At 36.9% G+C, this 72,089-nt stretch overlaps 5 protein-coding genes, 1 long non-coding RNA gene and 1 pseudogene across 8 annotated transcripts; 3 read left to right on the top strand and 4 right to left on the bottom strand.

Moving 5' to 3' along the window:
• Positions 1–22,930: 22,930 nt before the first annotated feature.
• Positions 22,931–23,725, top strand: LOC139191154 (uncharacterized). The gene is made up of 2 exons (XM_070811716.1): positions 22,931–23,136; positions 23,296–23,725. Exons 1-2 carry the CDS (start codon positions 22,931–22,933, stop codon positions 23,723–23,725), a joined length of 636 nt encoding a protein of 211 aa, XP_070667817.1.
• A 1,239-nt stretch (positions 23,726–24,964) lies between these two features.
• Positions 24,965–29,009, bottom strand: LOC139191153 (putative disease resistance protein RGA3; annotated as a pseudogene).
• A 1,615-nt stretch (positions 29,010–30,624) lies between these two features.
• Positions 30,625–32,566, top strand: LOC139191401 (uncharacterized). The gene is made up of 2 exons (XR_011575454.1): positions 30,625–30,975; positions 32,304–32,566. It is a non-coding gene; the product is annotated as an uncharacterized lncRNA (long non-coding RNA).
• Positions 32,567–36,659: 4,093 nt separating this feature from the next.
• On the bottom strand, positions 36,660–38,921 carry LOC108170876 (protein CHROMATIN REMODELING 19-like). The gene is made up of 6 exons (XM_070812381.1): positions 38,659–38,921; positions 38,362–38,558; positions 37,846–37,959; positions 37,638–37,763; positions 37,228–37,449; positions 36,660–37,052 (listed from the first exon to the last, which is right to left on the bottom strand). Exons 1-4 carry the CDS (start codon positions 38,767–38,769, stop codon positions 37,736–37,738), a joined length of 450 nt encoding a protein of 149 aa, XP_070668482.1. The 5' UTR covers positions 38,770–38,921; the 3' UTR covers positions 36,660–37,052; positions 37,228–37,449; positions 37,638–37,735.
• Positions 38,922–42,826: 3,905 nt separating this feature from the next.
• Positions 42,827–49,005, top strand: LOC114821157 (glutaminyl-peptide cyclotransferase-like). 2 transcript variants are annotated; one of them, XM_029093088.2, is made up of 3 exons: positions 42,827–43,455; positions 43,551–43,607; positions 48,461–49,005. In XM_029093088.2, the coding sequence occupies exons 1-3, from the start codon at positions 43,273–43,275 to the stop codon at positions 48,494–48,496; spliced, it is 276 nt and encodes a 91-aa protein (XP_028948921.1). In that variant the 5' UTR covers positions 42,827–43,272; the 3' UTR covers positions 48,497–49,005. The 2 variants fall into 2 exon arrangements, with proteins under 2 accessions (XP_028948921.1, XP_028948922.1); XM_029093089.2 differs by lacking the exon at positions 48,461–49,005 and adding an exon at positions 43,699–43,826.
• On the bottom strand, positions 47,110–48,779 carry LOC114821156 (transcription factor ORG2-like). Its single transcript, XM_070812329.1, has 3 exons — positions 48,447–48,779; positions 47,762–48,118; positions 47,110–47,662 (listed from the first exon to the last, which is right to left on the bottom strand). Exons 1-3 carry the CDS (start codon positions 48,777–48,779, stop codon positions 47,564–47,566), a joined length of 789 nt encoding a protein of 262 aa, XP_070668430.1. The 3' UTR covers positions 47,110–47,563.
• A 10,666-nt stretch (positions 49,006–59,671) lies between the features above and the next one.
• On the bottom strand, positions 59,672–64,166 carry LOC103451644 (transcription factor ORG2-like). 2 transcript variants are annotated; one of them, XM_008391060.3, is made up of 3 exons: positions 63,681–64,166; positions 60,308–60,673; positions 59,672–60,188 (listed from the first exon to the last, which is right to left on the bottom strand). In XM_008391060.3, exons 1-3 carry the CDS (start codon positions 63,999–64,001, stop codon positions 60,114–60,116), a joined length of 762 nt encoding a protein of 253 aa, XP_008389282.3. In that variant the 5' UTR covers positions 64,002–64,166; the 3' UTR covers positions 59,672–60,113. The 2 variants fall into 2 exon arrangements, with proteins under 2 accessions (XP_008389282.3, XP_070668560.1); XM_070812459.1 differs by having other exon boundaries at positions 60,308–60,667; positions 63,681–64,152.
• Positions 64,167–72,089: the final 7,923 nt, after the last annotated feature.

Below are 72,089 nucleotides of genomic sequence, written 5' to 3'. Positions count from 1 at the left end.
GTGCAGGCCCTGCTTTAACCGCAATGATAAGGGAACAAGTTGATATAAAACACTTTCCCTGTAACATGCAATGCATCTCTATCTCTAGTCCACATCCTCTATTAGATATAATAGTCTTACATATACTAATTACGTAATTAGAATTTGAAATAATTTTTTAGGACAGGGGAATGGTTCTAACCATATCCAGTCCTTTTCAGTCCCTACCATCCCTTTGTTTAATATATCAATCACCCACTTTTTAGCAAAACATATAAAATCTGTTGTAATATGCAATTATGCATGCAGGCTCATCCCTATTTGTCTCACTCAAAGGTCTCTCTCTCTTTTAGGAATTTGAATTCCAAGGTATTTTCTTTTCATTTCATTTCGTTGAGGGTGACATGACATATGACAAGTACGTTCCCCTTCAGAATTTAATTAATATCAGGCATCTATATTCATTCTAATTAAATTAGTTGTGGATTTGATATGTGTTACACCTAGCACTTACTGTCACGCCACTCGTGTTATCTATATATATATATATAAGACAAAAATGGTGAAGCTTTCTTAATACCTAAATTACTCTTCTCCCATTAGAATTTTATAAATAAAATATTGGCAAAAAAACAACAATGTTTAAAATAAGTAAAAAAATAATCAAAACAATAAAAAAAGATCAATTCCCATAGGCAAAAGGCTAGTAACAAGTGTTTTGTTGTAGGGCATCACATGGATCATGGACTTATGTAGAGGTAGTTGTATCAAAGGTCTAGTAATTTATTTTTTGGTAAGGAAACGTCCAATTGTTTTTTTTTTTTTTTTAATTTATTAAAACAACATTGTCAATTCTACTACATCATTGCTAACATCGAAAAATACTTTACTGTGAATATATAGAAGAAGAAAAAATAAAGATGCAATAAGTGAGGGGACATGAATCCATACCCTAATAAGAAGTAGAAAACTACTAGAAACAAGAAAACTCAATTGAAAAATAACAAAGTAAAACTCATCCTAACAAAATCGAAAATTGGGGTGAAGAGAAAGGTTATAATGGTACACAGCAATAGCACAAGGAGGACAAGAGCCCCACCAACATGATATAATTGTGAGGTGAGCATGGTAATAGTGAGCTTCGCATACCATACTATGAGTTTTCTCCAAAACTCTCGAATTTCGGTTGAGGGATGTGGAATTTGCCAAAATAGTGGGTGGTGCTTTTTGCTTTATAGATTCGAATCAAATGGCTTAAAATCATTCAATTTCTATTCGTTATGTAAATATTTAAATATATATTTGTAAACAAGTTATCCAAAACTTGACAAAGAAAAGTCGAAAGCTATAGTTTCCTTACTTGGTACCACAATCCATAGATTGTCTTGAATGGAATGTATATGTACCCACATAGTCTCATTATTTGCCATCTTGTAAGTACATGTTAGATATGTCTAACATAAAGAGTAAACGAACAAAGGAACTTAAGAAGCTAGCACAAAGACATGGACATTTCATGTGTCATAATTCTTCACGTACAAATCGTTGTATGAAGAAATAAGAGTTTCTTTGAACAACCCTTAGTTAACACAAACACTAGTGCTTGTTCCTTTGTTAAGTAAAAAAGGAACTTAAGAAGTAAGTACAAGGGCATGGACACTTTATGTGCTATAATTCTTCCTTAAAAATTGTTGTATGAAGAAATGAGAGTTGCCTTGAACAACTCTTGAATGTTTTTAATCTTGTTAGAACAAGATAGTTGTTAAGGGACATTAGTCCATCAATTTGGAGAATGATGATTTTAAATCATATGGACTAATGATGATTTTGAATTACTAAGTGTTGAAGTGTTAAACCATTTCACCTATGTGTCACTATTCAAATGGTTCACTAAGTTTATTGTAAACTATATAGTGAATAAATATGACACTCTCTCCAAATCGTTAGATGTAAATGACAAAATTGAAATAAGTTTCAAGAGAGACCGTGGGAGTTTAGGGACCATAACTATTGTAGTTAAAGGAGAAGTTAAATGAAGAAGGCAAAATAACTCCAAGGGAACAAACTTTCTTTATGAAAGGATGGATATTGGAAGGGGTATTTGCAAGCATTGTCTTACAAGTGTCAATAACACACCTTTTAAAGGTGTTGTAAATTGTTCTTGAAATAGTTCAAAGTAGTTGGTTCTTCTACTTGAATGTTTGATTTTGTACTAGTAACTATGTTTGCAATTGTTGTAAAAGAGTGACTAGTAAGAAGTAGAAGATTAATGATAGATCAGAGAAAGTGCTTCACAGTCGAAATGTGGCAAAGATAAAGATCTATGTGAAAACAATTGGCACTTACTTCCTCATGTGAACTACCCAAGAAATGGAAATACAAAGATTGTCTTTCCATTCCAATTTGAGTAAGGAACTTGATTCCATCACTATAATTTAAAGATATGGATGAATTGTTTTGCTTGACAAAACATTGTTCTTTATCATGAAAGATTGGATAATTGTAGTCTGATTTATTGTCCCTATATCATAGAGATAATATGGTTGTCTTAATTGTTTAGGATACAATGACGCCTAAACTCAAATGGTTACTTTAGGAGTGACTAACCCTACTAAGTTGTGACACATCAAAAACTATAAATTACAAGTTGGCCTTAGATGGATGCTTTAGATCATTAGATCTGGATCCAATGCCTTCTTGGTAAACTTGTATAAAGGAGAAATGTTCAAATCTTTAATCTTTTTTAAAGAATAAAGAGTGACAAAGTTGTTGAGGTTAATTCACTTAGATGTTATGACACGCTCTGATCCCGATATCCCTCAATTACCATGATGGGCACGTTCTGGCCGACAACCATTTCAACATGCATGCAAATTATAAATAAAGAACGAACGTACATAAAATATGTAATTTTGAATATAATGAAGTATATAATTGCAAGAACGTGTTCAGAGCATACAACTAATCAAGAAAGCATAAAACTAATCAAGAAAAATAGGTAAAGAATATTTTAAAATAAATGAGATTACAAAGAAAGTAGGTCCTACACCGAGAGGGGAGCTTGAAGTTATAGATATGGGTGTGCCTTGTCGCCAGGATCGTGTGCCTCGAATCTAAATCCTAAAGGGGGCGCAAAACCAAAAAAGTGAGTGGACAAAAGTTTATAACAATAATAATACTAATAATAAGAAAACCATTTTCTTTCTGAACATACTAACCCCCTGTTTTGAAAACACATATATAGTACTACATAGTAGGTTTTTAAAAAACTCTAGCATGCCATGAAAACATTCATAAAACATGTACATATAAATCAATGCTTAGTAATGGTAAAGTCAAATTCGGAAAACCTCGGTAAATCACATCAATGATGTACTCAACTAGGGGTATCATAGTCGCCCGAAGGCATATCCATCACCCGAAGGTGAAGCTATACGACACTGGGTTACGCCAGTGAAGAAATAATGGGTCCATCACCCGAAGGTGAAGCTGTACGACTCTAGGTTACGCTAGAGAAGTAACATATACATATAACATAACACACCGACACTAGTCGTGGCTAGTGAAGCTAGGAGTATGTCATAAATATCATCAACTGCGTCCTATGGCCATAGACGTCTACATACTTGTGTTGTGTGTATGTGTTGTATGATAACCCACTAGATAAGCACTGAAAAAATATCTCAAAAACTCGTATTAAATCACCGGAGCTCAAAAGCTCAAAGCCTCATTTCATAAATCCATGATAAATCATATTCATAAATCCATAAAATAAATCATATTTGTAATCCATAGAATTTCATATACGAAAATCCAATAATTCATAACCTTTCGTAAAATGTAAATTCGATAAATCATAAATAATGCATAAAACGTAAAATCATGAAATCATACTTTTCGTGAATGCAAGCCTAATATTTTATAAAAACATACAAGCTGAGAAGGGGTCTACTTATAGATATTCCAATGTCGAGGAGCCACTTGAACTAAAGAAGACGGGTAACTTCCCACCGACGCACCTAAACACAAATAGAGACCATTTAATAAAAATCTACTAAAATGATAGAATTTGGGAAAACAGACAGCAGATTCAGATTCAAGAAGTCGAAAAACCTAAGGAAGGATCTCGAGTTCCCCTATGTGCTGCCGCATACGCTATCACGAGAGGCCACTCGCCGAGATGGGTTGTCAAAAAATTCGCTGATGCCGCAATACCTCCGGCGAAGGCGTATGTGCTCCACACGCCCATCACCCATCACTATAGCACCATGCACAGCTCACACACCCGTGAGTACAGGCCTACTCGCCTTCGTTGTGAGGCCAGAAATTGAAGATTTTCTTTCCAACTTTCAGAGCTAATTTCTAGTTCGATAATTAACCAAATTCAATGATTCAAAATCCATTTTTAAGTTAGAAATGTAGAGAACAAGACTATACCTATTGGGGGTCGAGTCAATGATAGGAGCATATTTATGCGACTTAGTTAACATGTTTTCTTGCATTTACTTAGTTAGTTATTGCTTATAAGAGTGTTTTAAGCTATTTTCGTGTGTTTATAGGTCCTAATAGCAAAGTTGGAAAGAAAGTGCATTTTGGTGCAATTTGGAGCAATTTTGGGCCAAAATGGATTGCATGCATATGGAGCAAGTGGGATGGACGTTTTTGGTGTTTTAAAAAGGGTTTCAACACATGCAAAAATCTGAATAATGAAGTTGAAGTATGGAAGTGTGTAGATACATACACTTAAGGAACAATTTGAAAGGAAAAGAAGTGAAAGATGCCATTTGTTGGATTGCTTTACAAGTTGTATTCACATTTTCAGCAACTACAAACATAATTGCAAGCTGAAATGATGCATAGCATGTGTGTAGAGGTGTAAAGTGGCCAAAAGTTGATGTTTGCAAGATGAAATGATGCAAAACATGTGTGTGAAAGTTGTCTAACAGCTAGTACATGTGGAAAAGGGATGGAATACAAGGCAAATGCATCAGAAATTGAAGAATGAAGGCACATGGACAGCTACAAAGGAGTTGAATTAGCAAGAGATGAATGATTGCCTTTTGTTAATGATAGGAGCATATTTATGCGCCTTAGTTAGCTAGTTCTTATGCATTTTCGTTATGTTTTCTTAGTATAAATAGACGTTTAAGCTACTTTCATGTGTTTTCAGGTTTAAAGGGCACATTACATAAAATGATGCAATTTGGAGCTTTTGGAGCAAATGTGAGCTTAGAATGAAAAATACCCCCTTTCATCTCAGAAATTCGTCCAGCCACATTCCACACCATTCTACACTCCCAAATCACCATACATCCATAATTCCTTACCTTTGCCGCACCCTCCACCTATCCTAAACACTACCATACCATCTCACATCCATTCCTCCATAAAAATATCACCCAAAACCTGTCCCCAAGTCTTGTGCCGCAGCAAAGAGGAAGGAGGACAGTCCATAGGCGTGCTTGTTGTTCAAAGTGGATCATTGGAGCGTCTAGGTGTTTTCTTTCTTTTGTTTTCAATGTCTAAATTTGTTTATCTTTGCTTTGTGAGTATGAGAAACTAAACCCCCCTTAGCTAGGGGGAATTCGAAACCATGTTTATGCTTGCAATATGATTTGATTACTTCTAATTGCGTTTCATAAGCTATGAATTCAATTTACTTATCCGTTCGTATAAAAACTTATTTGTGTATGTTGGTTGAGAGTGCACGCTTAATTTTCATGCATGAATTTGATGCTAGAATATAAGGGAGTTTCACCTAATTGTTATGAACTTATATTCGCAAGTAGTGAAGGTTGCTAGTCACAATCGCGTTAAGTAAATTCTTGGCATAAGTTTCATGTAATTCATAGTAACGAGTGCCTCGTTAATGCTTATGTTTTTCATAGAACTTAATGATTCTTGCTTGTATCTCTATTATGCAATTCATGTAGGGAACTTGTAGGGAATGTTTTGGGTTGTCGTATGCAATCATCCAACCCAATAACTTGTGAAAAAAACTGAGGTTTAATTAGTGCAATTCACGGTTAATCTGGGGCGTTGAGTATTCATAGTTTATCGAAAAGCAATTGGAGATCGTTTTGTATGCAAGTGTGACATGTGTGGAGAAGAACCTCCTAGCTAGCCTTCCATCCATAAGTTTCATTCAAATTCGTTCTACAATCTGTTTTAATTACAAAGTTTTGTCTTGTTTCAATTTCGTCAAAACCAAATCCCCCTTTATTTTAAAGTGTTAGATTAGTTAGAAATCCGTTTAGTTTGTGTTTTTAAGTGTTTTGATTCAAGTTGTAACCCAATTTCGTCCAAATTTGTGTTTGTGCTCTAAACTGCCCAGAAAGTGTTTTTAAGGCAGTTTTGAGTCTTTTGGTTGCTATTTTGAGTCTTTTGCATTGTTTTAGTGTTTTAAATTTTAGTTTTGCATTCTTTGAGTCTAGTTTAGTGTTTTAAACTTTGTTTTTACGTTTCTAAGTCAGTTTTCAAGTGTTTAGCAATCCCTCCTAATCCCCGGTTCAGAACGATCCCTACTTACATACTTTACTACATTTGATAAAAAGTGGGTTTAATTTGTGTGTTAAGTTAATTTTCGCATCAGTCAACATCGATATTAGCCAAAAAAATAGATCTGAAAGAGGCCAGATGGCCACGAATCTTAAGTTTCCCAGAATTCTAGGGAAGTCCTCCCTTCGTCCCAACAACTTCTAACCCTATCAAAACGCGGCCAAACCTTGAGATCGTTCACTGACAATGAAAAAGGTAAGGGAAAAAGAGGTCCTAACACTTACCTTAGTCGGGATTCATGGAAATGCGCCAGAAATTCTAATCTAAAACAGAGCTCTGTTTGAGCTCCAAGGCACAATTCCAGTAATCCAAACTTGGGGTTAAGTTTCAAGGGGTGAGATGATGATAGTCGGGTGGTGTGATGATTTAGGGTTATCCTGTACTGTGAAGGTGTTGTGTGTGTGGGGGTATCTTGGTGGGGAGAGTGGCAAAGATGAGAGGGAGAGAAACAAGGAGAGAAAAAAAGTTATAGAGAGAAAAGTACATGAGGGAAAAAGAAAAAAGAAAGAAAAAGGGGAGAAAAGAGAGTGGGCCGAGAGACAACCCAAATTAGGGGTGGGCCCACTGGCACCCCAACCAAAGTGAGAAATGATGAAACGAGAAAATATCTCTCGGGACACAAAATTACCAAAGTGCCCTTATCGTTTCAAATTTCTTAAAATCTCTGTTCTAGCTCCAAATTTGATTTCACTTGCACCCACATGCCTGTAATGTTGAAGACTACAAGGATATGCTAAGGAAACGAATCTTACATGACACGACAATGCGGTCAACAAAGTCAACATTTTTTCCTCAAAGGGCATTTTCGTAAATTCACACAATAAAATTATAAAAACCAAAATATTTGGGGATGGGTCGTTACATGTTAGCAGCATATGTCCATTACCTAATACTACTCATTTTGTATGACATTCACAGAAGATCACTCTCAGTTGGATTATAGTGCATTTTGAATAAATACAAGTCTGAATACTTTGCAAAAGGTTTGAAAGAATTCAAGACTATAAGTTGATGAGTAAGCCAACTAAAGTATTAATCTCCTTAGACTTGATCAAAGAAAAAATGAACACTTTAGAAGAGTTTCGTTGAAAGTTATCAAGGAAAATAGCATCATATGATAGTGGATTTCTCCAATAAGAGAAGAATGAAGTTTAATTAGATATGTTTGTTAAATATTATCAAATCACCCATATCTAGGATATGCACTTCTAAGACAATTGTTGGAATGCGCACGGCCATAAGTGGTGGTTAACCACAAATCCGAGCAACCTACAAAACAATGAAACAACCGTAAGCAACCCCAGGCCGGAAAGGGGCGTCGGCCAAAGGCTCTCCGATGGTCAAGTTAGTGAATGATATTAGACTCAAGCAGTGGGTAAGAGAATTATATGTTTAGATTGTGTTACCATAGATGGACCCTAGATGGGTGTATATATATTATGGGGAGAAAGACCTCCTTAGGATAAAGTCCTCATTCTAAGCCTAGAGAATTCTAGAGGATATTTAAAAGTAGATATTGCTTCTTCTTAGGAGTTACAATTACTTGCAACGCCCACCAATTCCTAGATTGTAGGAACTCTGAGACTTACAAGCTCTGATTGTGTTCATATCCAAATCAAATCACATGAACAAGTATGGTCATCTAGCAAAGTCGCTAGAACTCCACCTATTGCCCTAGAGTACAGTGATGGTGGCACTACTACTCCGTCTAATACAGCTCTGACCAAAGTTGGCGAGTCCATGACCAGACTTCTAAGGTAGTTGTATTCGGATTAGCTTGACTCCAGCCCTGGAAAATCATGGTCTTACAACAATGGGAATATCAATTAGAGTGGCTTCTAAAATGTTTCATAACTCCACAAAATGTAGTTAGAGAAAAAGACAAATCTTAATCAAATTAAGATTTTGGGTTGTCATTCATACGTCAGTTGACTAATACATTATGTTAGAATCAAATTTGCCACCAACACAGGTGGTAAAGGCACAAATTCGAGTAACCTGGAAAATAGAGAACAACTATAAGCAAGCTTGAAACCTGGGGGTGTGTCAGCCAAAGGCTCTCTGACAGTCAAGTTAGTAAATAGTTTTAGACTCAAGTAGTGGGCATGAAAATTAAAGTGTCAAGATTGCATTACTTAAGACGAACCCTAGATGGGTGTATTTATACCGTTGGGAGATAGACATTTTTAGGATAGAATCCTTGTTCTAAGTTGGTAAAATCCTAGAGTATATCTAAAAGTAAATATTGCACTTTCTTAACAGTTATGAGTACTTGCAACGTACGCCATTTCCTAGATTGTAGGAACTCCTATATGAAGGATCTAATTTATTCCATATCTAGATCAGATTGTATATCTTGCAGAACAAGCATGGCCATTCAAGTGAAGTCGCTAAGACTTCGCCTATTGCCCTGGAACAGGATGATGGTGGCACTACTGCTTCGTTTGATTCAACTCCGCTCAGAGCTGTCGAGTCCATGACCGAACTTCTAAGGTAACTGTATTTCGATTAGCCTTACTCCGACTTAGGAAAATCATGGTCTCATAATTGCCCCTAATTATGGATATAAAAGGCAACATGTTCCCCTTGAGAATTGATAGTTATCTAAAGACCATGCCTTTTGGAGTAACCTGGAATACGTACTATTTAGTCTTTTAACATTGAATGGTGATCCAATGCTCATAGAGTAGTGGAGACATTTCAGATTCAGACGTGCGATTTTTGAAAGCCATGTTATAAAGCTTGCAATGATGAAACTTTGTGTTTGTTGCTTGTGCACGGAAATCAAGAAATTAACTATGATATTCTTCGTTGAATTTAACAGGCATATTCATTGATCCTGAGAGGACCTGGTCCGTATCCAACGGCTAGATGATTTGAAATAACTTTTCAAAAATTTTCCAACGTTTCATCTTCATTCTTTCACCAAATCCTTATTTTCAATATTTACCTAGAAACAAATTGATTGCATCTTCATTTTCTTTAATTCAAACTCCTTCCTTTTTCAGCTCTTTGAAAACTTTTCCCTTCATCAAATTACTTCATTGCTTAAAAAGTATGGCCGCCATTTTGTCTGTTCACCCTGCACCTCACGTTAATCTTGTTGCTTTCTTCGACCCTCCAATTGTCATAGTTCGTAACAAGGAAGAAGAGAAGGCTTTCCTTGCTAGTCGTAGTCATCAATTGAACGACTGCAAGGTTTGGTGGGAAGACAACCATAATGTAGCAGGTCCCCTTCCTGACCCTTCTAACCCCAATTATCCCTGTTCCAAGATTCACCCCTAGTATTAGGATTTGGGGCTAAGATTCTCTTAGTCACCTTTGCTGAAGGAGATACTTATCTTCTACCAAATTAATCTTACAATCTCACTCCCTTTTCCATATGCATCATTACCTGGTTCGAGCGCTTAAATAGTTGGTACGGTGCTAAACTGGACCTTCCTGAATTCCTATACTCTACATTATACGAAAGAGTTCTAACACCCAATACTTCTTTTGGTCTTGATCCAACCTTAAGTGGTCTACGTATATTACCAACTTGCATGGTCAGGATAATGACTAGTACATGGATATTGTCCTTGTTGACGAGAACTAAGAATGAGATATATCTTGGGCTAGAGTTCCTTATAAGCCTATTAGCAATCTCAACAACAACAATGACATTGAGAGCCTCGACATTTCCTTCCCTGAACTCAATGACAAGGCTTTTCGAATCATTCTAGTTGAACATTATAGTTGGAGATGTCTTATAGCTTTTGATAGCATAGGAGGGATGCCATTACAAACTCTTATTTTAATTATCCCATCCTATATTCGGAATGAGTTTATGCCAAAATTGCTAGGCAGCCACCAGCTTCACAAACTGTTAAGGATGCCCCTAAGGTTAAGAAAAACAAGAGGAAGAAACATGAAGGCATCGTATCTAAGGAGATTCTCATCAAGGTTTCTAAGAAGAAATCCAAATAGGTGAGTAGCTTCGAAGGCCACCAAGATAAGGTGTTGAAAACTGTTGATCTTACTTTTTTGGTTGAGGATGGCCACCAACAACCTTCAATAGTTAGTGGCGGGGAAGGAAGAGAATATTCTTTTAAGAAAGATGAGAGGCTTGTTGATACTCTTCCAGAGAAAGCATCTTCAATCATGGTACAGAAACAACCACCTCAGAGCAACAACAGCAACTGCAATAGCAAAGTTCACCAATCCTAGTCTCCACTTTGTTGGTCCAGCATTCATTGTCTGAGCGAGCCTCTATCTCAACCTTACCGGATGTGGGGATAGCCAATAGCTCCCTATAAGAGCCACCTCCCCCATCTGCCTCTTCTAAACTCACTCCGAGTGAAGTGCAATATTTGGTGATTAGGCATGTCCACAGTTCAGAGCTACTTCCCCTCAACGGAAACAGTCTTCATAATGCTAAGTATGCTCAAGCCTTGGCTCGTTCAGTCGTCTATCCTACTAACTTTAGGGAGGTGATCGCTAACGTTGATCATATGGAAAAGTGTTACCAAAGTAGATACGTGGTTCTTTTTTTTTCTTTTATTTGATTTCAGTGCCGTTTTTCCTTTTCTCTTGATTTTTCACGATTGTTCTTCTTTTTTAAGCTAACGCTTGGACGGAGGCTTTGCTTAAGGGTTCAACGGACATGATCTCAAAGCTCAAGACGGCCTATAAGAGTGAACTGAGCAACATGATTAAGTTCGAGATGAGCTCATTGGAGAATAGTTATAGGCTAGTGGCACTTCTGGACGTCGAACGATCTTGGAGTATGGAGAAAGGTGCTTTACTGGAGCGTTTACACGATACGGAATCAATGTTGGCTTAGGCGTTCAAGGCTAAAGAAAAGGCAAAGCGAATATTGGCATCAGAGCAAAGTTCCTGGGACGTTGACTGATCCATCCTTCAGTTATACTTGGATGCGGCTCGATTAGAGGTGGATCAAAGCGAGAAGTTCCAAATGGAAATCCTTCAACATAATGAATAAGTAGTGGGTAAATTACATTTTACCACTTCAGATTTGGGGTCAATTTCAATTCCTTACATCCTTAAAACATTTCAATTTCATACATTTACTTATCATTTTATTTCAATTTCATACAACCGTTAAAAAATTTGTTAAATTAACCGTTAAGTGATGACATGGCAAATATGGGGTTCCCATTTTTGATGACGTGGCTGCCACATGTGTGTCACATGGCTTAACAATTAATAAAAAATTTAAAATATTAAAATAATTAACTAAATAAAAGTTATAAAAAAAATAAAAAAAAATAAAAACTAGAAGTTGTCTTCCCCACCCATCCCTTCCCATTCCCCGCAAACCCCCACCCCACCCCTCTCCTCCACCTCCCCCAGCCAATCCCTTCCCCTTCCCTACAACCCCCCCCTCCACCCACCCGACCCCACCTAGATACCCGGATTTGTTCTTTAAAAAAATAAAAAATAAATAAAAACCAAGAAACCCAAATTTTTTCTTCATCTTCCCCACCCATCACCCTACTCCCATCCATCATCACCCACCCTCAAAAGTCCCACCTGAGCACACCCCCTTCTCCCATCCCCATCGCCCCTCCCAAAAATCCCCCATCACCCACTTCAAAAATCCCACTCGAGCCCACCCCCTCCGTCCAAGCTCCTGCGTTTTCTGGTTTTCTTGTTTTTTTTTTTTTTTTTTTTTTTTAAAAAGAACAAATTTGGGTATCTAGGTGGGTTGGGGTGAGGGAGTTGCAGGGAAGGGGAAGAGATCGGTTGGGGGAGGTGAACATAGTGGAGGAGAGCGGTGGGGTAGGGGTGGGTTGGGGTGGGGGTTTGCGGGGATGGGGAAGAGGACTTCTAGTTTTTTTTTTTTTAATAACTTTTCTTTAGTTAATTTTTTTTATTTTTTTATTTTTTATTAATTGTTTAGCCACGTGACACACATGTGGCAGCCACGTCATCACAAATGGGGACCCCATATTTGCCACATCATCACTTTACGGTTAATTTAACAGATTTTTTAACGGTTGTATGAAATTGAAATATTTTAAAGGTGTTGTAAGGAATTGAAATTGACCTCAAACCTGAGGGGTAAAATGTAATTTACCCATAAGTAAAATGGAAACAAATGAACTTCAGTCTTTTTCCAAATGACTGCTTGCGTATCTATAAGCTGAACAACATAAAAACCGTTAGGGCTTAATGCTTATATCGCATTTTCACAGCCAAGTGAAGTGTTAGTTAAGTTTCAAGTAATCATCCATTCTGGCATTGCACACTCATTCGGATTAATTTCATAACTTTGTTATGTATATTTTTTTTTGGGAAGTGAATATTGTAACATCTTAACTATTATATATACAGGTATGTATTCTCAGACCACTCTTTTTATCGTCGAATCCGGAAGGAAGAAGTGGTTGTAGCTTTGAAGAAGATGAAGCATAAAAAAGCAATAGGCCCAGACGATATACCAATCGAAGTGTGGAAACTTTTGGGAGAGACAGGTATAACATGGCTCACTGACCTTTTCAATAGGATTTTGAAAACGAAGAAGATGCCAAATGAGTGGCGAACGAGCACTTTGGTGCCTATCTACAAGAATAAGGGCGACGTACAAAATTGCATGAACTATAGGGGTATTAAGCTAATGAGTCATACAATGAAGCTCTGGGAGAGAGTCATTGAGCATAGATTGAGGCAAGAGACACGGGTTTCGGACAACCAATTCGGGTTCATGCCAGGGCGCTCAACCATGGAGGCAATCTATCTCTTACGAAGAATGATGGAAAGATATAGAGATGGGAAAAAGGATTTACACATGGTCTTTATAGATTTGGAAAAAGCGTATGATAGGGTCCCAAGAGACATTCTTTGGAGGATTTTAGAGAAGAAAGGAGTACGAGTAGCATATATCCAAGCTATAAAGGATATGTATGAAGGAGCAAAGACTGCCGTAAGAACTCATGAAGGACAAACCGAAAGCTTTCCCATAACTGTAGGATTACATCAAGGCTCATCCTTAAGTCCTTACCTTTTTGCGTTGGTAATGGATGAGTTAACAAGACATATTCAAGATGATATTCCTTGGTGTATGCTTTTCGCAGACGATATAGTGTTGATAGATGAAACTCAGGAAGGGGTAAATGCAAAGCTTAACCTTTGGAGAGAAGTGTTGGAATCTAAAGGTCTTCGCCTAAGCCGATCAAAGACAGAATATATGGAGTGCAAGTTCAGTGCAAATGGAGGCCAAAACGAGTTAGGGGTGAGAATCGGAGATCAAGAAATACCAAAGAGCGACCGTTTTCGTTACCTAGGATCTATCTTGCAAAAGAACGGAGAATTAGATGGAGATCTCAACCATAGAATACAAGCTGGATGGATGAAGTGGAAGAGTGCATCCGGCGTGTTATGTGACCGCCGTATGCCACTGAAGCTTAAGGGAAAATTTTATAGGACGGCAATAAGGCCGGCGATGCTGTATGGCACAGAATGTTGGGCGGTGAAACATCAACACGTACACAAAATGGGTGTAGCGGAGATGAGGATGCTTCGTTGGATGTGTGGGCACACAAGAAAGGATAAGATTAGGAATGAGGATATCCGGGGTAAAGTAGGAGTAGCCGAAATTGAAGGAAAGATGAGAGAAAATCGGTTACGGTGGTTTGGACATGTGCAAAGAAGGCCTACTGACGCTCCGATTAGAAGATGCGACGATGGGACAGAGGTTCAGGGCCGAAGGGGTAGAGGAAGACCTAGGAAAACTTTGGAAGAGACTCTAAGAAAAGACTTAGAGTACTTGGATCTAACGAAGGACATGACACAGGATCGAGCACAATGGCGTTCTAAGATTCATATAGCCGATCCCACTCAGTGACTTGGATTTTCCAAGTCTCCAACCGAGAAGTTTTCCTCACTCGGAAAATTAAGGGAACACTACCCCAACCTACATGCTCCACTCAGAAAGCTTCAACATACAAGCTTCAACAAAAGAAAATTCAAAGAACTTAGCGAAGAAGGCTTTGGTGTATTTAACACAATACGTTGAAATGAAGGAAAGCTTATTTATTGATATCCCCGATAAGCTACAAATATATACATATACATGAGTCAAAATAAACACACAAGAGGGAGTCTTCACAAAGGTTGCTTAGGAGAAGTCTCAGCAGTCGGTAGAGCCCCAGAAAGAGAAGGCACCGGAGGGGGATCATTTGAAGCCTCAGTACTGAACAGAACCCTAGAAGGAGGAGGCATCAGAGGTTGATCATTTGGAGCTTCATTACGCGGTACAGCCCCAGAAGACGAAGGCAATAAATGCCTTTGGAACAAACCTACAAATCTCTGATGATCAAGTAAAACCTGACCATCAGTTTCCTTCATCTGGTCAAGCTTCCTCTTCATGTTTGTAGCATAGTCATGTGCGAGCCGGTGCAACTGTTTATTCTCATGCTTGAGCCCTCTAATCTCCTGTTTGAGACTCATCACTTCAGCCGCCAATGATTCAACTTGGCGGGTTCGAGCAAATAGGCGTTGGGCCATATTAGACACAGAACCTGCACACTGAACACTGAGAGCCAGCGAATCCTTAACAGCTAACTCATCAGACCGTTTGGAAAGTAGTCTGTTATCTTTGGGAGTGAGAAGGTTCCTGGCCACCACCGCAGCGGTCATATCATTCTTCATCACGGAATCCCCAACGGTAAGAGGACCAGTAGGGGAGACGAAGGATGGGCGCCATATGTTGTCTGGAGAAGGCGGGGCTGCCTCTTCAACAAGGTTCAAGTCAAAACGACGGTCGGAGGGGCCAGACATTTTCAAAGGTGTTGAAGAGAGAAGAGGTCGGACAAATCAAGATCTTAGAAGTGCAAGAATGAAGCTTCTACTGGTGGAGATTCAAGTGTGCATTGGAACTTAATGTCAGCCCTTATAAAAATCTGCACTCGACGGAGCTTCAGAAATCGAAGAGGCGTCTGCTCAGAAATCGAAGAGGCGTTTGCTTTCTCAAAAGCTGGGCTGCTTAGAGATCACGAGGGTTGATCTCAGAAATCTAAGAGGCGTTTGCTTTCTCAAAAGTTGGGCTGCTCAAAGACCACGAAGGCTGGTCTCAGAAATTGAAGAGGCGCTCGCTTTCTCAAAAGCTGGGCTCCCCAGAGACCACGAGGGCCGATCTCAGAAATCGAAGAGGCACCTACTTTTCCAGCCTTGTCAGCACCTGTCACGCGCACACTCAGCTTTGCGGAAATTATGGGCATTCTGTCGAAGACTTCTGGGGAAGTAGAAAACACATGAATCTTACTGTTCAATCACCCACTTCCCACACGCAACAATAGCTCATGGGTACCACAGAAAACTTTGCCAAAGTTCTCTGCCAAAGTCGAGCACGTGAAGCTTGCAGCTCCCACTACATCGCTCTGACCAAGAAGGGTAAAAGAATAGCAAAGAAACAGCACTAACAAAGTTTAGACCCATAAATTTTGAAGGTCTAGCTACCATATTATTACCCACAAGGGTAAAGGAACAGTACCACTGCTGGATAATTGGACAGTCCCTGTGTGTCAACCTCTGTGCTTCGTGGCAAGGTAGACTAGCAAACATGCCCAACCTTTACTCACATTCGAGAAAACACTCCCAATAAGATTGCTTGCTCCAAAATCGAAGAGGCACCGTCCTCCGAATCTCGAGAGCCAGACTCCCAACATGACTACTTTCTTAAAAATCGAAGAGAGGGTAAAGGAACAGTACCATTGCTGGATAATTGGAAAGTCCCTGTGTGTCAACCTCTGTGCTTCGTGGCAAGGTAGACTAGCAAACATGCCCAACCTTTACTCACATTCGAGAAAACACTCCCAACAAGATTGCTTGCTCCAAAATCGAAGAGGCACCGCCCTCCGAATCTCGAGAGCCAGACTCCCAACATGATTACTTTCTAAAAAATCGAAGAGACACTGCTCCCCGAATCTTCGAGAGCCAGACCCCCAGCGTGACTGCTTTCTCAAAAATCGATGAGGCATCGTTCTTCGAATCAATCGAAGAGGCGCTCGCTTTCTCAAAAGCTGGGCTGCTCAGAGACCACGAGGGCCGATCTCAGAAATCGAAGAGGCACCTACTTTTCTAGCCTTGTCAGCACCTGTCACACGCACACTCAGCTTTGCAGAAATTATGGGCATTCTGTCGAAGACTTCTGGTGAAGTAGAAAGCACATGAATCTTACTGTTCAATCACCCACTTCCCACACGCAACAATAGCTCATGGGTACCACAGATAACTTTGCCAAAGTTCTCTGCCAAAGTTGAGCACGTGAAGCTTGCAGCTCCCACTACATCGCTCTGACCAAGAAAGGTAAAAAAATAGCAAAGAAACAACACTAACAAAGTTTAGACACATAAATTTTGAAGGTCTAGCTACCATATTATTACCCACAAGGGTAAAGGAACAGTACCACTGCTGGATAATTGGAAACTCCCTGTGTGTCAACCTCTGTGCTTCGTGGCAAGGTAGACTAGCAAACATGCCCAACCTTTACTCACATTCGAGAAAACACTCCCAACAAGATTGCTTGCTCCAAAATCGAAGAGGCACCGTCCTCCGAATCTCGAGAGCCAGACTCCCAACATGACTACTTTCTCAAAATCGAAGAGAGGGTAAAGGAACAGTACCATTGCTGGATAATTGGAAAGTCCCTGTGTATCAACCTTTGTGCTTCGTGGCAAGGTAGACTAGCAAACATGCCCAACCTTTACTCACATTCGAGACAACACTCCCAACAAGATTACTTGCTCCAAAATCGAAGAGGCACCGCCCTCCGAATCTCGAGAGCCAGACTCCCAACATGATTACTTCCTCAAAAATCGAAGAGACACTGCTCTCCGAATCTCGAGAGCCAGACCCCCAGCATGATTGCTTTCTCAAAAATCGAAGAGGCATCGTTCTCCGAATCTCGAGAGCCAGATACCACAGACCACTTTTTCAAAGTGCTCTGACAGAGTTAAAACATGTGAAACTGACAGCTCCCACTACCGTGCTATGACCAAGCAGGGTAAAGGAATAGCATTACTACTTGTTAGGGAGACTCCTATATATGTCAACCTCCATCCCCAACGGACAGGCAGACCTGCAAAAATGCTCAACCCTTCATCATATCTGAGAGGGCACTCCCAACGAAGCCTTTCGAAATATTCAGCTTTCTTTCCCCCCGATAATACCTCTGCAAACAAGCTATACTAGAGCAAGAATATCTCATATCATCAGGGTTAAAAGCAAGAGTATCCCATATCATGCTTTTTCCCTGTCTTTTCCTTTGGCCTTGTTTTTACCTGCAAGACAAGGAGAAAGAGAGCAATCAGTCAGCACTTGGAATCAAGCTTCCAGCCAAGAACTGACTGCCTGGAACCCCTTACCTGATTACTTACCTGGCATTGCTCTCGAGTACTCATCTTCAACATCTTATGTTTCCAGGGAAGATTCTGCATCTGCTTGAGGAACAGATAGGGCAAGTGCGAAGGATACAAGGAAGCATGTGGAGACAAGCGTAACAGCACACGTGCCGATACATCCATTACTCTGTCAAAAGCAAAAGTATCCCATATCAGCAGGGTGGAACGTACTCTAGATTTGATGGACTTGTTTTGACCCTCAAATTCTTCAGTCGGCCTTATACTCTGGAGGAAACCAGAAAACCCTCCAGCTCAGTTCAAGAATAAGCCTGTGGAAAGTTACTTCTTCAAAAGCAAAAGTATCTCATATCATCTCTTCTCATTTTTCTTCTCTTTATCCTTCATGCTGCTGCAAGATGGGGAGAAGGTGAACAATCAGTCGGAGCTCTGATTGCTTACCTTGTCTGTCACCTCTTTCAGCAGACCCCCTAGCTCGGCGACTTGGGGGACTCCTACTACATGGTTTGTATCGCGCTTGACCAAGCCTGAAACTACAAGTAAGCTTCAAGTGAAATTGATACATTACCTTGTGCATCTCCACCAGTTAAAGATACCACCCCTGGATGGAGGAAGAGTACTTCCAGAGAAGATGCCACATCTACCTATGAGACAGATAAGGCAAGTCAAGACGACTCCACACTCCGATACTTAGAAGTTTCGTGATTACGAGATCATTCTCCCACAATATTTCTTAATGTCATTTGTACTAAATCATTCACTTGTACTCACTAAAGGAGAGCTTGAACCTATGTACTTGTGTAAACCCTTCACAATTAATAAGAACTCTTCTATTCCGTGGACGTAGCCAATATGGGTGAACCACGTACATCTTGTGTTTGCTTTCCTATCTCTATCCATTTATATACTTATCCACACTAATGACCGGAGCAATCTAGCGAAGATCACAAAAAGCGACCGTTTTCGCTACCTAGGATCTATCTTGCAAGAGAACGGAGAATTAGATGGAGATCTCAACCATAGAATACGAGCTGGATGGATGAAGTGTTAGAATGCATCCGGCGTGTTGTGTGACCGTCGTAGGCCACTGAAGCTCAAGGGAAAATTTTATAGGACGGCAATAAGGCCAGCGATGTTGTATGGCACAGAATGTTGGGCGGTGAAGCATCAACACGTACACAAAATGGGTGTAGCGGAGATGAGGATGCTTCGTGGGATGTGTGGGCACACGAGAAAGGATAAGATTGGGAATGAGGATATCCGAGGTAAAGTAGGAGTAGCCGAAATTGTAGGAAAGATGAGAGAAAATCGGCTCCGGTGATTTGGACATGTGCAAAGAAGGCCGAATGACGCTCCGGTTCGAAGATGTGACTACGGGACAGAGGTTCAGGGCCGAAGGGGTAGAGGAAGACCTAGGAAAACTTTGGAAGAGACTCTAAGAAAAGACTTAGAGTACTTGGATCTAACGGAGGACATGACACAAAACCGAGCGCAATGGCGTTCTAGGATTCATATAGCCGACCCCACTTAGTGGGAAAAGGCTTTGTTGTTGTTGTTGTATGTTTCGGCCTCCAAGTTCTAGCCAACTGACATCCATTTTAGTGACTATTTTTCTTTTTTTGCAGCGTTTAGCAATTTTGGTACTCATCATTCTGGTCAAATTTTGGAATTTGGGACTCATAGATAAGATTTATCGCTTCTTTAACTTTAATTAATTTTTTATTTTCTGTGATGATGTCTGTATAAACCATGCATAGTTGATTGACAATCATAATTTATTCAGAATTGCAGTGGAGTAAATTTGTTACAAAAAAAGTGGTATGGATTGCAACGGATTTACCTTTTTGTACTCACAAATGACGTAAAAGTTTTCCATTCCAGGTGATTGGTTTAATATTTTCGGTCTTTAACTTTTCTCTGAAGTATAAGCAGCAGAGCTCCTTTGGTTTTGAATGCTTTGCCTTGTCAAATGCAAATCTATCGGAACAGGTTTTATTCCTTGGCTTTCAGTTAATTTACCTGTTGTTGGTTGTCATCTGTTTTTGTTATACTGGAACAGAAATAGTTGTAGAGTATACTGCTGAGATTAAAAGGTCTTTTTTTTATTATTATTACTTTTAGACAGTGTCCGGAAAGGAACAAAGATTGGGATTAAGAATCTTAAGTTCCGTCATTATGCTTGTAAGTAGTTGAAATGGAAGCACAACCAGTTAAGTTAACTTAATAGTTCTTTGTCCAAGTGTTCTTTCATGAAACCTCAACCTCAAAAAGTTACCATCTGATGCATCCCAATGTATGATGACTTTGCGGGACTCCTCAATATAAAACCGAACAGAGTTGCAAAATCGTTATAAATTTTGAAGACTGAGATCCTTGTTTCTTATTACCCACAAAAGTAGATTAAGGTGTCTCCCATTTCCATAGACCATTCATTTATGAAACGAAATGCTAAAGCCACTGTATTTTTTAAGACTAGGCAAGTCTCATCATCTGTTGGTAGTGCATAGTAATTGACGAGCTTTCTTAACAAGTTAACATGCTGAAATTTGTCACTAAGAGGGCAGTTGTATTTATATAGCGTGTTTTCAGCCTTACATTTTGTCTTTGGACCTCTTGAGAAAACATTGTATTTGTCAAAGACGATGCCGTTGACATTGGTAGAAGTATGTAACTGATGTCTTTTTCTTATCAGAAAGTCAACTTGAATGCTACCGGCCATTTTTTGGTAATTTGTATTGCCTATGGATTACTAATATGCATTGTACAATTTCTTTTCAACTGTAAGTGCTGTTTCGTCTCTCAGTTGGGTATCCGAGATTAAATAATGTAGCATCCTTTATCCAGGCACAGACGCATGTGAATTTTTTCATGTGATTTTTACGGCCTTTTGGAGGTAAAAAAATGTAGTAGTGTTCTTGTGCAGATTGAATGACTGCTTTTGCAGCTTCTGATTCCAGTGACAAATTGAAAGGAAAAGAGTTAGCCGAAAAGTTCAATTACTCAACTCGTAATTATATTTTTTACATGACAGAAGAATTGATTACAGACTTAGTTACTGAAGCACTCCCCAAGTTGTAATAATCATAAGCAAGGTTATAAAAGACGATAACCTAAAGCCTATGCGGCACCTAAATGGATTTAAGTAAATTTATTATACATCGTATAAATAAGCACCTATTATGCTTAAAAAAATACATAATTGTATTGGGATACATAAATTGCAAAATAAAATAGCATGTATTGCAGTCCTATTGGATTAGGAATGTGATTGTGTAAATCCTAGTCTATCTATGAGTATCTTGTATATTCCCATTAGTAGTTTAATTCCTATTAGAGATGTAATCCTATTAGGGTAAGGATTCTACCTATCCTACTACTATGAATAAAGGCATAAGGGGTGATATAACACACACCTCATAATTACATATCTCTCTTTTCTCTATGTTGCCTCCAGCCCCTCTCCTTCTCTGTCCTTTATACAATTCAGTCAAATAGGCCTACAACACTTTATCAGCACGCTCTTGCCTGAAGCCAAGGAACTGAAGGATCGTAGGAGGAGGCTCTCTTCTACAATATCAAGGGCTTTCAATTGTTTTCTACCAATCAGGTTTTTCTAAAATAAATTAAGATATTTGAAAAAACCTTGAAGCATAAAAACATTCCCCATGATGCATGAACCCCTTATATTTATATTTTCCTTTCAATTATATATATTGTATATATGTTCATATATTTTGTCAATATATATACTTGTTCATGCATTATGCATTTATACTATGTGGAATTGTGAGTCAAGGCATCGAAAGTCATTTATAAGCAATTAGGGTTTTTAACCCCAGAATTTGAAAAAAAACAAAAACAAAAACTGGGAATCTTTGCGGCACCACCGCCGTACCACCGTGGCACCACCGTCGGGACGACTACACTGGCCTGAGGCTCAGTCGCGTGGTGACAGACCTTGGGACGGCGTCACTCCGACATCCTGGACCTTGCACGCAGCCCTTTTGGGCTTGTTGCATTTCTCAGACTCAACCAAGCTTTGGCCTTGATTGTCTGCAACATGGGCCTGAAGCCTCGGTCTAACCCGAGCCCAAACCCGCATGCCAAAAGCATGCTAGGCTTGCCCCTGACACAGGCCTAAAGGCCCAGCCTACGCCAGAATGCTAGAAGCCTACTGGGCTTTTGCCCTTGCCACGGCCCGCGACACTAATAGTCGGCCCAGATGGTTGGGCTTGTCCTTACGGCCCAAGACCCGAAACCCATATTCAGCTAGGGTTTCCTCGCACCCCCGCAAGCCTGTGAACTTGCCCCGTGCACCTGTCCTGGCCCAAAACGCCAGCAACTTCGTTGTTAGGCTTCTCACCCCTCTGCCCGTGGCCTGAAGCCATGCAATTGGGCTACTTCTAGCAACCACCCAAGCCCACTAGGCCTTTTTCAGGGCTTTGCCCTACTCACGGCACCCATGCCCACCGTGTTTGGGCTATGGTTTTTTTAACCCAATGCTAATTTTTGGCATTTTAAATCATTTTAACCCGAATGTTATAATTATTTTTGCTTATACGATCAACCCCGAATGGTCTTAATCTATTGAATTAATTAAAGTGACCAGTAGTCCATTAATTTAACAATTAATCCAAAATTATTGGCTTGAAGTTTATTTTTGTTGGCATTAACAATTCAATAAATTATTTTGTTTCTTTGAACCATTGACTATCTTTTATAGTCTCGAAGTACTCACACTTGGGTTCTTGAAGCGATCCACAAATCCACTACACTTTATTGTATATTGTATTTTGTGTTCTTCCAGGTACCCCTATATATGAACTAAACATTCATAACTAAATCGAACTTGTAGTTTCGAATTTAGTGCCTTTGAAACCCAAAGTTTTCATTCAAAACTTACCACATGAAACTTGTAGTTTTCATGCATAAATTAAACCAATACATGTCTATAGAACTCGAATGTTCTACAATGTATGTCTATGGTTTTCCGTATGACTAACCACATTTTGTTGTACCCTCTGTTTAGGGACATGTTGAACAAACTTGATTTCACCGCTCTAGAAGTATCTAGAAGAAACTACCTGAAGTGGATCCAAGATGTGAAGCTCCATCTTACTGCAAAGAGTCTTAGAGCTACTATCAAGGAACCAATCGACGATGAACTCGTCGACGAAGCTCAGAAAGCTTCTGCTATGATCTTCATCCGAAGACACATCCATGATGCACTACAGACCAAGTACCTCGCAAAGGAGGATCCACATACCCTCTGGCTCTCTCTGGTGGATCGTTTCAATCATCAAAAAGACATTTACTTGCCTGAAGCAAGACATGACTAGCATCATTTACACTTCCAAGACTTTAAGTCTGTGAACGAATACAACTCTGAAGTTTGTAGAATCCGATCACTGCTTAAGTTCAATAAAGAGGACTTAACCGAACAAGATTTCCTTGAGAAGAGCTATTCGACCTTCAATGCCACCAATATTGTCCTGCAACAACAATATAGGGCACAAAAGTTCACCAAATTTTCGGATTTGATATCTGTTCTACTTCTCGCTAAAAAGCAAAACCAGCTTTTGATGAAAAATCATCAAGCTCGAATGTTGCACCTGAAGTGCATGCAACAGATTCTAGCAGCCACAACCGATGGAAACCACGTCGTGGCCGTGGAAAAGGGCGGCAAGGCCCACCACGGCCCCCACGGTCCACCGAACAGAGGCCTATCCAAGGGAGGAAAATTGACCCAGAAGCACCAACATTTTGCCCCTAAGGCCCCAAGCTTCAAGAATAAGGGAAAAGTTATCGTTCAATTGGATTCCACTTAAATGAACATGTGCTACCACTGTGGATCAAAAGATCATTGGTTATGCGTATGCCGAGCTACCCCCGAGGCCATTGCCAAGTATCATTCTCATTGTGAGACTAACTTTGTGCATGTAGAACTTCCTGAAGATGCTACCACATTGATGGAGGTTTCAGATTTTCAAGAGGCATCCGCTCCTATGGACGAATAAATTTTAGACATGTTTTAGGGTGTTTTACCCCTAGTGTCCGAACCCACCAGGAATGGCCGAACTCCTCCCCTATTTTTCTAGGCTTATGGTTTTAATTTTCGAACAATGTTTCTAAGTATTTGGAATTATTTGTTTGGTTTTGGTTTTTTGAACTTTGGATAATTATTTTTATGGACTATTTCTCGAATTGATTAATTGAATGAATGGAATTACATTTATGCATGTGACTAATTCAATTAATCTATTTTTAGGTATGACTAGTAGGGAAGTTAGTTGTCTGGCTAATAGTGCAACTACGCACACCATATTGCATGAGAAACACGATTTTACTAACTTCGTACCTAAGAATGCACCTCTGACAACCCTCTCAGGCCCATTATACGGAAATGCACATATAATGTTGTCCAATGGTACTAAATTAACCATTAAAGAGGCACTATATTCTCCACGTTCCGAAAGAACGTTGATGAGTTTTAGAGATATTCGAGATAATCAATATCATGTTGAAACCACTGAAGAGAATGATTCTGAATATCTTTGTATAACTTCTTACGAATATGGCCGGAAGCGTATTCACGAGAAGTTGGAACATTTCCCGAGTCAGTTGTACATAACAACCATTTAAGCCCTCGAGACACACCATGTGGCCGGCCCTATGGCTGGGTTCCAGGACACTCTGCTACTTTGGCATGATCAAATAGTACACCCTGGAAGAGATATGATGTGCCATATCCTCAAAATATCTCATGGGCCTCACTTGAAATTATCCCGGCCATCCACTTTGCAAAGCATGTTCCTTGGGGAAGTTGAACATTCAACCCTAATTCCTAAAACAAAATGTTGTAAGAAAAATACTTGACCCACCTCATGAGTTGTATCACCTTGTTCACTCCTTACACCTATGTATTTTCATAGTAAAAATTTTTTAAGCAAAATCATTTATCTTCTTAATCTCATTTAAAGATCATCTTTATAAATACCAATCAAATCAGAGATCGTTAGTTTATTATATTGAACAAATCGAGCAGTGTTAGTACGAAATAAGTATCATGATGAATCGTCCATTTATTTGACACATAAGTATAGGCATTCACGCCTATATTATATTACTTGAAGAAAAAACATACAACGCCGGGGGGGGGGGGGGGACATAGTACCTAAACCTCGGCAATCAAAAGTAAAATCATATACAACCACTCCAAGTAGTCAACATGGCCATCACATATGGAACCCTAAAGGTGGACGCCCCCATTCACTGCATATTAGTGGGTGAGAAAGCAAAAGTGTGGACGATGAAATCTTTGATCCGCATATGTCATCTGAAAAGAAAAAATAAAATGCTAGTGATGATGAATGAATTATAAAATTGAGAAACGAGATTGGCATTTGAATATTTCGTAGTTTATACTGAATTAGGCGACTGTAAATTCAAACAAGTTAGAAAACGCACCTTACTTAATACGAACGAATGGGATATGAGCAATATTCTTAGGCCAGTCCTCACCTTTTTCTTTCTCGCATCTTTCGCTTAAAATGGGGCAACGCCAAACTTGCAATTTATTTAAACAGGAGAGTCCACGAATCCCTTCTGGCAGTGATGCCAAATTAGAGCAATGATCAATTTCAAGTTGTTGTAGTGACGTGAGATTGCTTATTTCTTCAGGTAGTGATGCCAAGTTTGGGCAAAATGTGATCGAAAGCAATTGGAGTGATGTGAGGCTGCCCATTCCTTCCGATGTTAAACATTCCAAATTCTCAATTCCATAGAGTGACAGATATGTTAATTTTGAGAGATGAGGGGAAGAAGAAGTGGCAGAAACATCAACACCAACATCATGTGTAATATCAGATGCTCCTCTAACAAACAAGGAATGAAGAACCTTCAAGCTGGTCCTATAGAGACGTATTCTATCCACATTTGGACACAGAGACATGGAAGATAGATTACGACAGTTCTGGATAATCAATGTAGAAAGACAGGGAAATGAAGGCAACGGGAAAAACAGATTTTCCGTTGATGAAGAAGAAGAAGCACTATTATGAGTGTGCGCCCTCCACCATCCCTTCAGAACAGGGCAACTATACATGGAGAGCTTCTCCAAGGCGGGAAAGAATGACATCATCATCATCTCATCACTCATACTATTACTGCTGGCATTGTCTGCTATGTACTCCAACTTCTTCAAATGTGAAAGTTCAAGATACTTAAGCGAAGGCAAATGATCCAAGTGTGGAAGATTTTGGCATCTCTCACAGTAATGCGATCTGAGATTAATAATATTTATGAGAGAAGAAAACCAACTCGCAAACCTCAGACCACCATAAAACCACACGGACAACTCCTTTAGATTTGAATGGGGTTGCAATACTTCCATTGACATGATAATATCCTTCTCATCAACTGCGTTAACATCTTCTCCCCGTTTCCAATTTAAATTCAACGAATGGAGATGTTGTTTCTCGTTCACAAGTGCACCAACATTTGATTCTAACATCACATCTTTCACATGCCTCAAATTTATAATATCTAACTCTCCCCTTAATTCTTTAAGCCTTCTCAGTTCACCAAGACCAGCACTACCCCTCCACATGTAATTATTTTTGCTTAAAGCAAATGTACCCAATGTACCAAGACCAGTCAATTCACCAAGTCCACGTAACATTCGTGTCAATTCACCACACTTTTCCAAGATGAGATGCCTTAAGTTGATCATTTTTTAATGCCTCTAGGCAATTCCACAAGATTCATACAACCTGATAGATATAGTGTTTCCAAATTCAAAAGTCCAACTATCCAATTTGGAAGTCTCTTGATGGGATGACCACTAAGATCAAGATATCTCATATGTTTCACTTTTTTAAGACAATTAAGTAATTTTGTAAATCCTAAACCATTGCGACTCAACATACGTAATGACTTCAAATTTGAAACAATTGTAGTACAAAATGAATTACATAATGACTGCTCACCACTGTTCCAATATATTGGCCAAAGAAAAAGATAGTTCGTATCCCATTCTGACAAATGAATAGAAAATTTGAAAGTTACATGATGAAACTTTTCATGAAAATTCCTTTAGTTCAGATCAATTACAACGCTTCCGACCCCCAACACTATGATTGCAAGTTCATTAATGAGATTGTGCATTTTACAACTTTTTATTATACTAAACTAATCTTTTTCTTCGTCTTGAAAAAACGATCCACACAACAATTCCATGTAATATACACAACATCCTCCAAACACTCGTTTTCTTCATATGACTTAATAAACCCTTGCGCCACCCAAAGTTGAATTAATCTTTGTACAAGGATTTCATAATCCGGTGGGAACATGCTACAATAAGCAAAACAATGCTTCAAATGTGATGGGAGCACATCATAACTCAATTTAAGTGTGTTAAAATACCATTTTCTTTTTTATTTATTTTTGAAAGTTTTTTTTCTTTGAAATTCAACCATGTTTCGTGATGTTTGGTGCATAGCATCCCACTTATCGTCCTTATAGTAAGTGATACTCCTTGACATTTTCTTGCAACCTCCTTCTCAACTGCCTTAATTGTTAAATTATCTGGCTCTTTTCCATCTTTAAAAATCATTTCCTTAAATAAAGACCAACTTTGCTCTTCATTCAAACCGCTTAAGTTGTATGATTTAGCTATGTATGATGCAATCACAACGATTCCACTACGAGTGGTTAATAGTATTCTACTACCTTTTCCACCACCCATTAACAAGTACTTCAAGCTAAGCCATTTCTCTCAATTTTCATTCCACACATCATCCAACACAAGTATAGGTACTTCTTCCCATCTACTTTTCTCCTAAGATCATTTTGCAACTGCTCTATCCCATTTTGTTCGGATTGAAGGATTTTCTTAACCACTATATCCAGCTCAAATACATTAGAGATACATGTCCATATTTTCAACTCAAAATGATTTTGAATCGCCCCATTGTTGAATATGAGCTGGGCAAGTGCAGTTTTCCCCAATCCTCTAAATCCAAATATGAAAATGGTTGACATTCTCAGTTGAGATGGGATCCAACAAAAGTTGGATAATTGCCTTTTTATCTTCATCACTCCCTATAATAATATTTTCCTTGGGGACAAATGAGTGAGTGACCCTCTATCTTTTTATAAATGGTGTATCTTCATGATTTCCTTCTAAGACAAACTTTCTACAAGATTCAACCGCACAAAGCCTCTCGTTAATATTTTTTTTATCCTATGACACATCTTTAGCTTAAAAGCATGTTGATTTGAGTTAAAAAAATAAAAGGTGCACCAGTAAGAGTTTGAGTAGACATAATCATTATTTCGATAGAACTGTATTAATTAAGTTAGTAGAGTTTTGTAAAGGTAGGTTATATAAAACATTCAAAACAATAATGTAGAAAATTTATTGAAGTTAATTATGAGTTATTGAGAGATGTATTGAATGAGGATCCTCTCCAGATCCTCTTTGTGAGAATCTTAGGGATCCTCAAATCGTGTCCATTCATCGTACATCATGCAGTTAGAAATTATTTTAAATACTTTTATTTAAAATTAAACATGAACAGTACCTGACGAAAACTGACCGCACGATATACGATGAACGGACACAATTTGGGGATCCCCGAGATCCTCACAAAGAAGATCTGGAGAGGATCCTCATTCAGATTTATTATATTCTTAATAGGTGGATATCAATAGGCATATGTGAGATTCAACCGCACAAAGCCTCTCGTTAATATCTTTTATCTAATGACCCATCATTAGCCCAAAAACAAGTTGATTTGAGCTAGAGAATAAGAGGAGTACCTTCTTTTACAGCTTGGTATGGCCACGCATCATTTGTCTTCGCTGAGTTTCAGTATTAAACTCATCGAGCACGTCATTGGCTTCATAAACTGCATCTTCTACGCTTTGAAGCCACAGTTTGACTTCATTGTTGGCTTGCTTTTGCTCAGCATCAAGAAGAACAGCTTGGAATCCAGCAACTATCTCCTTAAGGTTCTGGAACTCAATCAATCCAATCTCTTGGAAAGCAAAAGAGCCTAGCATTCGAATGATCCGTTCTGCAATGTTGAAGAGAATTCCTTCCACCATTTCTTGGATGAAAAAACACAACTGAAGTGAAGTAGAAGCTTTGTAAGTCATTATATGCGCTTCTCTCATCCGAACACTCACACACCATTCCATGTATAAAATAAAAACAAAGACTAGTCAATATGCTACTGATGGTCTTGATAATTTATTCATCAATCCTCACAAATTATAGCCATTGGTTCCTTTCCTTTTCCTCCACTTTGTGTTCCCACGCCACCACTTGACCACCCCTTAAATCTAGGGAATTGGATACCATCTTGATTCACTTTGCGGAAATCTTAGGATTCTCACATCTTAGTCATTTATCATATATCATGCGGTCAGAAATCATTTGATTTTTTTATTTAAAATTAAACACAAATAGTATCTGACGAAAACTGACTGCACGATGTACGATGAACGACTAGGATGTGGGGATCCCTAGGATGTAGGGATCCTCTTTCTAAATCTAGCTCTCCCCCAATGTTCTGTCTCCCACTCACCGAGCCCACATGCTACTACATACCCGCCATTCGCACATTTGTACAGCCACCACTGCACATTTCTACACCTAACACTTCCAAATAGAAGAAGGAACATTTTTGCTCATTATCATAGATTTTGGTATATGCTTTCTATCTACTTAATTAATTGACACGTATCATTTCAATTAGCTTTGGTTTTTTTTCTTTTAATTTAAAAAGTAATATTTAATTGTAAAAGTTAACTAGAGTTAGGAACCTATTCATTCCAGTTCGTAGGGAAGGGAAGAGGTGAGGCAAGCCCATTCAATTCAACAAAGCCAGGCTTGAAAGCACCTTTTATATAACATATTGTTGGATAAATATCAACAATCAATGATAATTTTATATATGCTAATAAATGATGAATGCGAACAACTAACTTAACAAAGTGTGAACACGAAATAATATTAAACAGAAAAAACTAAAGATCGAGGCTTGCGTACCGCAATGTCCTTGGAACAAGTGCTTGTAGTTCTACGGACGTTTGCTTCACCAGGATTCAATGATCAAGTTAAAATTTCAGCACCGGAAAATTTAACTTCTGGCAAATTTCTTTGTGATTCTCTCAATAAGAATGCTTTAGATTGTAAAAGAAGAATTATGTTTTTCTGTGTTTTAAACCATGCAGATGGATGTATATATAATAGGATTATGCATGTTCGCAACAGATATGAAAAAGGGTTGCATCTGTTGGGAGACATCTTCTCAGATGGGTGTTTACTCTCTATGTTCTTTCACCACACTTCAAACTTCATAAAAAAAGAAATGAGTCTGTTGGTAAAAAATAATTAAATGATTAAATTCGAAATTAATTAAAAATAATTAATTAAAGAATTTAATTTTCATAATTAATTATATATTATGATAAATTACATAGTAGTCTCTCAGGTTTAAGGTATATTACAACGTCATACAACATCTTTAAAACATTTCACTTTCATACCTTACGTTCTATTTTATTTCAAAATAATACCGTTATATTTTCCATCCATTGATCCGTTAAACACTGACGTGGCTGCAACGTTTGTGTCACATAGCTGCCAAATATGTGACACGTGGCAAAAAAAATTTATTTTTTTCTTAAAAACCTGAAACCCATTCCCTTTCCCCTTCTCCGCAACCCCCCAACCCAAACCCTAAATCCATGTCTTCTCCGATCCACTCCTCCCTGTTCACCTCCCCGACCCACTTCGTCTTCCCCACTCTAGCACCCCCCTTCTCCCATCCCCCATCATCACCAACCCCGTCAATCAGCCCCCGGATCTTCTCTGCCTTCACCTTTGACAACACACTGCAGCCACCACGAAGCCTCGGGCTTCAGCAATCCCCGAGTTCAACAACACATTAAAGCCCCACGAAGCCCCGAAATCAATGACATTGCTGCGGTTCTTCCTCCCTGCTACCTCGACAACATTGAACTTCTTCCCTACCATGACCACCATGTGGGTGTCGAAGACAGAGAGGTAACTCCGCCCCACCCCACATTCCTCTATTTTTTTCCTCCAACCACCAACACTGTAATAACCAATAATTCATTCTTCAGCCAACAGTTGTGCATCATTGCAAACCAACAACCCAAGCCTCTTAATTTCCCACAAATTAATCTCTTACTTTTATTCATTTCTAATTCTAAAGAGAAAGCTGAAGCTTTGAACTAAGAAAAATGGGGATTTGAGATTTCGTCTCCAGGACAACCATTTCGTTGAATTGGGATTTTTTTGGGGTTTTCTCCCTGCAGCCCAAGTTTTATTTGCTTCAAAAAGCCATGGAATTTTTCAATCAACGGCGGTTGTGATTTCACTAATTTGTGAGAACACTGATTGTGGTAGCTAGCAGGGCGAAGGTGAGGGTTTAGGTTAGTTGGGAGAAAAGTGATTTTAGCTGTTTCATTTCTAAAGAGGATGGGTGAGGTTACAGATAGACGAGGATGGGTGAGGTTACATAACACGAACCCAGAAACCTAGAAAAAGCATTTACAAACCCAGAAGCAATTGTCGGGCTCGGCGGGGATGGCGTCGATGTGGGAGTTGAGGAGGAGGGAGGGGAGAGAGGGTTGGACATGGTGGCAGTGAAGAGCATCGGAGGTGGAGGGGTTTGGGCTCGGTGAAGGTGAGGGGGTCGGGAGGGGAGGGAGAAGATGGGTTCTGCGTTTTCTGGGTTTGTTTGGGTTTTTTTTAATTTTTTTTTAATAATTTAAATAGTACTTAATTCAGGTTTTTAAGAAAAAAATTTAAAAAAATAAATTTTTTTGCCACGTGGTACACATTTGGCAGCTACGTGGCATATATGTGGCAGTTACGTCAGCATTTAACAGATTTATGAATGGAAAATGTAACGGATGTATTATTTTGACAGCCACGTGGCATATTTTATGAATGGAAAATGTAACGGATGTATTATTTTGACAGCCACGTGGCATATATGTGGTAGCTACATCAGCATTTAATGGATTTATGAATGGAAAATGTAACAGATGTATTATTTTGAAATAAAATAATACTTAAGGTATGAAAGTGAAATGTTTTGAAGATGTGAGGAATTGAAATAGACCTCAAATCTGAAGCATGAAAATGTAAGTTACCCTATATATTAATTAGTACTCCCCAAAACTCAATCCTAAGATTGAGCCCAATTTCATTTTCCATCACTTCAATCACTATCTATAAGGGATATAACCTTATAAAGTGAGAAAACCTTTTAAGAATGATCAATGTGGGACAATAAAATTTCTACTCAAAATTTCCAATACATATTTCTCTCGTAACAAGTCTTTCTTTCTTCATTTTTTAAGCTTCCCATTGGGAGGTTATGTTCCTTTTTGCTTTTTTTGGCAGGCGCAGAGGGGGGGGCACGAAGCACCAAGGAACATCTTAGAATGAAGGTTTTCCCATACACTGTGAAAGATAAAGCTAAGACATGGTTGAATTCTTTAAGATCTGGAACTTTAACAAGTTAGACATAAATCCAAAACAATTCTTTGGAGAAATTCTTTTCGACTCAGGAGATCGAGACACTTAGAGATATAAGTGACTAAATAATATCTGATTTGAATAACTTTTTGTAGATATGATATTTAAATAATGAGTATAAAAATGAAGAGTTCCTGATATGAAATGTGTGTAACAAAGTTTCGTTAAAAGTAAAGGTAGATAAGGTCCCATAGAGTGGATGCAAGCATTGTTCATCTTGAAAAATGTTTTTGTTTGAGAATTTTCTGAAGATTAAAAATTAGAGAACTGAATAATTAAAAGTAGGGATGGAGACTTGGAACCGAAACACGAACTAAATCGAACTGCACCGAACGGTTTGGTTTTGCATTTTGAAATGATTTCGATTTGAAATCAAACCACAATGTCAGAAAACAGTTTAGTTTTGGTTTTGGCTTTGAAAACCGCACCAAAACCAAACCACACCACAAATGTAGAAAGAACTTTTAATTGAATAACCATATTAGATGTTATGTTTTAATTAGGTGTTTGTTACACTCCATACATTTAAATAGTTGTTTCTTGCTCAATGCTGCTCTCGGTCTCATTTGGCATTGGGGACAAAACATTTTTCATAATACTGGGGACAAAACATTTTCATAATATGGGTTACTGTGTATGCATGTAAATCAGATTCAGATATATATGTTTTTTGTCCTCAATTTCTTTGATTGGGTGATTATTACTTTTCTTAGGTGCCGATGGCGGGTTATGGGTAAGGTGCTGAAGGCTTCAATTTTGGATTTTTTGGATGATGAATGTGAAATGGTAAAAGATATTGACTACGGTACCTTAATTTGTAAAAAATGGTTTATTTTGGTTGAAAATATATTGGTATAAAATGATAGTGACACACCCCGTCCCGAAGGAGGGCATGCTGGCCGTCACGTGAGAGTGACGTAACCATTTGCACAGTACGGAAGCTTTAAAGATACAATTTATAATTTGATATCCATCGATCTGGATGATCAGAGGTTACCTTAATGAGTGGGCATGCAAAGTGAAGTGAGTTCAGCCATTATTTATGCTGTGAAAGCAAAGAGATTGTTTTGAAAGGCTGCCCAAAAATACTTAGTTTATGTGATGCTAAATGATGTTGCTCGGAGTAGTGTGAATAATGTCAAAAGGGTTAGACTTTTCTTGATGTCTTCCTTGAAAGTATACCTGGATTGCCTTCAGGCAGAGATATGAGGTTCACTATTGAATTGTTGCCAGGTATAAATTTATGTTAAAGAATTGGTTGATAAAAGTTTTATTCAACCGAGTACAACACTTTTGAGGAGCCCAGTTTGTTGGTGAGGAAGAAAATGGATCTTGAGACTGTTCATTGATTATAGACAATGGAGTCGGGTAACGATTAAGAACCGTTATCCATGGTGATGTACTGATGTTTATTTAACCAGCTCAGAAGTAATTGCGAAGATTCAAAGATTGAATTGAGATCTGGTTACTACCAATTGAATATTATAAGTGACGTTGATCATAAGATGGTTTTCTGGACTCGTTATAGTCTTTATGAAGTTTGGTGATGCTATATGGATACTCATGCTGTTTTATGAGTTGATGGATGAAGTATTCCAATAATACCTTGATAAATTGATATCATTTTCATTGAAGATATTCTGGCATATTCTGAGCCAGAGCAGAGCATGTAAACATATTAAGTTGGTGAAGCAAAGATTGAGAGAACGTCGGTTGTATGCTAAGTAGCAAATGCTAAAGTTAGATGAATCAGGTGGCATTCTGAGATTTGTTATATATTCTTAAGGTATTCAAGTGAATCCTTAAAAGATAGCAGAAATTGAGGAATTGGAACAACCACGAGCTGTAATTGAGATTCGGAATTTCTTAACTTACCAGGCTATTTTGGATGGTTGTGAAAGATTTTTTAGTCATTGCTTTGTCATTGACGAGACTGTTGAGAAAAGAGGTTATGTATGAGTGGGAAGGAAATTGTGAGCTTTAGGAAGTCACAAGGAAGCTCGGAGTGCTTCGTTGGCATGGATTGGACGTCGGGATCACGAGTTGTAAGTTTGGCCGATTTCTTAAATTTTTGAAAAGTTTGATCTCGTAGTTTTTAGGCCCTAAAACTAGTCCAACGTGAAAGTCGATGTTTAGGGCTTCAAATTGGTGTAAAATTCGAGAAATTTGGATGAAAAACGAAGGAGAATAGTGGATTTGAAATATTCCCCAGTTTCCGGTGACCGGAGTCCGGCGAGGGACGACCGGAGAAGAAGAAGGAATATTCCGTTATTTTTAACGGCATATTCCTAACGGCAGTAACGGTATCCGGTTAAGTTAACGGAATATTCCGGGATTTTAACGGAATATTCCTGACGGCGTCAATTGACACCGTCAGTGTGCACGACACGTGGCCGCGCGTGGGGGCGCGTAGGTCCGTGCCACGTCAGGCGCGTGGGGGCGCGTGAGACCTCCAAAAATTATTTTTAAAATATGGGGATGATCCTGAGGTTGTGTAGGTCACGGTGGTATATTCATATACCCAATTTGAGCAATATATGAGGAGTTATTAACTAAGATTTGGGTTAGGCGTTAAATAACGTCAAATTGGTTACTTTTGTATAGGTGAGGTTTATGCGGGCATCGGGCATGGCCAAGGGATGCTCAGGGACTTACGAGACGTCGATGTAATCTGTGAGTGGGCAGTTTTGTTTTCCGTATACATATATACTTGCCGTTTTCCCAGAAATTGAAAATGCATGAAATTATGATTTAAATGAAAATGTATAAAAGTATATGAGATATATTAGTTGAAATGCCATGCATAGAAGTATGCGAAAAGTATATAGAATTATATGAAAAACGTGAATCGAATTGCCATGCATGAAAGGATATGAATTGATATATGATGCATATGTATGAATTGGTGCGGCGGACGCACAGGTGAGTATCAGGTGAGTATTTAAATACTGTTATGATGATGTTGATATATATTGAGCTCAAATCCTGCACCATGGTTTAGTGCTTATAGTATTCACCGCATCGCACGCTCGCCTTGGATCCAAGTAGATGCTGGTCGCACAGTCCACGCGGAGTGGGTGCGACGGGCCAGTCGAAGAGTGTTAGTGAGATTTCGACTGGTGGGTGACCTTAGATTATGTGCACAGATGATTGATGAGAAAGCACTAGAGCGTAACTTGTGTGCAGAAGGCCGGACAGGTCACAGAGGTGACTCCGGCAGAGTGAGAGTGATAGATTTTGAGCTCTAGGTTCAACCGTGCAGGGCTATTAGAGGGCCTCCGGTTGATTACTTTCTTGTACCTGATATGATTATTGTTGATGCATCCATACTTAACTGTTGATTTTAGACATGGCATGGCATAACTGATATGAAAAATGTTGAAAAAGTGAATTGAAGTTGAGAATATATATGTATATTTATATTTTACATTTCTGGGAAAGTATACAGGTTTTACGGAGAGGGGTTACAACGTTTTGAGAAATGTTTGGATTTGGAAAAGAATTGTTTTACTGACCCACTCAATTTTGGTTTTGCGCCCCTCCAGGTTCAGGAATCACAAAGGTGTGGTGACTACGAGGAATTCGACGGTGTTCTGACATATTGGACAAAATTAGGACTCACCTTCGGGTGTATCAAATTATAAATTGTATCTTTAAAGCTTCCGTACTGTGCAAATGGTTACGTCACTCTCACGTGACGGCCAGCATGCCCTCCTTCGGGACGGGGTGTGTCAGATAGTGTATCAATTTGTTTCATTGTTATTTACTCAAATTCTATTTGATTTGGCTAGGCCTTTTCTAATATTTATGTGAGAGCACTAGTACAAAAAACAATTTGCGCGATGCATGTCCTTCGTTGCACAAAAATTAGCCAAACAAAACCTTCATCCCGCACCAACCGTCGCACCAAGGCAGTGACAGCAAGGTTTGCACGACAAAGAAATAACCTACGTCGCACAAAGTAATTTTGTACGACATTACTTCGCACAAAGTAGTTTTGCGCAACACAGGTCCCTATGTCGCCAAAGTAGTTTTGCGCGACGTAGGTTATACATCTTGCATGACCTAGGTTACTTCTTTGTCGCGCAAACCCTTGTTTTTAATTTTTTTTTTTTGGCAAAAATATTTTTTATTTAATTTTTAATAAATATTGTAATGAAATTCTAAACAATAATTAATAAACCAAGAAAAAGTATTTAATTATAAAATATATGAAAATGTACATACAAGATGTCCAAACAAAAATGAAAAAACTATAAGAAGTAGTGTTCTAGGTTTGATACATCAAGCTATTGGGTATTGGCTAGGCGAAATGGCTGGGAGGTTGAAGGTGTGACTAGAAAATACAAAAACTAAATTACAAAGGTTTCCAATTGCAGTTTCTCTATCGGCAAATCGACCGTAAGTTTTCTAAAATCTTTAACCAAGCAAAAGTTTCGATAATATCTCTCCCATGGTGGATGTGTCACCTTCATTATCCATCTCCACGCCAGATTCCAAGACTGCAGCATCTAGCACTACTTTTCGCAATCTCGTAGACATTTTCATCAACTGTACCCTTAGTGACTAGCCTGTAAAGGACATGACAAGTTATAATCCTACAATTTTCTATTCAAGTTTATGACTCAAACCAATACCACATTATAAAAGCAGGGAAGAAGGGGTGGGGTTAAACCTGACAGGTGCTTCTCTCAGAGCGATAAGCATAGGTGAGGAGGGAGATTGGGAAATTAAAGAGGGGCAAACCTGTATATGGTAACAGGCTTCACTTGGCCGATGCGATGACAATGATCTTCTGCCTGTCGATCAATTTGCGGGTTGAAATCCATATCATGAATAACTACGGTATCATCTCTAACCAAGTTCAAACCATGGCCTCCAACTCTTGTGGACAGCAAGCAAGCAAATATAGAAGTGTCATTATTGAATGTATCAACCATCGTCTGCTCTTGTGGCCTCCAGCTCTTGCTAACATTCGGAAGATACGAGTTAACAGACAAGAAACACAACTTACAACAGATGAGGTAACAATTCAATTAACCATAATCAACAAGTGGAACTGAGCAAGCCAGATTATAAAACAGATATACCATGTGGCAGGGCACATTTTCTTATGATAAGAACAATCTGTAAATGTGATAAAAGTACACCAGTACCTTCCATCAAGTCGTCTGTATGTAACACAAAGTCCACCCCAAAATATCAAGCATTGATGTCCACTGGTTGAAAATCAGAACACGATGCCCAACTAGCTTCAGTGAAGGAAGAAGTTCAGCCAATCCCTAATATCATCAACATGAAAACTCTCCTCAGTTTTGAGCAAAGAGTATCATATGACAACTCTCTCCAAATTTTGACTCATACCAATTGGTTAGTGAAGTTATTAAAGTAGGCATTATATCTGAGATTTGAAGAAAGCAATGCATATTTGTCTGGAAGCAATCCTTTCTTATCAGAGACACCATTATACAGCAAAAGCTGCAGAGAGAGAGAGAGAGAGCATACACAATATCAACATACAATATGTAATCTGCTACACAAGCACAGGCACCGAACACTGTACACCCCAGATAATCAAATCTTTCCAAAACATTGATAGTAATGCATCAAAATTTGAAAGACAAATTCATTTTCAAGAAGTTGAGAAAATACCCGATGGATAAAGAAGTCACCATAATTCTTAAGTTCCCCAATTACTTTGTCTAATGCAACTTTCTGGCAAAACGAATAACATCCTCATCACTGTAAATACGCCTTACTAGTAAAGGATGATTTGCAATCTAGAGAATGAGAAAAGAAAAAAGGAACAATAAGCAAACATATATACAATCTGAACACAAAACTGGGATATCAAAAACATGAAAGTCAAGACAGACGCACCTTACGAAACTGAACAAAATAGTTGGAGATCTTCCGGGAAAAACCTTAAGAATACTGTTCGAGTTAACCTCTGAAGTTTTTGCAATACGAGCTTGTGAAGCTGCCCGATACTCTTGAATGGCTTCTTTATAGGCGTCGTCTTGTTCCTTGTCCATTATAACATACTCAATTTGCAGTACATTTCTCAGCTTTTTTTTCTAAAACATAAAAGAATAATCAAAAGAGAATGAAAAACACAAGAACATGAAAAATCAAGAACCTAATCCTAAAATGACTAGGCATAAAGTCATAACATACCCGCTGTATTTTAGGAACAAGTTGTTGCATAACATCAGATTTTAAGCGTCTCGAAATAAAGGGTCCCACTGGAATCGTCAGCCCAAGGGTAAAATCCACGATCTTCTTCATGGAAGATGTATTATCTTCCACAGAAGTGTACTGTTTCCCACTGGAATCGCCATCTAATAAAGAACTTTTCCTAGCCTTATTCTCTGCCAAAGTTGGACAATCTACAGATGGGAGGTGTAGAGTTGAAAAAGGCCTGCCCAGGAGGTCATTATTCCTCGATCGGTACGTTTTCACGAGGATGTAGAAAAGTTAGATTGGTTGGTATAGGTGGGAAACGATCATTGTCAACTTAAGGCTCAAGGCCTTGTTTCTGGCGCTGCTTGAGGTCAAAGGCAGCCCAACCACCAGACTTAGCTTCATCCCTTGACATCCGCCTAATGAACATATATAGAATATAAAACTGACCAAAAACAAAATTAAAGAATATAAGCAACAGTCATCACAAACCAAGTAACAGCATGATGTAAAAAGCTAGCATGATGTACAGGTTACTTTGCTAGTAGACAAGTCCGTAACTTGCACCGAACATACAAAGAAACTGGAGATATCAGACCCAAAACTAGCATGAAAGTGATTATAGAGCTCGAAATTTAACAACCTCAAATTCATGTTCATCTCACTATACAATCAAAATTCTGGAACACCAAGTATAAAACAAGTACTTGTATGAAAAAACCACAAATGGTTGTCTAGAATTCCAAAAGTCCTATATAGAAAATAAGAATTTCAAGCGCGAAAGAAAACTAAAAAATAAGTTAACGAAGAGATGAAACCCATGAATTGGAACATCCAAAAAGAACCTTCCTTTATATATAAATATGAAATCCGAGAACTAGGTGTTATCTGGGAAGAGCACACCAGGCGTTAATCGATCCGACGGCTGATACTTTGAAAGGATTGCAGGAGATACGACGACTTTCTTGGCTGATTCCCGCGGCGCCCAATTTCGCATCTCATATCCATAACCTAACTGAGATTTGCATAAATACAATCCCACAAGGATAGAGAGATTCTTCAAGCTGAAAATGCTTTTTTAGTCATCTTCTCTCAAAGCCATCGAAGAGAGAGAGAGAGCCAAGGGGGTGGAAGCGGCGGAAGAATTACGAGAGGCACAAAGGAAGTTTCTTTTCAGATTTTAGTTTCCCCCGGCCGTTCCACTACAAAATCAATAGCAATCCAAACAACTTATCAAGAAACATATGAAATTATTAATTGATTTCAATTCTTAGTTGTTTCTAGTTTCACCAATTGGACCGCCACAATTTTAAGAACTTGCGAGATGTAGGTATACATTCTGACGTAATATGAAATTACAGGAAATTTGTGCCTGGTTTTGGCAAAATCTGCCAACCACTTTACCATATGACTAAGAAGGATGGGTTATTGTGGACCACAGCAGCTGAAGTAGCTTTCCATAAGCTCAAGGATACTATGACCTCTCCACAGGTCCTTGCTTTGCCTGATTTTACCCTGCCATTTGAGTTAGAATGTGATGCCTCTGATAATGGCATTGGTGCGATTCTACAGCAACAAGGGAGACCAATTGCATTTACTAGTCGAGCCTTGGGACCTAAGAATCAATCTCTCTCCACCTATGAGCGAGAACTCATTGCAATTGTACATGCTGTCAAGAAATGGCAATCATATCTTCAGGGTAGGCATTTTATAATCAAGACTGATCACTACAGCTTGAAATATTTTCTAAACCAAAGGGCTCATACAACATTCCAACAGAAATGGGTTTCTAAATTGATGGGATTCGATTATGAAATTCAATTTAAGAAGGGTGCTGATAACACAGTTGATGATGCCCTCTCTAGAAGACAAGTCACAGATCATGACACTCAGTGTTCTAATGGGGTAAATCATTCATCCATGAGTTATCAAGCTATCTCTTACCCCTATTTTGGGTGGTTGGATCAATTGAGAAGATACAATGAAGAAGATGCTTGGATCAAGCAGAAAAGGGCAGAGGTTACAAACTTTGGGAGTGGAATAGTCAGTGGTTCTAAGTTAGCCCATTATCATATTGATAATGGCTTACTCAAGTACAAGTCCAGGATAGTAATCAGCCCCAATTCCACTTAGAAGCTTAAGTTGTTGGCTGAGCATCATTCAACACTTGCAGTAGGGCACCAAGGTGTATTGAAGACCTATCATAGGCTAAAAAGGGGTTTTTATTGGCCAGGTATGAAGGGAGACATAAAGACCTATATCTCAGAGTGTAATACTTGCCAACAAAACAAGTATGAAACTCTATCTCCTCCTGGTTTACTTCAAACTTTGCCAATTCCTCAAAAAATTTGGACTGATATAAGCATGGATTTCATTGTGGGATTACCATCTTGCAAAGGCAAAACTATCATTTTTGTGGTAGTAGATAGGCTTACTAAGTATGCTCACTTCTTAGCTTTAGCTCATCCCTATATTGCCATGACTGTTGCTCAGTTGTTTGTTGATAACATATTCAAGATGCATGGAATGCCATCTACAATTGTGAGTGACAGAGATCCGTTGTTTTTAAGCTTTTTTTGGAAGGAGTTTTTTAAGTTGCAAGGATCACAACTTTGCATGAGCTCGGGGTACCATCCTCAGAGTGATGGATAAACTGAGGTGGTCAATAGGTGTGTTGAAACATATCTGAGGTGCTTTGTGGGAAACAAACCTAAGAATTGGGTTAAATGGTTACCATGGGCAGAGTGGAACTATAATACTTCCTATCATACTTCTTCAAAATTTACTCCATTGGAATTGGTATATGGGTACCCTCCTCCTCATGTTACTTATTATGAGTTAGGTACTGCAAAAATGGACTTTGTGGAACAAGAATTGATTGAGAGGGATAAGTTGCTTGCCATACTCAGGTCTAACTTAGCAATGGCTCATAATTGAATGGCAATTCAGGCAAACAAGAAAATGACTGAGAGAGAGTTTTCTGTTAGTGACTTAGTCTATCTCAAGTTGCTGCCATATCAGTTGTAAACATTGGCTTCACATGCTTATCACAAGCTACACCCTTGATACTACGGTCCTTATGAGGTAGTGGAGAGAATATGACATGTTGCTTACAAGCTCAAATTACCTGAGGGAACAAAAATACATCATGTTTTTCATGTCAGCTGCTTCAAAAAGCACATGGGAAATTTGGATCTACCCGTAACAGCTCTGCCAACACTGACAGATGAAGCTCAGATGCAGAATACTCATCCATCAGATGCTCTTTTAGCAATAATTGCCAGGAGAATTTACAAGAAAGAAGACAAGGCAGGTGTTCAGTTGCTAGTATAGTGGGTTGGACAAGAAGAGAGCACAGCTACTTGGGAGGATTATGATGATTTTCATGCTAGGTTCCCAACATTTCAACTCTGAAACCTTGTGGACAAGGTTGATTTTAAGGAGGGAGTGATGTTAAGAAATGCATTTTATTCCTTTTGTTTGTAATTTCAGTTTATTAAATATAAGGGTTTGTCCTTTAGTGAGTTAGTTATGTAATGGAATGCTGAGTTGGCATTTTTGAGTGGAAATGCCACTTAAATGGAGCAATGGCCTCATTGCTCCCCAGACGAATATTTTGAGTTTTATTAATTAAAAATTCACACGAGCTTCTTGCTTGTCTTCTACCTTTTCCATTCCATATCTCCATTGATACACTGTCCAAGTTGAGCAGGTTCTTAACAAAAGTGAAAATTAATTGAAGTGGGAACTGGAGATTGAGGAGGGAGAAGGTGGTCGTCGTAGTGGAAATTGGAGAATTAATTGAATTTAGGGTTGGGTGGGTGGAGATGAGAGAAAGGAGGGGGGTCGAGACTCGGGGAAGACGTAGGAGACGGCATAGAAAAAAATTAAAAAAAAATTATTTATTTTTAGGGTAAATATCAGTTTACTATCCTCAAGTTTCGTAGTTTTCAACATTTGGTACATAAAGTTTTTTTCGTCCTAGAGTCATACCTAAAGTATTAATTTTGGGACAGTCTCATACATCCGTTAGTCAAACGGTTAACTTTGCCGTTAACTGATAAGGTGGCGCCTATGTGAACAATAATTGGACGCCACGTGTCATTAAGGTGTCCACGTAGAAATTCAAAATTCAAAAAAATAATTATTTAAAAAAAAAAAAGGCAAAAGCAAAACCCAGATCGTCTTCCCCAAATCCCCCATCACCCGAAACCACTTCCCTCCCCATTGCACCTCCATCCCACCTTTTCCCATCCCCCATCATCCCAGGACTCCTCCAAATTCGCCCGAGAGGTCACAAAAGCCATCATTCATTGCACTTCGATCTCGGACATAGAGAGAAAACGCGGAGAGCTTTCATACCTGCGCAGACGCCATGGCTGGCTCGTGGAGAGCTCGTTGATCTCTCGTCATGCTTGGGATCGTCACATTCGGTGAGTGTTTCGATTTCTGAGTGCTCGATCTGGTTTTGTATTTTGTTTGATATTTTGTGGATATTTGTTTTTAATCGGGAAAATGCGGTGGATCTAATTGTGATTTGATGTTTTTGAGCTCGGAAACGATGAGATTTATGGATCCAGCTTGAATTTTTTTGTGGATTTTTTTATAATGGATGGTGATTTTTTGTGTTCGTCTGAACTAATGGCCGCTTTTCTCATGCTCGGCGTTCTAATTCTCCTCGGCATTTCGTCGAACATGTGGAGCACCGTCATCTACGCCGACGTCTCCCCTGGAATTTACTCGATCGAGGTCGTCAATGAGTTCCCTCACGATCCCGACGCCTTCACCCAGGTAATCGTCGATGCTTAATTTTTTAATTTTGGATTTGGAAATTGGTTTTCAATTTTTGGAATTTTAGGGTTTTTGTTGGATTGCTTGTTCTTCAGGGGCTACTTGATGCTGGAAATGATAGCTTGTTCGAGTCGACTGGGCTTTACGGGAAGGTGAGTGTGCGCCCTGTTGGTTGCTGGTGTTAAATTTGACATGCATTTTGTTTATGTGATTCGGATTCATCTTTTCTTTCAATTGTTTCAGTCATCAGTGCGCAAGGTTGCGATTCGAATTGAGATATGTAGGTGATTAGAATGATATAGGTGGCTATGTAAATGTATCATTTGTGTATGTGTTTGCTTGAAATTTATTTACTTGATTTCGTTTTGGGATTTAGGGAAGACATTCTAGGATTTGGCGATGGCGGGATTTTTGGGAGGGATGATAGGGGATGGGAGAAGGTGGGATGGAGGTGCGATGGGGACGGAAGTGGTTGCGGGTGAGGGGGTGGGAGGGTGGGCACGGGGGGATTGGGGGAAGACGATCTGGGTTTTGCTTTTGTTTTTTTGTTTTTTATTTTTTTTTAATTTTACTTTTCTTTAAATAATTATTTTTTTGAATTTTTAATTTCCACGTGGATCCCGTAATGACACATGGTGTCTAGTCATTGTCCACATATGCGTCACATGATCAGTTAACGGCAAAGTTAATAGTTCGACTAACGAATGTATGAGATTGTCCCAAAATTAACATTTTAGGTATGACTCTGGGACGAAAAAAACTTTATGTACCAAATGTTGAAAACTACGAAACTTGAGGATAGTAAACTGATATTTACCCTTATTTTTAATATACATGTGGCCTGTTATTGACACATGGCGCCCAATCATTGTCCATGTAAGTGTCACGTGACCAATTAACGACTGATTTAACAACAATCTTAACAGATGTATATATGAAAATGTCTCATAATTATGACTTTAGGTACTAGACTGGGACGAAAAAAACTTCATGTATCAAATGTTGAAAACCAAGAAATTTCAGGATAGTAAACTAAGATTAACCTTATCTTTTAACTATACTGCTTTTTCACCAAACTACCACATGGTATGCATAAGATTTCATTATTATTTTAATTTAGATCTGTGGATACAAATTTCGTACACAATTGATTTGACGAAATTTCAGCTACAAGAAAACAAATGACGGTAGCCTAATTGACGGACACCTTAAAAGGGGAAAGGTGTCCACCAAAGGTCCTCTTATGCCTAAGTCAGAAAAGCAGTAGAGAGAAAAGAAAACTTGAGAGAGTTTTGAGTAGTAAGTGGTGTTACCATTGCCTTTTATGGAAGATTGGCAATCGTATCACTGCATATATAAACAAAAGACTAACAACTCTAGTGTTTCATTAACAATAACTACAATGTTTACTGTCATAGTTGGAAAACGAAAAAAAAAAACATTCAAATCATATGCCTACAAAATGTAAAAGTAAACAGAAACATACACAATAGAGGAAATTGCACGGATATATCTTTCCTGCATGATTCGAAATCTGGGTTAACTACCAAGATCCCACAACCTTGTTGTTGGCATTCCCTTTTCTTACTTTCTTCATCCAACCTGTACACAACAGAGATTGCCTCAAGTAAGATAATTGTGCCAACGCAAATGCCTTAAGTAAGATAATTATGCATGTCGTGTGCATGTAGTGTGCATTTCATGTACATTTCTTACATATTGTACTAAGACATGTAATTCACAAACTTGTTCAAACAAACACTGGTTCGAGATCGAATACAAAAACATTTGCAAGTTCATAACAAAATTAACAAATGTTAAGCATGAATTAAAATGCAAAACTCTAGATTGCAACCCAAAAATTAAAACCCAAAAATCTAAAATAAAAAAAAACCTATAAACAAATAAAGATTTCTAGAACAAATTTCGAGCCATCTCTTCCTCATCCCTTTTTTGTTTGACTTCCCATCTTTGCAAATCCAAAAGACTTAATTGAACAAACAAGTAATTAGTTTTAGACATGGAGACAATGACTGAGTTAGAGAGAGAAAGAGATGAGAAATAGAGACGTACCTGATGGCAGTGGAAATATGGATGTTGAAGCTTCACTGGCCAGAAAGAAAGGAACTTTCCGGTAAAACGCAAAATTTGATACAAAAATCATATCTTTGAGGATGGAGCATTGATGCAAACGAGAAACCCTCATTTCGAAGCTTCACTCTCGAGTCTCAACTTCCCTCTATTCGAAATCGAAGCTCTAAGATCTGAGCTCAGCCTAGAAACCCAGAGCTCATAGAGTTCTCTCGACATCCTCTTTTCCAAATGACAAAAATTATGAAATGAGCTGAGAGTTTTTAGTATTTATATGTGGGCATTTTAGTAATTTTAGTTTTGTGCATGGCCGGTTTGTCCTATTTTGTCCCAAGATTAAGAAATTGTCACATTTTGGGGTATTTTCCAAAAAAAAAAATTGCCCTTAGATTTGTTAAATTTCGATATTTGTGTCTTAAATCAATTAAATCAAATTAATCTAACAGTAATCAATGGGGGGTGAGCATCACCACCACCTTTTAGTGGTGTGAGCAAAGTTGTACTATAATTTTCTTTTTGATATATGGAAGACTAAACGGTCTTCAAATGGAATGAAAATTAGATGACATTAAACGGTGACCAAAATAATAAACAAATGACATGTATTCGATTAAATGATGTCATATAAAGAAGGGGGGGGGGCTTTTAAAGATTATATCTTCAGACTTTTAAGGAATTTAATTTATTGTGATATTCCTAATTATGGATTTATTAGCAAAAGTTATCTTTTATAATGAAAGAAATTAAACTACATATATTTAAAAAAAAAAATTAAGTAGCTCAAAAAGGCCCAAAATGGTTACCTCACACATGCCCAATATGAAAGACACCCCTAGCATCGTTGGAAAAAAAAATTAAAATTAATAAATATGAGCATATAGGGAGTTGAACCCGTGCATAATTAAATGGGTGTACCAACACTCGACAACTCCGCTAAGGCAACATTGTTAATTTTGTTCACACTTTGTAGTACCTTATAAAGGTTATTAAAAATTGTTTTGTGGTGTTTGTTTTGGGGGGGGGGGGCCTGTGCGGTCGCACACCTCGCACCCCTTCAGAGCCGGCCCTGTCTCTAGTCTTTGAATTATGTCATTTGTTTCACTAGTACTCCATTTCGTTAACTCTATCAACTTTCTGTTAAGTTAAAGGATAAAAGAAGAATTTCATCCAAAAAAAAAAAGAACTTTTTAAAGAGAAAGACTCAGCTCCTCAAAGATTGAAAAGGAACTCCTCTTTAAAATACCTTGTCACCTATTTACAAAACTTTGTGCTTATGATTGGAACTCCTTAAAGATTGACTAAATCATCTTAGTTTTAATTAATATTTTGCATATATGATCTTTACATAGTGATTTATAATATGAACGATTCCAGTCACAAACACAAAATTCTGTGGATAAACCATGAAGTATTTTGAGGAGGAACTCCTCATTAACCTTAAGGAGCCTAGCTCTTCTCTTTTCAAATAAATTAGATTGTTTTCTGTATGAAAAGATCACTATACCCTTCAATTTGACGAAAATAAAATAGATTTGATGGAAGAACCATTCATGCAACACAGAGTTAAGTTGGAGAATGAGAGAAACTAATATGAGAGTTCATGGACGAAATTAAACATGGGATATAGTTCAAGGACCTTCGCTACCAAGCACCCTGCTTTTTATCATACAGGGATACACATAAGTTCTTATAGAGTTAAACTGTCCCTCAAAGACGTAGGACTTAACAAATTTTCTCTCAATATTTTTGTACATGGCTGTCGCACTTGGTGCGATGGCAAGTGTCTTCGCCCATGAAGGGTAGGTCTCGGGTTCGAGACTTGGGAGCAGCCTCTCCATAAATGGGGGTAAGGCTAGCCGACATTCACCTCTCCCAGACCCTGCGTAAAGCGGGAGCTTTGTGCACTGGGTACGACCTTTATTTTTGTACATGGCTATTATTCAGAAAGATTCTTTTTTTACATAGGCACTCTCTGAAGTTTACTTGAGTATGATACATGCTCTCATGGTTAAGAGTACTAGTCTTCAAAATTCTTATGGGAATGGCTCTTTCCTTTTGTCATGCGTAGAAGGACATAAGCTTCTTTCTCACACTCTAATCTGTATGTTCTGTCCACCTGTATATAATACATGTAGAATAATTAATAAGTATGGCTTGTTCTATAGAAATTAGATTCGAATCGAAGTAAGTAAACTCGTGGCAATACAAAGCATACCTGAAGATGTAAATTATAGAAAACCCTGCCTCCATAGGACTCAAAGAAAGAAGCATTTTCTAGTTCAAGCCCCTCTTCCTCCAGATGTTGTAAGATCTCAGATAATAGATTGTTGTGGGTCTTAAAGGTGGATATTTGAATTGCTACTTCTCTATCGTTAAGACGGTAGGTTGAAACTGCAGATTGTGAACTCCGAGCTGTGGTTTTTATTTTTTTCTCCTCATGCATTGCATCTTCTTGCTTAGAAGCTCTTGATAAGAGTTCTTCCCTCTTTCGGTTCAGTCCCTCCACTTGCTTTTGGAGTTCCGGTATGTATTTCAGTGCACGCGAAATTGTATTCGGAATGCTTAGTTTTTTCTGTAATGGATCAGATGAAGTTTTCAAAACTGTGAGTACATAGGATATCCATAATTTGTGTCGATTATTGAACTTTATTGCATATAAAAGAATATTGAACTTTACTAAAACTGTTAAACTTTCTCTCTACTTGTCCAGACAGTTACACATTGTCACAAATGTTGATAACAATATATCAATTCGGACTATTATATGGTAAAAGTTAGTTTCAATCTATACATACTCCAAATTAATAGTATGACAAATAAATAACATGTTAAGTCTCTTCAGATGTAACATTACCAAACTAATATTTGAAATTATTAAGAGAATTCATTTTGGTACATACCGTTTGATCTGCAGGAAGGAGTGAACGCAATGAGGCATACAAGTTACTGATTTTCTTGCGACGATCACGCTCACTAGCATTGTGGTTAAGTTTCTTTGCCATCGGACAAACGCTGGAGTAGTCACCGGTGACAGTTGTGGATGGTGTGTAACGATCAAGGTCAACTTGTGGGTGATGACATGGAAGTAAATGAAGGAATGAGTCTGCAGTTTGATCATCATTAGTAGTAGTAATGTCGTTGCTGTAGAAGTAGTTGTGGTACTCATGGCTAATAGAATCTTGATCTAAGGGCCATCCAATGGTTGAAAACAAAGGAGGAGACGAGGCTAACATCTTGAACTGGTTAGTTTGGTGCTGCGCTGATGCCAATTAAATTTGCGTAGAAAGTGAGATGGGCATGTCAAGTATATATACAAACAGCATCATATTTTAGGATTGATCACAACATTTGTTATTAAAATGTAGGACGGTTAGTGTTCTTAATTGGTTAATTAAAGAGTAATACTGATTTGTCTTTAAAGAAAGAAATATGCATATTACAATTAGATGACTGAGAAAATGACTTGTCAACTTCCACTGCGTGTGTGGGCATGTGTTTTCTGTTTGATGAGAGATCCATGTGGCTTAATTAAACATGCATGATTAATTAGGTAAAGAATCTACCATGCCAAAATATTTGCACCACGGCGTATGTTCGAATCCCGTCGATTTCCTAATCTATCACCTAATCTAACAAATCTATCGTTTAAGGAAAAGAAAATACCAAACCATGGTGAGAATGTTAATTAGGGTTTTGGAAAAGTAATTAACATTTAAATGTTTATGAGTAATGTTATTCATACTATGTTTTTGTACCACATTTTTATACCATCTTAGGTAGCATTTGATGTGGATAGTCACATCATTGAATTAATCAGAATTTTAAATTTTAGTTTATTATTTAATAAATTAATAATTAAGAAAAACTAATTAGTTAAATGATGATTGTGGTATACGATGAGTCTTTCTCCTTCATTTCCTTGGATTTTGCAAATTTTTCAAATGAGATGCGGCTGTCCACATTAGATGTTACCTAAGGTGATATAGAAATGTGGTATAAAAACATGGTATGAATAGCATTACTCAATGTTTATTATGGTTTGGAAAAAGCGATTAGAAACATTTGGAACCCTATCCCTAAAACAAAATGTTGAAAGAAAAATACTTGAATCCACCTGAGTTGTATCACCTTTTTCACTCCTTACAGCTACGTATTTTCATATTAAAAATTTCTTAAGTAAAACCATTTATCTCTTTAACTTCATTTAAAGATCATCTTTATAAATATCAATCAAATCGAAGGTAGTTTATTGTATTGAACACATTGAGCAGTGTTAGTACGAAATAAGATTTTCATGATGCATCGTCTTTATTTGACACATAAGTGACTAAATAATTCCGATTTGAATAAATGTTTTGTAGATATGATATTGAAATGATGATTAATAAAATGAAGAGTTCCAAATATGAAATGTGTATAACAAAGTTTCGTTAATAGTAAAGGGTAGATAAGGTCCCATGGAGTGGATGCAATTATTGTTCATCATGACAAAATGTTTTTGTTTGAGAATTTTCTGAAGATTAAAATTAGAGAACTGAATAATAAATAGATTAATAGAGAGAGAGAGAGAGAGAGAGAGAGAGAGAGAGAGAGAGAGAGAGAGAGAGAGAGAGAGAGAGAGAGATAATAAGACTAAACAAAATGGTTGGAAGTGCAGACAACGCGTGCCATGCATAACATACACGAGGCCAGGAGGGAGTATGTCACTTATACCACGTGCATAGGCTGCTGAGTCGCATGGAGACTCACATCTTTCTTCCTCTTTATTCATGGTTTCCACTTTCCAAGCTTATTAGTTTGCACCAAAACAATTAGCTATATATTGCAAACATGACGTTCACTTTCTTGACATTTTGGCTTCTTTTGTGTGTTTTTTATGAAAAACGTCTTCAAGTGTACATTCATACATTTATTTGTGAAAATTTTTGGCGTTCATATATTTGTTTGTGAGAAATTTTTTATTGCAATCCATTGTGTAGACTGAATTTCAATGAAATCCACATATTTCATTGTTGTTAGAATTTAGTTTATTGACCAATTATCCATCACACATTCACCATATTATGTCGCAAGTGTAGACACCATCACGTCAGTTAATGATTTTGTCTCATTAGATGTTGATTCAGTATATTTTATAAAGGAAAAATTAGTAACCGGTCCCTAGTTCTTACTGTTCATTGACTAAGACCTTATTAGTTCTCAAATTTTGATTCAAGTCCCTAGCATTAATGTGATAATGAATTTACATGTTTATTATATAATTTTTTAATATAAAAATTAGTAATTAATTTAGGCTTTAATACTCACACCTCGATTAAACTTCTAATTAATTTTCAATTCAAACATTCCAAAATAATAATAAATTAAATTAAATTAAGTTTGTACCTATTAGTTTTTTTTATATATATATAAAAAGATTCTCAATTTTTAATCTTAAATGTACCCATTCATATAATTTTTCATTTTTTTTAATCTTAAATGTACCCATTCTCAAATATATCAATTTGTTATATTTAAAATGTACCTTTTTTTTAATATAAAATCCTTTCAAAATTTTTAATCTATGTTTAAACTTATATGGGTACATTCTTTTTCATTGATTTGAGAATGTATCCATGTTTTGGTACAATAACTTTTTTTGTTAATTTTGGTTAATGTACCCATACATATATGCATACACACACACACACAATATAATAGAGAGTATAATTTATATTTTATTATTTTTAATCCCATAAATTATGGGTTTTATTTAAAATCTCATTAATATAAAAAATTACAAATTTCAATTTTTAATTTTTAATTTAAAAAATATAGTAACTTACATTATTACATTCATGTCAGGGACCTCAATCAAAAACTAAAAACTAACAAGGTTTCAATCAAAGAATATTGATAGTTAGGGACCGCATCCAAAGTGTCCCTTTTATAAAATATATGATAGGACTAACATTACTCGATGAAAATTCATTCAAATTAAAAATCATTTATTATCTAATAGTGTGATTCAATAAATAGACGAACACAAAGTAGCCAACAAATAATGAATTTTCACGACTATAATCGAATGGCTAAACATTTGACCCATTATTGCAAGGAATACCTTTGAACAAAGACCATAAACATTCAATTGTCTAGTGGGCCCAAACAATACATACAATAAGTATTAAGTAGTTAGTAAGTTATTACGGCACTAACCTTTCCCTTGGACCTTGTCTCCAAAGTAATCTCGATCATGAAAAAAAAATCAATTTTAGATCATTTTCAAATTAAAGCGCACCTTTGCAAAAATTCATCTAGATAAAAAATGGGTTAGCCAATTGATTATTTTCGTGACCATTTCATTATTTCTCGGTAACATTGTGTTTGTCTTTATTATTTTGTTACATTTGGAGAATTGAACACTTTTTTATTGGAGTAAATTTTTGCATGAACTTTAATGAGGACCTAAAAAGTGATAGGGGTAGGTCATGAGAAATAAGTGATTAGTATTGTATTAACTTACTAATTAGTTAGTATTTTAGCGCTAAACAAGTTAGACGAAGCAAGCCACTCATTTGGCTAACTCAATAATGTAATCTCACAATCTAAGCTGTCCAGTTTTTAGATCAATATTCAAAGTCTAACACATAAAATTTAGAATCTAACCTTTGAAGGGTCATTTTTCTGTAAGTAATCAACCTTGTTAGTAATTGGATCAAGTATAAAGAAAATTGAGTATAATTAAAATGTGGTCGGCTAATTACATTTTACATCTTTTGGTTTGACGTGATTTGTAAAATGGGTTATAGGGTTGCAATTTTCTCACATTTACACTTTGAGGTTTGAAATTGTATTAATTTAGACATTTTATCTCTTTGAATCTCTAATAATTCGTTAAATTGATGATGTTAGCCTATAAAAGTCTAAAACTTACTAGTTCATCAGTTAAATAAATTATCATAGCTTCAATCTGTAAAACATATTCTGAAATCACAACAACAAGATATTAGGATCACAAATAAATCAAATCAATATAAAATAAAGATCGACTAATTATATTAAACTTATCTATATAATACATAAGATATGGTTATGAAAATGAAGCCATTGATCTTTGCGAACAAAGTGAACGAAGTAGAAGTAGTCTTCTACTTCTAGTACCTCTCAATGAACTCTACTATTGAAATAGGTTTGTAGTTTTCGTGAGTTTCAGTTGGTATGGAAGCATGGACTGCTAATTGGTTTTATAGCTAGGGTTTTCAACCAATTCCTTCCTATTATCGGAAAGGATATCAACCCAAATCATGTCAAATCAATTAGAGCCCCATCATGACTCTCATTCCTTGTATTTACTTAATAAAGGCCCTTAATTGACTGCATGTAATTAGGACTCCAATATCTTTATTTCCTCAAGGCACCGAGAGTCCTAGAAATTTCATCAACTTGTATGCCAAGTCAACTATTCTCTTAATAATTCTCGGCATAATTCATTGCCATTCACAAAATGGTTTTACATTCTCCCACTTGAATGTCAGTGAGAATACCTCAACGAAATAAATATACATGGTGATCACTTGAGTCCACTAAAGTATGCAATCATACCTTTCAAGTAACTTGTCGCTTTGAGACTAAGTGTAGAACCAAGGAAAACAAGGCACAGATTGGACAATTCCTTGCACTCCATGATTACATGCACACTTAACTCAAAACACTATGTTACTAACAAAGTCATGATATCAAGAGCTAATAGTCAAAACATTAGCTCACAATAGTCGAACTAAAAATATGAAAATATATTTCAGTACAAAAGTAGTTCATAAAAGAACTCAACAAGGTTGGTAACAAAATCCAACTTTTTTGTTAATTTAGAATATAATAAGAGAACAAGTAAAATATGACATATTGTTTACAAAATCAGGACCTCTTATTAAAAATTATGAACAAAATTTAAACAAAATTTACTCTTAAAGTATTAGTCACTAACACTTCAAATTTTTAACACAAAAGGTTATCTCTTACTCCCACTGATTAACATAGACAAAATTATATAGATAAATTATTATTACTCCCACTGATTAAGAGAGCAAAAAAACTTTGTAAATGTCTACAAAATGAAACATATACCTGTCAAATACTGCCATTAGCAAAACATTAGTCATGGGATCTAGAACATAAAATTTGTGAGCTCAACATGTTTATTCTAGATATCTGTAGGGAAGTGACTCTCGTGACTGCAAAACTATACAAAATCATTTGGTCAGTTTTGTTCATCTAATATTTGATAGAAATAGAAAACCGTAACTAAATGTTTTCTTATTGCATCAAAAGCATATAATTCCAAAATCATCTTTGGACAGAAACTAATTATATTAAGTTTGCATAGCTAAAACATAAAATACAAGGGCAAACGTATATAGCTTCAACACTTTTGAGCAGATGAAGTATATACAATCTTGTCAATTCCATGCTTCACTATACATTGATTTATAGTTGTACTGAATAAGAAAACACTTTTGAGCAGATTAATTATCCATCAATAACATATAAATCACAAGTCTAATTTCTTGAACAACAAACACGAATTAATAAGCAAAACACTTTTGAGAAGAATATACTCATCAACCCTGCTTGAATTTCCTACAAGATTAGTTGCATATATAACAAATAAATATAAACAAGTATAATAATGTACATTTTATCTACCAAAACTATGACAACCAAAAGCATGCAAAATTGATAAGTGTGAAGCCCATACTACATTATTTCTTCCACTTGGACAAACACTCAAAACTGCAAGTTTAAACACTAGAGAACTTGGTTTTCGTAACAAAATATAGGTTTGTGTTGATGTCAAATTAACAACCAAATGTAAGTTGAATCAATAGATCAAATACATAAACTTTTCCTAAAAGTAGGTTAGAATTAAAAAGTTCCATAAAGAATAAAACTTATGCAATGACTACAAATTTTATTTTATTTTAGTTCAATAACATCAATTTTTTTTAACAATAATTTTAATCCAATTTAGAACTCAGAGAAAATTAAGGTAAAAGATTGACAAATTTACCTACTCATTCTCGATTATGCAAGTTCATCATGGAAGTAGTCGAGGTATGGAGGATCAAACCAATTGCAATGTGCATGATTGTTACACCTTTGGGCAAAAACAAATCATGCAAAGGAAATACCTGCATAACTAGCCAAAGCATAAAATATGAAAAATATATATAGCTTCAACAGCTTTGGCCAAATGAAAATATGTTAGAAGTACTTTATGATTTGCTATAATACTAATTTATAATTGGTAAATGATTTCCTAAAATTCCCTTTAGGACAAAAGTATTTACCATATAAATTAGAATTCTGATTTTTCAAAATAATCATTTAGAACAATATTAAATAATCCGTTTTGTTGGATATTCAATGATTCTCAAAAGATTAAAGCAGACACAAGAGTATGTTGTTATTGACATTGAACAATAAAGTTCTCGAAAGAGGAAACATAGTTATTTAGTTATTCGATAGGGACCAAAATCATCAATTAGTAAATTGATGCCACTTTCCAATTTTTGGCTCAAAAGACAATGATCATCATAATCAAAATTGATGACCAAACAGAACATTGATTTGAGCAAAATAAACCAATACATCTTTAAATCAAAACTTAATCATTGTTGCCTAATAAAAGTCATTGGTATTGAGAATTTGCATAAAATAAGGACATATTGGAACTATAAACTTGTCTAATAACGGTACCAATAGATGCACACAAATCAATGAAACAATATCCCGGAACATAACCAGTTGTTTGAAGTCCCAAAATTCAGCAGTACTAAATTATTTTGTAAATTCACTGAAAACTCAATTATTGTTAGGTTGTCATGAAAATTTTCAAGTATGAACTAGACATATATGGCTACTATTTCGCAAAATTTCATGATTTTTAAAATTTTATAAGTGAGCCAAAAATGAATTCGAAAAGAGAGGTGCTGCAGAAACTGCAGAAAATGTTCAGTTCAGTACAGACCTAAGATTACAAATTCGCCAAATATTCATTGTTCATCCGATATGCATGAAAATTTTCAGACATAAAGTAAACATAAAAATCTGTTAATTCCCAAAATTTCATAATTTGTGAGACTTTTAAAGTGTACTAAAAGAAAATTAGAAATGAGATATGCTACAGAAATGGCAAAAATTCTGCAGTACATACCGGAGATTAAATAATTCACAAAAAATTCATTTTTTCTCCAATATGCTTGAAAATTTTCAGAAATGAAGTAGACATATAAATTTACTGTCACCCAAAGTTCCATAATTTTCCTATCTTAAAAGTGGGCTAAAAATAAAATCGAAATGAAATGTGCTGCAGAAGCTGTGTGTAAATTTTGCAGTGTAGTCCCGAGGTTAAAAATTCACCAATAAGTCATTTTCAAACCAATGCGCGTGAAAATTTTTCCATACCTGAAATGAACATCTCAATGTATATTATACTAAAAGTTTATGAATTTATGAGTTACATAGATATATCAAAATACTATCACAAATACAGAATTCTAGCAACATAGTGTAACACTTAAATTTTTACCATAAATCAATTTCTTGTCCGAAGATGTGAAAATTTTTCCATTTGCAGAATATAACATGACATATTTCATCAAAATTGGAGTTAGGAAAATTTATCAAATTATTGTTCTGGAGTGGTGAGTGAAATTTACAAAACCTTCTAATCAGATCATAATAAAATAAGATAATTAAATATGCATTGATGAGAATTTGGCTAAACAATGACCATTCACTATATATTTGCTACACAAAATGCAAATAGGTAACGAAAAAATTTCATTCTTTTGGTGATTACAACAAGCAAGGCATCCCTTTTCACCGTAAAAGAAAAGGATTTAGTCATTTAGACAACTTTGCTTAAAGTCTATATAATCAAATTTTAAAATTTATTAACCATATCAATTTTCAATACAAGGGTCACACTACTATCCTTTTAATCTATTATTCAAAATTATGGATGGAATTGGAATCAAATGAAATTAAAAGTAGTCGAAAGATCCCAAAACCTTTATCGTGGAATTGACATTTGAAGACTTAGAAAACTTGACAAGCGAGAGCATGCATAAAACATTTGTGTCATGATGTTTACAAATGCATCTCAATTTTTGATAAAGCAAGTGTAAAATTGCAGATATTATATTGTATTCAAAACTAAATATAAACCATGAGAACATAAAACCAAAACTTGCAGCTCCTTTTATTTTCCCTCAATTATAAAAGGTTCTTTCATATAAGTTTTCTTAATCATGAGCATATGCTTATATAATTAGAAAATTGCAACATGCCTAATGCAATTCTTCCATTCAATAAAATATCATTAGAATTTTCATATTAAGAATAGGAGTGAGCGGAAGCATGAAATCCGATAAAATCCTATTTGATGGCTCACCCAGGAAAATAGTATCCATAAGGTTAATTTGATCCATCAACTCAAAATAATATGAATATAAGCAAACTCACCAATTTTAAAAAATTTAAAGGCTAGTTTATATCGGAATAAGCGGAAGCAAGAAAAACCCCAGAATTGTATCACTAGAGCACGATTAGTCGAACCAAAATATATATTTATTTTTAATTTTAGGGTTTATAGGAGACAAAGAAACCTGAGCAAACTCACTTCTTTATGCCTTATCCATAAAAGAGCCAAAAAATAATAAAATAATAAAAAATTAAATTTCATGAATACTACTTAGCGGCAGCAGTATCTATAGTCACCAGACTGACCACCGAGAGCAGTCCGTATATTATAGTCAATAGGAATCATACCAAATAGAATTATATCACGGCTCTCTTTCATCCAAATCCTAAGCTTGTTGTGTGGCTTTAATACCACATGTAAGACATATTCTGAAATCACAACAACAAGACATTAGGATCACGAATAAATCAAATCAATATAAAATAGAGATCGACTAATTATATTAAACTTATCTGTAGAATACAGAAGACATGGTTATGAAGATGAAGCCATTGATCCTTGCGAACAAAGTGAACAAAGTAGAAGTAGTCTTCTACTTCCAGTACCTCTCAATGAACTCTACTATCGAAATAGGTTTGTAGTTTTTGTGAGTTTCAATTGGTATGGAAACACGGACTGCTCCTTGGTTTTATAGCTAGGGTTTTCAACCAATTCCTTCCTATTGTCGGAAAGGATATCAACCCAAATCATGTCAAATCAATTAGATCCCCATCATGACTCTCATTCCTTGTATTTACTTATTAATGGCCCTTAATTGATTGCATGTAATTAGGACTCCAATATGTTTATTTCCTTAAGGCACCGAGAGTCCTAGTAGAGATTTCATTAATTTGTATGTCAAGTCAACTATTCTCTCAATAATTCTCGGCATAATTCATTGCCATTCATAAAATGGTTTTACACAATTAGATCGAAAAAACGCACTAAACCCTTGACACGCCCATAGTTTATCAAAAACATATATATAGATCATGCATATTAGGTCTTTGGGTTACCATGCTCTCGTTTATAAGTTTTACTAAATATGCACGTTGCAAAAAATATATGGTGATCTAGAGTATACCTTAATCACTAAACTACCACATCGTATGCATAAGATTTTATTATTATTTTAAATTAGATTTGTGAATACATATTTCAACTACAAGAAAACAAATGCCACTAGCCTAATTGACGAACACCCTGAAAAGGGGGAGGCTATCCGCCAAAAGGCCTCTAATGCCTAAATCAGAAAAGCAATATAGAGAAAAGAGAACTTGAGAGAGTTTTAAGTAGTAAGTGGCATTACCGTTTCCTTTGATTGACTTGGCTATTTATAGGGAAGAAATCCTAGCAAGCAGTTGGGAGGGGAGGCCACAGAACAGAGCATACTATAAGGAATTCTTGATGATACAAGCCAATCTCTACAATTTTTCCTGCTAGCATTCCTAAAGATTTAGTCCCTGTTGGTAAGAGTGCAAGTGATCTAAACACCTAAATGGAGACTCCAGAGTGTCAGTGCCCTACTACCATTGGACTGAGGATGGCAATAGCATGACGTATTATGGACAACCCAGAGAGCCCATAATATGTGTGATGGGCGGCCCGGACAACACATGGTACATTAGTGGGATAAAAGCCCAATTATTCATCCTGAAAAGGGGAAAGGGTGTCCACGAATGGGCCTCTAATGCCTAAATCAAAAAAGCAACACAGAGGCAAAGAGAACTTGAGAGAGCTTTAAGTAGTAAGTGGCGTTACCATTTTCTCTTCTTGACTTGACTATTTATCTGGAAGAAACCCTAGCAAACAGTTGGGAAGGGAGGTTGCAGAGCATACTATACAAAATTCTTGATGATACAAACCAGTCTCTGCAATTTTTCCTGCTAGCATTCTTAAATGTCCATGTTGGTAAGAGTGCAAGTGCGCCGAACACCTAAAGGGAGACTCCATAGAGTCAGTGCCCTGCTACCACTGGACTAAGTATAGCCTGATAGCAGGACGTATTATGGACAGTCCAAAGAGCCCCTAATATGTGTCATAGGCAGCTCAGATAGCCCATGGTGTGTTAGTGGGATAAAAGCCCAATTATCATAGGACACACTACGACCTAGTTTGGGAGTGAGGTGCTTAAAAAAAAAGCACCCATGAAAAAAAGCTGTGAGGGTTTTAGGTGTTTGGTAAACTGAAAAAAAATGGCTTATTTTGGAAGCTGTTGTGAGAATAAGCTGAAATCAAAGGAAAAAGCTGAAGCTGCTATTTGCAGCTTTGGAAAACTGGCTTTTTTTCAAAGCACACGGAGCTACAGTGCTTCTTTAATGAAAAGACCCACTATTAGACTGCTTTTTTTTTTTTCCAAAAGCACTTTTACAAAAAAGTTTACCAAACACTCTGCAGATATATTTCACAGCCGCTTATTCTCACAGCACAGCCGCTTATTTTCACAGCAGTTTTTTTTCAAAGCACAGCAATACCAAACCAGCCCTACATCTTATTCCCTTAGGGTAAATTTATGATCTACTCATGACGTCAAGAGTAAAACCGTCATATCATATTGTCCATATATCCTTCTTCTATTAGACGTGGTTAACTTATGTCTCCACAAGATCATTTATCATATACTACTAATCATAGTGGTGATTTCTACCTCTTTCATATTTATATACACTTATAAAATTACCTACATTTGACCTTGGGGTTATCCCGAATGAGAGGAGGGGAAGGTCAAATTTCTTACATGTGAGAATTAATTTCAACATAATCCTATACATAGAAAATCTATATTAATTAAAAACTCCCGAAGAGTACAGTCCATGTATTCACATAATACTATCACTTCTCCTACTTTTCTACTACAATAGATTCCAATTTTTGGAGTCACATTAACCCTCAAACCACCACAGCAAAAAGAACAATCTTTTAGGCAACACTGTCACCACACCTTCCCAAACTTTGCCTTTTCAGATGGATATCTCCTTCCGCAGTAAGTTAACCCAACTGAGCCAGCCACTAATCGTTGCATCTCTACGGCAAAAAGTTCTTATGGAAATTACTCTTTTGCTTAATATTCTTGTCCATAGAAGGACATGAGCTTGTCACTTAAACTCTCACATTCTAGTCTGTAAGTTCTTTCCACCTGTGTAATTATCAAATGATACATACAAACACATAAAATATATCAGACAGAAGTCATTAATTATGTAGTATGAACATCAAAATAGTAAAAGATCCTCAATTTTACATAAATGTAAGTACCTGAAATTGTAAATTATAGAAAACCCTCCCTCCAGACGACTCGAAGGAAGAAGCATTTAGGATTTGAAGCCCCTCCTCCTCTAAATTTAGCAAGATATCAGATAATAAATTGTTTTTGGTCTTCAAGGAGGAAATTTGAATTGCTACTTCTCTGTCATTAAGCTGACATGCTGAAACAGCAGATAAGGAGCTCCGAGCTGCACTTTTTATTTGGTTCTTCTCCTCATGCAATGCACTTTCTTGCTTATTTATTCTTGACAAAAGCTCCTCCCTCTTTCGAATTAATCCCTCCACTTGCTTTTGGAGCTCCGGGACGTATTTCACCACACGCGAAACTGTATTCGGAATGCTCAACTTTTTCTGTAACTATGACATGGAACAAAATTTTCGAACTGTGAGTAGGTTCGCTGTTTTCCAGTGTTTAAGAAGAAAATTTTTATTTTTTACAAGGAGAGAGTGATGACTTTTTAGGTGTGCGAATAGCAGCAGTCTTTTTAATAATATCGATGAAAACTAATTTACTATTATCTGCAGACGGTAAACTGTGGATTTCCCATCTGAACAATCACTTAGTTTTTTATTTCTTTTCTAAACTTTTTAAGTGGAAAATCAAGGATTTAAATTTTTTTTTTGGCCGATTTCCCCCTTATCGTTAGTTTTTCATAGATTCCAAATTAACATTAATTTTTATTATGTGCACACCACGTGACTCTCCTTTGAGGATGAAATCGTCACTTCGTTAGACCTTCAAACACCAAAGCTATAAAATCCAAGGTTCTAAAAAACTCTAGGCGACTAGACGGATTTAAGTAAATCTGTTATATTTCGTATAAGTAAGTGTCTGCTTATACTTGAATATATATATGACTTCATCATAAACTATAAAATAGAATGATATATATTATAAAGTATTGAAATATAATGAAAACATGGAGAACAAACATATAATATGTGTTCATTTAAGTATTGAACAAGTCTCTTACAATTTATTGAAAAAATAAAATAAAATGCAAAATTAAAGTTATCTATTTTCTATCAAAGTGAGTTGCGACCTAAGCAGGTGCCTAGGTGAGTCAAGGCGGGCTAGGCGGGTGACTAGGTGGTTTAGGCGGGCGCCAGCAGGTATGGGCGTCTTTCTTAATTTTCAAATGCCTAGGCATTAATCGGGGCAGTGGCCAGCCGTCTAGCGCCTAGGCGGTGCTAGGCTGGGATTTTTAGAACAGTGATAAAATCACAGATTTGCATAGGTTGACATTTTAGAAATCTAAGGTTTTCAATTATTTTAAAGAACAAAGTCACCGAACTACCCTCACATGTTGTGTACATACTTCAATTTAATGGAAATTTGGATAGAATGAATGAAAAACTAACAGCAGGGGAAATCGGCAAAAAAAAAATAATTTGAGTCCTTAATTTTCCAATTTAAAAGTTTAGGTGGAAAATCAAAAGCTAAGTGAAAGCTCAGGCTGGAAATCAACAGTTACTCTATCTGCAAATTTACTAGTTTCTCTTGTCAGACTATTGATTTGGACTATTCTTGATAAGGTAAACTAACGTTTTAATTTGAGTAACGCTAGGAAGACTAAATTTGTAAACTAAATGACATGAAAGTTGATGATTAAATTATTACTTAAATGTTGATTAACATGTTTATTTCTAACTGGTGATGTACAATTTAGTTTGTAAATTTATTCTACCTAGCATTACTCTTTTAATTTATAATTTAAGGGACAAAATTTGGTAAACTAAATCACATAGAAGTTGATGATTGGATTATCACTTAAGCGTTGATAAACATGTTCTTTCCTATTGGTGACACACCATTTAGTTTGTAAATTTTGTTTACAAATTTAGTCTCTCTAACATTATCCTTACTTAAGGGGAGTGGGATCAGTGGAATGAGAATTGCACTCATTCCAAGTTATTCAAGTGTTTACCAACACTTGGGAATAAAAATTGGGAATCAAACTCCCAATTTCCCTAGAATGAAAGGAGAATCAAACTCCCAATTTCCCCATCATTAGACTCTCAAATAATAGGTAGGATTTGAATTTCAAGAAAAAGTCTCCATCTGCAAGTGGCCCTCTACCACAGTGGTGAAGATGATTGTTGTCCTTGTACCACGGCATGGATTCGAATCATGTCGACTTCCTAATCTAAAAAATCTATCGTCTGACAGAAACAAAAACAAAAAAGTCACCATCTAGAATCATCTTTTTCATCCCAAAATACCCTTACCTCATTATCCCTTCCACCTTTTTATCTGTTTCTCTGCGTCCCTATGGGCAGCGACACGAGAAAGAAAAAAGAATTGGGGGATGGTGATGAAGGGCATCACAGAGTAAGACCTACTTCAACCCTTAGAGTAAAACTCAAATTTTAGGTTATAAACTTACCTCAACTTGCTCCAACCCTTGGGGCAAATATGAGTTAAAACTCAAAACTCATTTTTGGACCAAATTTAGCCCAGGATTCCGTCTGGGTTAGTGAGGCTGACCCACCATATATGTATATATTTTTTAGTTTTATATTTATAAATTCATTGAATCCAATGGTTAAAATCTAATTTGATGAAATCCAACAGTAAGAAAAAAGATCTAACGGTCCAAATTTAAAGGCTAAAGTAATTTAAAAAAATATTTTATGTGTTCCATATTATTTCAGAGTGTTTCACGAGTTTCATGGTGTCAGTTAGTGATTTTTCAATATTTATTGGAATCTAAATATTTTTTGGTTAAAATGTTCATAAAATTAATTTATGATAGTTTACATAATTTTTTATTTTAAAAAAGTTACTATAAGAAAAATAAAAAACTAAATTCATTCTTTAATAATCTGGGGCTAAAATTTTAACTCATAAGGGTTGGAGCAAAAAGAGTTGTTTCTGAGCTAAAAATTTTAGGTTTTAACCTCAAGAGTTGGAGATGGTCCAAGGAGGGGCTCTCTTTTGATGAGTTTTTTATTTATTTATTTTTATATTAACTACATAAAGATCTTTTCAGCATTTCCCCAAAAAAAAAAACATTTGTATTTCTTACAAAGTTTTAAAAATAAAAAATAATTAAATTTTTACTAAAAATATTAAAAAAAAAATTACTTGGAATATGGGCATTTTAATAATTACATTGGTTTTCATTCTGATTCATGTGTTTACATAAACAACTTATATAAATAAATATGATTTCTATTCCGATTCCAAACGAAATTAGTAATCAGTTTCAACAGAAATCTGATTCTGACTGTAGCCTATTTTAATTCCTCATCGATTCAATTCTACTCAATTTGATTACAGATTAGTAAACTAGCAATAAATTAATCCATAGTAGTTTCTCTTGTATCATATGTTAATGAACGAATTCATTTTGCTACGTACCGGTTGATCCGCAGGAAGCAATGAACGCAATGAGGAATACAAGCTGTTGATCTTCTTGCGACGATCACGCTCACTAGCATTATGGTTAAGCTTCTTAGCCACCGGGGAAACGCTGGAGCACTCGCCTCTTATGGTTGTGGATGGTGTGGAAACATCAAGCTCAGACTGTGGGCGACCAGATGGAAGTATACGAAGGGAGGATGACTCTGCAGTTTGATCATTAGTAGTGGTAATATGGTCCTTGTAGTAATCGTGGCTTGTAGGATCTTGATCTATGGGCCATCCAATGGTTGAAAACATAGGAGGAGACAAGGCTAACATCTTTTACTGATTACTTTGGGGTTGCGCTACCGGATGCCAATTTTGCTTAGAAAGTGAGATGACCATTTCTGGTATATATATACACAAACAGACGTCATATTAAAATGTAGGATCGATTATGCGAGTGCACTTAATTATGCAATTGTTTAAAGAACTGGCTCGTCTGTAAAGAATCAAATTAAACATGCATTATAATAAGATGGCTGAGGAAAATGAATAGTCAACTTCCACAGCATGGCGTGTGTGGGCATGTGTTTTCTGTGTGTAGAGAGATCTAGGTGGCTTAACCTAACTAAGTAATAATTAATCATACAATTCCCTAAGTGTATATTACAGAGTCTACTTTAATATATATATATATATATATATATATATATATGCCCCTTAAGAGAAGAGATCCTCATTTTTTGAAATAAATGAGAATTAGTTGTGGGGCCCCACGTCACATCAAACCCCAATGATCTGAACTATCTGTTTGTAAGTCTCGATTCATTTAATATCTTTGCAAAAATTCAATTCAATTTGAAAACATTTGCCTATTTATCATGATGAAATTTTAATGTTTCTTAAAGAACAAAGTGTTCATCCATTTCTTTGAACTCCGTTAGCTACGTCAAATGTAACATCCCACATCGTCCAGGGGAGTGGATTCTGTAAGCCTTATATGTATATTCTCATCTTTACCTAGCATGAGGCATTTTGGGAACTCATTGGCTTCAGGTTCCATCAAAACTCCGAAGTTAAGCGAGTTCACGTGAGAGCAATCCCATGATAGGTGACCCACTAGGAAGTTCTCCTGTGAGTTCCCAGAAACAAAACCGTGAGGGCATGATCGAGGCCCAAAGCGGACAATATCGTGTTACAGCAAAGTTGAGCCCAGGATGTGGTGGGGGCCCAGGCCAGGATGTGACAATTTGGTACAGAGCCAATCCATGGCCGGAAGTGTGCTGACGAGGACATCGGGGCCCTAAGGGGATGGATTGTAACATCCCAAATCGCGCCATGGGAGTGGATCCTATAAGTCTTATATGTATATTTTCATCTCTACTTAGCACGAAGTCTTTTGAGAACTCACTGGCTTCGGGTTCCATCGGAACTCCGAAGTTAAGCGAGTTCGCACGAGAGCAATCTCATGATGGGTGACCCACTGGGAAGTTCTCGTGTGAGTTCCCAGAAACAAAACCATGAGGGCGTGGTCGGGGCATAAAGCGGACAATATCGTTCTACGGTAAAGTCAAGCTCGGGATGTGGTGGGGGCCCGGGCCAGGATGTGACATCAAATATTTTCGATTTGGCTAATATTTTGTAAAGATGATCTATGAGGTGCAATTTAAAAAATAAACGATTCAGGTTGTTAAAGTTCAATATGGTGTGGACCCCACAACTAATCCCTATTTTAAAAAGATGGGGATCCTTCCCTTAAAGGCCTCCTATACATATCATGGTAACAAAATCAACATTACTACTAGCTGTAACAAAGTATCAGTCACTTGCTGCCACCGTACTAGTGAATTTGAGGGAAAGACATGTCTGAGAACAAGCTAATGAACGTATTCAAGTCTTAAAATCATCCACACTTAAACTCAAAAGACTTAGATGACACTCCAAAGCCAAAACCAAAAGATCTCCATTGTTGATTGAAAGTCAAACACTTGGCGATTTGGTAAATTTCTGTGCACAAAAATTGTAGTATAATGAACAAGGGGACATCTACCAAAACCGACTCTGAAGAGTAACCAACTAGTGTCCATACTACCATGAATTTTATGTTCAACTATTTAAAACAACGAAGCTACCAACTAGTGTCCGTACCATACCACCATAAATCTTGTGCTCAACACACTATTTTCGTCTACTTTATATTAATGCTTTATAAAATTAACTTCATACCTATTTTTTTAAGAAAAAACAAGTCCTTAAATTTTTAGAAACTTTCATTCTACCCTTTAAAGTGTATTACATGTAATGCAAGTTATGCAACTTAATTAACGAGAAATTGAATAGATCAATAGTTTTGCATCTAATAATAAAGGGGAGATTGCCTATTTATAATGAATTTAGACGTATTTTTTAATAATTTAGGCACTTAATTTTTATTTGAGAAGAATATTTAAGAATCAAATTGGCACATTACTCTTCATGTTTATATAAAGCAGACGACAATAATAAGAGATTGTGTACGTCAACTTTTCCTTTTCTTGATCTCTAAACTTTAGATTATAATCCCAACAATAATAAAAGTTTCCGTCCATTATCTACTGAAAATAATTGTTTCAAAACTCTTTTGAACAAATAAATTGGGCAAGCTTTTATTTAATACTCAACAACCCATATACTAAGGGTGCTTTTATTTCACCAGACTATCTCAAACTAGATTAATTTTAGAGACTAAGCTAAATTGACTTATAATAGACTCAAATTTGTAAAAAAAAAAAAAAACTCATTAGATCATCTCCAAAAGAGATGTCAAATTTTAAACATAAAATTTAAATTTGAAGGCTTATGTGGCACATTAATCTTCTTATAAATTTTGTTCTCCAATCAATATGTCAAATTTTTGTTACATTATTTACTTTTTATAGTTGTTTAGTATTTTAAAACAAAAGATAAGTATAAAAATTATGAAAAACATTTATTAATTACTAAAAAGAGATTTGAAGCGGTTGTCAAATTTGACAACAACTTCATTTGCTGCCTTTTCATGTCATGCTAAATAGGAATTGACATTTCGATTGGAAAACACTAATAATGTCTTTTTTTCTTTTACCGTTATTGCTAATGTGGACTTTTTGACATTTCCTTGAAGATGCTTTTGGAGGCAGCAGATTTTGGTTTCCTTCTTCACGACCTCACCAATTATTTGTGAAACTAGGGCTTCGCCGTAGAAGGCTTTGAGCCTGAAAATTAAGCGGAACCAGGGCGGATCGGCGGCGGAGGCATCGTAAAGAGCTGTTACTTTCAGTCCCACAAGGTCTGCTTCACAGCCTTGTTCAACTTGATGAGCGACGCCTTCTCTACCTTCAGCGATTCGATGTCATTTTGCTGCTTAATCGATCTTATGCTTAGTGCAATGAGCACACCGATCAAGGCCATGTTTATCACCGTATTATTGCACACCGGGTTTTGGAAGGGGTTTGGGGAGGTGCTTTATGAGCTTTTGCCTGGGAAACGAAGTAGATTTTGGTGAAGAGAAGCAGCGATGGTCTTAGCAATCCTTTGTTTTTTTGGGGGAGGTCTCACTTAGGGATGAACAATGATTATGGTGGACGGATAACTGCGGTTATTTATCCATAACCGTTTATTTTCATATTCGCATAACCGTTTACCCGTTGGATAATTGTCTAAACGGTTATACCCATACCCATAATCGTTTATAAACGGTTAACCATACTCATAACCGTATACCCATTTAACCGTAACAGTTTAGTACCCGTTTACCCATTTATCATTTTTAAACCCGTTTATCCTTTCTTTTTTACCATTTACTCATTTTTCACCCGTCTACGTGTTTTTTTTAACAACTTGAAAATTAAAAAAAAAAATTTGTCATAATTTTGTTTTTCTAACAATTAAACACCGTTATAGGTACATTCATCATACATTTCTGCATTTTAATTTTTTAAGTCCGTATACCGTTCCAATAATTGAAATAATAGTTTACAGACGATATTTTTAATTGTTAGCAATGAAGGTAATATAAAATTTGCTAAGTATTCTTGGGTTACGAAAATTGTTAAAAGATAGTATTCTTGGGTTATTTGACTCGGAATGTAAAATATTAACATAATATATATAATGGACCATGAAATTTAAAATGGTTAAGGAAAACTATATTATATTAGCTATAGAAATCATGCACTATAGTCAATAGCATTGATCTAAGTTTTGTCCGATAGGGAACATGGTTTGTGTTAATTTTACATATATAAAATAAATGAGTAAATGGTTACCCGTTTATAACCGCGGTTAATACCCATAACCGCCCATTTAAATTTCGCGGGTAAACGGTTATACCCATAACCGTTTATTTATCTAAACGGTTACCCATAACCGTAACCGTGATATTTAAATGGGCTGGTAACCGTGGTTACCCATAACCGATAGGTATTTGCCCATCCCTAGTCTCGCTAAGACTGTCTAGCGAGTTGTTTAGTCAAGGCAAGTCTCTCCTAATGCTATTAAAGTTAGTCCACGCAAATAATAAACACGGAACTACATTAACACTTAGTCCAATCTATTAAATTAACGAGTTTTAACAAAACACTTTCGGTATTTTTATTTTTAACGAAAAACCACATTTATACATTTTCCTGGTACTATTTACTATACCTTTAAAAATAGTTTTTCATTAAAAGAGAAGTTTTTTTGGACTTTTCGTTAATTTTCCTATTAAATTAAGATTAGTTATTGCAAAGAAGCACACCCTTAAAACCCTTTGTTTATCTTAACAAACAATATAAACAAGCCCTTTTGATTACCCAGATAGATTTGGAACAATTATCCGGAGCAATTTGTATTTTTTATTTGTAGGGACACTTTCAACTGATAATTTGAAGAATTAATTAATACAGAGAGGAAAACTTAAAATAATAAAAATAGTTGGAAGTGCAGCCAGAACGTGTCAAATATAAGCATACACGAGCCTAGCAGCGAGTTTACTGCATATTCCACGTGCATATGCAGCTGTGTCGCATGGACGGAGACCTTATTTTTCTTCTTATTCATGGTTACGGATTTGGATTATATTTGGATTTAAATTGTGGGGATTTTAAGGATCTTTATATTTTAATCATTCATCGTATATTGTGTGGTAAAAAATTATTTAGATTTTTTATTTAAAATTAAACACAAATATTGTTGGAAAAAGCTTTGAAAAAAACTGATATATATTTTATTATAAACTATTAAATAATACACAATAAAATTTCTACAAATATACGAAGAACAAGGAATAGAAGAACCTTAAGAGATCAAGGCTAGAATTTAATTCTATAGCCTTAAGACAAGATTGCCCCTCACTGATGCCTCGAGGTTTGCATTGGCAAATGTCTTCCAGGATATAACGATCTTTCTTTTTGCGGAAGTAGCACTCCAATCCACAAAGAACATCAAACCAAAAGTGTTTAAACTCTCTCTTTCTCAGACACTAAAACTACTCTAATTTCTATTTGATTTATGGATGCAAAACTATATCTAAAATGCTTGACTAGGTCGTCTATTTAGACCAACTTCAATGATGGCTAAAAGCCAAATTTCCCCATTTATTCCCTCATCCAAACACCACCCAACCCATGCTAAAACATTGGGCTAAAAGCCAAATGCCAAAGCTGGGTCAAATACCACCCCCCCATGCAAGTGGACTCGCTGGCACTTTGGCCAGCCTCGGCCCACCCACGCTCCAACACGCCCCACACAGTTGGCTTGCAAGGCTTTCCCGATAGGGGTGGACCCCGCTGTCAGCTGTGTGTCAGCCAACATCATCATCCCAACGACTATAATTTTAATCTAAGGGCTGGGCTTTAAGGACCGTTGGTTGATCCAACGGTCCAGATTCAAATTTAATTTTTTTAGAATATGTTATTTAAAATACATTGAATCCAACAGCTGAGATTGAATATAATCAAATCTAACGGTAAAAAAAAAAAAATCTAATGACCCAAATTTAAATCCACCGGCTAAAATAATTAAAAAAAATTATTTAACTCAAAATTCACCCAAAAACTCTATAAATACCTATGTTTTTGTTCAAACATCCACACAAAACTCAATTTTCTCCTATAATTCTTCCAATTTATCTTTCTACCATTTCTTTCCATTTCCAAATTGTTCAACATGGCAAGAGAGCATATTAGAGGTCGTAATTGGACCTGTGAGGAAGATGTTGCTTTATGCTTGACATGGGTTTCTGTTAGCGAAGATGGTGCAGTTGGCACAAATCTAAATAAGAAGGTTTTGTGGGATAAAATCATTGCAAAGTTTCAAGAAAACTGCAATGGCAGCGGGCGGGATGGTGGTGGTGTTTATGATCGGTGGAAGACTATCAACAAAGCATGCACTTTATGGCAGGAAAGCTTGAAGAGAGCCGTGGTTGGCATGGCTAGTGGAAGGAGTGCCACAGAAATTGTGAGTTTTGTTCTTGATATTTTATTTGTCATGTACATAATATTATTTTGCAACTAATTATTTTTATGTATTTTTTGCATAGGGTGACAAAGCAATGGAAATTTACAAGACAAGAGTAACACCAAAAAATAAAGTTTTTAAGTTGCAACATGCTTGGGACGTCCTCAAGGATTGTCCGAGGTGGAGACCCGATGCGGAGCAACAATGGGGAAGATTATTTCAATGTGAATCCGCACAGACAAATGCCAGAGATGAAAGTGTCGATGAAATGACCCCATCTCCTTCTTTTGCAAGGCCCCTGGGAAGAAATAAGCAAAAGGAGGCAAAGAGAAAAGGGAAGTCCCAAGATCCGATGAGTGGACACTTTGCTACCGGAATTGCAAAATTGAACGAAACCCATATCACTCGCCAAGAAGAAATGGCCCGAATGCGTTTGCAAATGAAGGAAATCTCAGATTGGGAGCAAGATAAGTTTGAAATTTATTTCATTATGGAGGACCTCAACAAATACACTCCAGAGAGGATAAAGTTCTTACGTGGTAAGCAAAAGAAAATTTTGAAAAAGTCTGCCTCAAGGAGTAAATTTCAAGATGATGAATCATTTGAACCCTATATCCCAAGTCTTGTACAAAGTCCATCACCAAGTGAAGATGGTGGATATGATTATTAAGTTTATGTAGTGTATGAATTATGTGCTTTATTAATTAAGTTTATTAATTGTCATTTGTATTAAGATTATGTGATTTATGAATTATCGGTTGTATTAAGTTTAAGTGGTTTATGTACTTTATTAAATTTATGTCTTACTAATTATTGTTTCTATTAATCTAGATGCCTTCAATAATTATTGTACTTATTATTCCACACTTTGATGTAGAATAGATGCCTTCTGTTTGTACCATACTTGACCAATCCCGAAACTACCGAGCACCGGCCAACGCTATACTGTCAAGGACCCAGAAGAGTTCCCCTCCGACCAGGAGGCCAATCACTACTCGACACGTGTCAAGATTAGAAGCCAATCAGAGCGCAGCACGTGTCAATATCAAGAACCAATCATAACATGACACATGTCAATGTGACAAAGCTACAAGTTTTTCTATAAATAGGGGTCATTCCCCCACAATATGGCCTAATGCCATTTGTGTTAAATCATTCACAAGAACTCACTAAATTGAGAGCTTGATCCTTTGTACTTGTGTAAGCCCTTCACTACTAATAAGAACTCCTCTACTCCGTGGACGTAGCCAATCTGGGTAAACCACGTACATCCTGTGTTTGCTTCTCTGTCTCTATTCATTTACGTACTTATCCTCACTAGTGACTGAAGCAACCAAGCAACCAAGCGAAGGTCACAAAACCTGACACTTTCTGTTGTACCAAAGTCTTCGCTGATTTTGTGCATCAACATTTGGCGCCGTCTGTGGGAAACGACACTTATTCCTACTCTCTTCAGCTGTGTCAAGCTGGTTTCTATCATTCGTACACTTTCTTTTGATCAGGCATCCCTCTCCAACATGGGAAGCGAAGGAAGCCACAGCACACAGAATGACACCCCCCTTGCACATAGTGCGAAACAACGAAAGAAGGAAGGAAAACGAGTTCTTCTTCAAGCTAAAGTCGATGAGTTGGAAGCTCAGAACAACAAGATAGCAATGAGGAATGAGGTCCTCCAGGAGCAATATGAGAAGCTCTTCGAGACACTCCACGAAGCTAGGCAAGCTCAGACACGCGAGCTTGTTGCCCCTGTGGAAGTCAACCATCAACTAGGTGCCCTCCAACATGGAGGGTCACATGCATTCGACATAGATATCCCTGATAGGGAACAGATTACCCCTCGACTTGATAATCAACATGAGGCTTCTCTTAACCCAGTTGCTTCGACCCGAACCATGAGAAGTGGAGGGAGACACCTCTTTGCTGAAGGGGCAGAAGGATCGAAAGCCGTCTTTCGCGATTGTCGGG

The sequence above is a fragment of the Malus domestica genome, chromosome 14 (assembly GCF_042453785.1).
Source record: "Malus domestica chromosome 14, GDT2T_hap1".
Taxonomy (NCBI): domain Eukaryota; kingdom Viridiplantae; phylum Streptophyta; class Magnoliopsida; order Rosales; family Rosaceae; genus Malus; species Malus domestica.
Note: the sequence above shows the minus strand (reverse complement) of the source record. Positions and strands in the feature narration are given on the sequence as shown.

Bases quoted from the DNA above. Each gene is read 5' to 3' on its own strand.
- LOC139191154 (XM_070811716.1), top strand. From the start codon at position 22,931: ATGTTGAACAAACTTGATTTCACCGCTCTAGAAGTATCTAGAAGAAAC. The intron at 23,137-23,295 runs GTACCTCGCAAA...TGAAGTTTGTAG, and splicing joins CATGATGCACTACAGACCAA to AATCCGATCACTGCTTAAGT.
- LOC108170876 (XM_070812381.1), bottom strand. From the start codon at position 38,769: ATGAAGAAGATCGTGGATTTTACCCTTGGGCTGACGATTCCAGTGGGA. The intron at 38,559-38,658 runs GTATGTTATGAC...TTTATGTTTTAG, and splicing joins TTGTTCCTAAAATACAGCGG to AAAAAAAAGCTGAGAAATGT. The intron at 37,764-37,845 runs GTATGAGTCAAA...TGATGATATTAG, and splicing joins ATAACTTCACTAACCAATTG to GGATTGGCTGAACTTCTTCC.
- LOC114821157 (XM_029093089.2), top strand. From the start codon at position 43,273: ATGGATGGTGATTTTTTGTGTTCGTCTGAACTAATGGCCGCTTTTCTC. The intron at 43,456-43,550 runs GTAATCGTCGAT...CTTGTTCTTCAG, and splicing joins ATCCCGACGCCTTCACCCAG to GGGCTACTTGATGCTGGAAA. The intron at 43,608-43,698 runs GTGAGTGTGCGC...CAATTGTTTCAG, and splicing joins CGACTGGGCTTTACGGGAAG to TCATCAGTGCGCAAGGTTGC.
- LOC114821156 (XM_070812329.1), bottom strand. From the start codon at position 48,779: ATGTTAGCCTCGTCTCCTCCTTTGTTTTCAACCATTGGATGGCCCTTA. The intron at 48,119-48,446 runs GTATGTACCAAA...GATCCATTACAG, and splicing joins TCCTTCCTGCAGATCAAACG to AAAAAACTAAGCATTCCGAA. The intron at 47,663-47,761 runs GTATGCTTTGTA...TATTATATACAG, and splicing joins TCTATAATTTACATCTTCAG to GTGGACAGAACATACAGATT.
- LOC103451644 (XM_008391060.3), bottom strand. From the start codon at position 64,001: ATGTTAGCCTTGTCTCCTCCTATGTTTTCAACCATTGGATGGCCCATA. The intron at 60,674-63,680 runs GTACGTAGCAAA...TCCATGTCATAG, and splicing joins TGCTTCCTGCGGATCAACCG to TTACAGAAAAAGTTGAGCAT. The intron at 60,189-60,307 runs GTACTTACATTT...ATAATTACACAG, and splicing joins TCTATAATTTACAATTTCAG to GTGGAAAGAACTTACAGACT.